Source organism: Triticum urartu, chromosome 3A, assembly GCF_056163025.1.
Source record: "Triticum urartu cultivar PI428250 chromosome 3A, HENAU_Tu73, whole genome shotgun sequence".
Lineage (NCBI taxonomy): Eukaryota > Viridiplantae > Streptophyta > Magnoliopsida > Poales > Poaceae > Triticum > Triticum urartu.
This window is the reverse complement of record NC_141875.1, coordinates 649,562,523-649,634,611: the sequence shown is the minus strand read 5'-3', so window position 1 is coordinate 649,634,611 and position 72,089 is coordinate 649,562,523. Positions and strand designations below refer to the sequence as shown.

Genomic DNA, 72,089 nt, shown 5'->3' with positions numbered 1-72,089 from the left:
TACACAGCCAACATGTGGCTTCGCCACTTTCACCGGCGTTTCATCTTGGCCCCGCTCGAGCCCGACCACGACGCCGCTGATCGAAGTCTTGAGAAATCTGTGCGGCCATACGAGGCAACTCCCAGGAAGAAAACTCGTACGTGCGTCTTCGCTCGTCCCTCCCAGGTAGCTGGGCGTACTACGAGTACACGGTACTGTGATCTTCTTCCCCGCACATGCATCAACGATCATCAATTCATCACGCCCACTGGCCAGTACGTACGCTTGGTCGTTGGGTGGGAGTAATTGTGCCGTGACCATCAAGAGTTCAGACAGCCCCCCAGCCAGATCAGCACCCCGCACGCCAGGAGAAAAAAAGCGCCCCTTCGGACCTCCCCGAGCCAGCCTGCCTGTACGTACGTATATACTCTACTTACGTAGCCGCGCCTGCTGTCTTCACTTCACTTCCCCAGTTCCCCGATCACCGCTTGCCTGCCGTGCCGTGCACACGCGCACGGACATGGACTGGCTACGATAGAGAAGAATGCGAATCAGGAGTTCGCATCTGGAACCCGGGCACAGCAAACGAGCGAGACTGCGACGCGTCGCCGGTTAACCACCACGACACGGGCGACAGAACGAGACGGGACAGACACCGGCCGATGGTCGACTTGGACGCGAGCGCAAGGGCTACAAGGGAGGGACGCAGCATCTGCTGGAGACGGATCACGGATGGATGCAGATCCGATCTGGGAATTGTGCACTCATGCAGCGAATGGCCAAAATCACGAACAGACCAGACGTGCCAAGCACTGCTCACGAATCAACGCGACGGGTGCGCTAGATTTTTTTGGGTGCATTAGATTGATTCTACAACTGCGCGCCATCGAATGGAACCAAACAGTTGATCGGCTTAGTGGGCCATCGAGATCAACCACCTGCTTGGCTCCATTAAGGCTCAGCTCGTGAAGCTTAATGAGAAAAAAAATCATGTTTGGCTATTTCCGTCTAAAGCTCGTGAGCGCTTGTTAATAGACTACGATATGTTATAGCATATGGAGCCAGAGTGTGGGTGTTTTTTTTTTTTGAAACGGAGAGAGTGTGGGTGTAAATTTTACAAAGAAAGATGGTGAGCATGTGAGGAGGTGCTAGTTTGGTTTGTTGCCTCCTATGTGTTGGGATGAGTCGATTAGATTGACTATATAGATCGAGGTACAATGAAAATATTATTATGTACTTCATCGGTTCTATAATGTCGTGTGCATAGATTATTTAAAAATTCAAACTTTGCAAATTTTGATCAAGTTATGCCTCCGACTCAGACGTCCGAGTGCGCGCTGGCCCCGGCGTAGGCATGAGGACCCAGCGGTGGCCGGGCACCACCTCCGGAGCAGAGGGTACTGGTGATGGGCGGCGTACCTGGAGGAGCGGAGCTGCGCGCCAGGCGGGACGGGCCAGTGTCGTCGCGGGCGTTGCGTCGATGGGCGCCTGGCCCTGACGAAGTGGATCCGCCCCTGCCGGATCCGCCTTGATCGACGACCGAACGCCTCAATGCGATGCGGAGGGTGACCTACTCCACATCGTCGCTCTCCACTTCGTGCAGCAAGCTAGACCAGTCATTGTCGGAGCCGGAGTCCCCACCGAGGGGGTGGGTAGCGCTGCTTCGGTCACCGGCCATTGGATGCGTTTGGAGGGGATCGGAAGTGGAGTGGAAGGAGAGGGGAGTGAAGTGAAGTTCGGATTGACTACGGTCTAGGATTTTTCGGACGACGATATTTGTGGAGCAGGCATGGCCCAGGCTGGGCCAAGCCGACGTGGCGGGCGTGCCTGGACCGCCTCATATCCGCCCATATTTAGGCTGGATATGAGGGTGCCGGTTAGTCTGGGTGTTTGAGTCTTCTTTGAGGCGTTCGGATGTGTCAATTTTTGTGACCGATCAACCCGTCCGGGGCGTTAGAGGCGTGTTTAGGGTGCCCGGCTTTAGATGCTCTGAGTAGCCAGATATTCTGAGATAGAGTATAACGATCATGGTGAGTTTAAGGATTCATTCACGTACACATGGCTCGTTTTTTTTTCGAAATGGAGTACACATGGCTCGTGATCTTACATTCACCGGCGTCTCATCTTCGCACCGGCGGCCGGCCATACAAGGCAACTATCAGGAAGAAAGCGCGCACGTCCGTCTTCGCTCGTCCCTCCCAGGTAGTACTAGGACGTATGAGTACATGGTACCGTACCACTCTTCTTCCCCGCACGGCACATGCATCCATCTCTGTCTCCGACTCGGCCTTCCCATCAACGATCATCAATTCATGATGGCCACTGGCCAGTACGTATGTACGTACGCTTGGTCGTTGGGTGGGAGTGTTTGTGCTGTGACCATCACCCATCAGGAGTTCAGATTGCCCCCCGGCCAGGTCAGCACCCTAAGCAGATGCCAAGCACAAAAGCGCCCTTTCGGACCTCCCCGAGTCAGCTTCCCTCTACGCAGTACTGTATACACGATGCCCTTCACTTCCCTTCCCCGGTTCCCCGATCGCCGCTTGCCTGCCGTGCCGTGCACATGCACACGCACACGCACACGAACATGGACTCGTTGACAGTGGAGAGAAGAATGCGAATCAGGAGTTTGCATCTGGACCAGGGCAGCAGCAGACGAGACGAGAGGGCGAGACGGCGATGCGTCGCCGGATAACCACCACGAGAGTACGAGGCGAGACGAGACGCGCACTTGCCGTACGAAACGGACCGGCCGATGCGTTGATTGGGATGCGAGCACAAGGCTACGACTACTCCTACAAGGGACACATCATGCATCTGCTGGATCCTGGATGGATGGGTGGATATCCGATCTCGGAATCATGCACTCATGCAGCAGTTTTGGATGGCGACCAGACGCGCAAAGCCTCCCGCGAAGCAACGCGACGGCTGCGTTAGATTTTGACTCCAGAACTGCGCGCGCGCGTGGTGGTAGCAGGTTAGTGGTATCAAGATTGTCGGAATCATGATTCTATTATACAATTCTACGATCCAAACTGATCCCTATGATTCTACGATTTTACTTCATAGAATCTACGTTTCTACAATTCTGATAATGAAGATTCTACGATTTATGATTCTACCATCGAAGCTCCGATCCGATTCAAAATCACGATTTTGACAACCTTGAATGGTACTATCAGCTGTGTGGTTTGGTTAGGACATCCATCGAGATTAACGAGCTACTTGGCTCAATTAAGGCTTAGCTCGTTAAGCTTAATGAGAAATAAAAATCTTGTTTGGCTATGTTTGTTTAAAACTTGTGAGCGCTCGTTAACGTACTAGGATATGCTATATCATATAGGATGATAGCGTGGGTGTGATTTTTACAACGGAAGATGGTAACTACGGAAGGAGGCGCACTAGTTCGTTGCCTCCTATGGGGGTTGGGATGAGTCGATTAGATTGACTATATACAGGTTGAGGTACAATGAAAATGGTATCATGTAAAACAAGAATATGTGTTGGGGAAGTGCATCACTGGACCCGGGTGATTATAAACCCACTTTGAATAACACATTTCTAAATGCTAAAAAAATCCGAAAAAGGTTGCACGGATACGTCTTCATGTTTTATGTGATGTGCGTGCACAAAGTTTTACGGAAAAATAACTTTTGTTATGGCCTTTGCAAAAAAGCGCCATAAAATTATGTCGTAAAACGCTATTTAGATGCACTGAAATTTGTCTTTTTACGAAGATAAAACAAGAAGACATTTCTTTTACAAAACTTTGTGCCGTACATACACATTTGCTAAAATGTATGCGTGAAATTTTCTTTTGAATTTTTTGACATTTTAAAATGTATTTAGAATGCATTTAAGAAAAATGGATGCATATGCCCCTGAGTTCAAGACATGCCGGCTCTATGTGTTGTAGTGTACTAACAAAACTTGTTATTCCCTCCGACCCAGTTAAACAACGCAGCTCTAGTATAACTTTGTAAAGGTTTACTAGAGCCACGTCATATAATCTCCTAATCTGGATCAGAAGGAGTAGTTCATTCATTAAGCTCATTAAGTTTAACAGACTAAGATCAGTGGTTGGCTCTCTTCATTAAGTGCGACTTACGAGCTTAATGAGCTGAGCTATCGAACCTTTGTTAGTCACACGAGCTACGTGCTTTTGGTGCAGCCCTAATCGACCATCACATGAGCGATCAGGCTAGCCACTAGGCGCAGCGGACCAATCAAAAAACCTGCCCGCCGATTGGGTTTATCTCGCGGTGGTGGCACTAACGCTAGTGTCATATGTCTTGTCGTGTGTGTATTAGCGAGAGGTTCTTCCATTTTGATATCTCGTGGGCTCCCGGCGTCTTCTTCGATCACAATCCGACGACGAAATTAGCGGTGGCCTTGCGGTAGTTGTGTCTTCAACAACAATGTGTTCGGTCACCTCAAGTACTCACATACTGGTGTGGACTATTCATAATTTCATATCACACGACACGACCACTCGTAACATTGGAGATTAGTTGAACTTGCGCGTGTTTAGTCTTTTGTATATGAATTTCGCCTGCTTTGCCAAAATGTTGTTTAAAATATGCGGCTGATGTTGAATGACTGCCTTCTGGCTCCTGCATCCGTGTCTGTGAATGGATACGGAAGGATTTTTACAGGTTTCCGTTGAAGACGCCCTGATTGACGACTGGGCTGTGGTAGCCGTCTGTACGGCGGATGATAGCCACGAGACAAGGTGGCGCACAAATTTGTCCGTGCGGTCGATGGCTGGCTAGCTAGGTACTAGGACGATGTGGATGCGGCGAAGATGAAGCGACCCATCGTTGGCTAGCCGGATCGGTAGATGCGGATCCAATCTGGCGACCGACTAATAAGTAGCCATGTATTCTGATCATGGTGAGCTTACGGATTAATTCACGTATACGTTACCCTAAAAAAAACATTCACGTATACGAGGCAACTCCCAGGAAGACGACCGTGTACTCTTCTTCCCCGCACAGCGCATGCATGCATCCATCCCTGTCTCCGACCCGGCCTTCCCATCAACGATCGTCAATGTACGCACGCTTGGTCGTTCGATCGGTGGGAGTAATTGTGCTGTGGCCATCACCCGTCGGGAGTTGAGATAGACCAGCCACGTCAGCACCACGAGCCAAGCACTGCTCACGGATCAACGCGACGGGCGCGTGGCATCTCCATTGCGAGGCGCTTAGCCCGGGCGCCAGGATCCTAATCCTGGTTGATTAACGCTTGCCGTGCTAAATCTTGACGTCACCCCAGGCATCGGCGCAAACCCATGCACCAAGCGCCAAGCGCTTGTGCTGTTTAATCGATTAGCGTCTTGCGTTGAAAGCTTAAGCGCTTACGTGCTTTTAATTTTTTTATTATATATTTTTTCGTTCGGAAGCGTCTATCGAAGGGGCTAGCATTGTCCGTTTTTTATCCGTTTGGGTTGGCCGCCCGCCCGCCGTCCGCCCCTTTTTAGTTTTGGGTCGGCAGTGCGCCCAACGGGCCGACCCATTTCATGACCGCACGCGTTTTAGATCATGTCGTCGCCCTGGTTTTGGCGCACCAGCGCGCGGGGGAAAACGGCCTAGCGCACGTTGGTTTTGGCGCTCCAGCGCGCGGGAAAGGTTCGCGTGCGTGCCGCGGCCGGCGCTCGTTATAAAGAAGACGCTCCCTCCACACTCTGTCCGCCGTCTACTCTCGCCGCCTCTGCTCGCCGCCCACTCTCGCCGCCTCTGCGCCATCATGTCGATCCGCCGCCTGGGCGCTTCGGATTTTTGCGGAGTCCGCGAGCGCCGCTCCGGCGCCTTCTCCTCCGAGATCTGGTTTCGCGAGAAACGTCTCATCCTCGGCACCTTCGACACCGCAAAGGAGGCGGCCCGCGCGCACGACGCGGCGGCGTGGCGCCTCCTGAGGCCTCGTCGGGATATGAAATTTTCCAGTGTGTCGAGCCAGCGGGCGCAGGATCTAGCGCCTCTCCCGTGGCTTTTCACCGACGAGGATCGTCGTGTCCACCGGAGGCGGCAGCGTCGCCTCACCATCGCGGAGAAGGACGTGCAAGCCTTGGTGGTGTGGCACGGAGGCTTCCCGCAGGACATCGTCAACGAGCGCCAGTTCTACAAGCAATGGAGGTTGGAGAGGGACGCGAGGAGGAGGGAGCGAGCCGCCTATCGGAAGAACAAGCGTTCGCGGTAGCAGGCAGCTCAATTGAAACTGAAGCTATGAGAAACGTCGGGTTGGGACTTTGAAGACGAGGCGTATGCTGACGCCTACATTCAGACGTCGGAGGAGGACATTACCGAGTCGGAGTCAGAAATCGACGAGTAGTGGTCTTTTCTTTTATCTGTGTACGGTAGTGTTGGGGAACGTAGTAATTTTAAAAAAATTCTACGCACACGCAAGATCATGGTGATGCATAGCGACGAGAGGTGAGAGTGTTGTCCACGTACCCTCGTAGACCGAAAGCGGAAGCGTTAGCACAACACGGTTGATGTAGTCACACGTCTTCATGATCCGACCGATCCAAGTATCGAACGCACGACACCTCCGAGTTCAGCACACGTTCAGCTCGATGACGTCCCGCGAACTCCGATCCAGCAGAGCTTCACAGGAGAGTTCCTTCAGCACAACGGCGCGGTGACAGTGATGATGTTGCTACCGACGCATGGCTTCACCTAAGCACCGCTACGATATAACCGAGGTGGAATATGGTGGAGGGGGGCACCGCACACGACTGGGAGAGATCAACTGATCAACTTGTGTGTCTAGAGATGCCCCCCTGCCCCTGTATATAAAGGAGCAAGGGGGGAGGCCGGCCGACCCTCTATGGGCGCGCCAGAAGGAGGAGTCCTCCTCCTAGTAGGAGTAGGACTCCCCTTTCCTACTCCTATTAGGAGGAGGAAAGGAAGGAGGAGAAGGAGAAGGAAGGAGAAGGAGGAAAAGGAGGAAAGGGGGGCCGGCCCCTAGTCCAATTCGGTTTGGGCTAGGGGGCCGCGCGCCCTACCTCCTCTCTTCCACCACTTGGCCCATGAGGCCCATTACTTCTTCCTCGTATTCCCGTAACTCCCAAGTATCCCCGAAAATACCCGAATCACTCGGAACCTTTCCCATGTCCGAATATAGTCGTCCAATATATCGATCTTTACGTCTTGACCATTTCAAGACTCCTCGTCATGTCCCCGATCCCATCCAGGACTCCGAACTACCTTCAGTACATCAAATCACATAAACTCATAATACAATCGTCACCGAAACTTTAAACGTGCGGACCCTACGGGTTCGAGAACTATGTAGACATGACCGAGACATGTCTTCGGTCAATAACCAATAGCGGAACCTAGATGCTCATATTGGCTCCCAGATATTCTACGAAGATCTTTATCGGTCAGACCGCATAACAACATATGTTGTTCCCTTTGTCATCGGTATGTTACTTGCCCGAGATTTGATCGTTGGTATCTCAATACCTAGTTCAATCTCGTTACCGGCAAGTCTCTTTACTCGTTCCGTAATACATCATCCTGCAACTAACTTATTAGTTGCAATGCTTGCAAGGCTTAAGTGATGTGCATTACCGAGAGGGCCCAGAGATACCTCTCCGACAATCGGAGTGACAAATCCTAATCTCGAAATACGCAAACCCAACAAGTACCTTCAGAGGCACCTGTAGAGCACCTTTATAATCACCCAGTTCCGTTGTGACGTTTGGTAGCACACAAAGTGTTCCTCTGGTAAACGGGAGTTGCATAATCTCATAGTCATAGGAACATGCATAAGTTATGAAGAAAGCAATAGCAACAAACTAAACGATCAAGTGCTAAGCTAATGGAATGGGTCAAGTCAATCACATCATTCTTCTAATGATGTGATCCCGTTAATCAAATGACAACTCATGTCTATGACTAGGAAACATAACCATCTTCGATTAACGAGCTAGTCAAGTAGAGGAATACTAGTGACACTCTGTTTGTCTATGTATTCACACATGTATTATGTTTTCGGTTAATACAATTCTAGTATGAATAATAAACATTTATCATGATATAAGGAAATAAATAATAACTTTATTATTTCCTCTAGGGCATATTTCCTTCAGTCTCCCACTTGCACTAGAGTCAATAATCTAGATTACACAGTAATGATTCTAACACCCATGGAGCCTTGGTGCTGATCATGTTTTGCTCGTGGAAGAGGCTTAGTCAGCGGGTCTGCAACATCCAGATCCGTATGTATCTTGCAAAATTCTATGTCTCCCACTTGGACTAAGTCCCGAATGGAATTGAAGCTTCTCTTGATGTGCTTGGTTCTCTTTTGAAATCTGGATTCCTTCACCAAGGCAATTGCACCAGTATTGTCACAAAATATTTTCATTGGACCCGATGCACTAGGTATGACACCTAGATCGGATATGAACTCCTTCATCCAGACTCCTTCATTTGCTGCTTCCGAAGCAGCTATGTACTCCGCTTCACATGTAGATCTCGCCACGACGCTTTGTTTAGAACTGCACCAACTGACAGCTCCATCGTTCAATATAAGCACATATCCGGTTTGCGATTTAGAATCATCCGTATCAGTGTCAAAGCTTGCATCAACGTAACCATTTACGATGAGCTCTTTGTCACCTCCATATATGAGAAACATATCCTTAGTCCTTTTCAGGTACTTCAGGATGTTCTTAACCGCTGTCTAGTGATCCACTCCAGGATTACTTTGGTACCTCCCTGCTAGACTTATAGAAAGGCACACATCAGGTCTAGTACACATCATTGCATACATGATAGAGCCTATGGCTGAAGCATAGGGAACATCTTTCATTTTCTCTCTATCTTCTGCGGTGGTCGGACATTGAGTCTTACTCAACTTCACACCTTGTAACACAAGCAAGAACCCTTTCTTTGCCTGATCCATTTTGAACTTTTTCAAAACTTTGTCAAGGTATGTGCTTTGTGAAAGTCCAATTAAGCATCTTGATCTATCTCTATAGATCTTAATGCCCAATATGTAAGCAGCTTCACCGAGATCTTTCATTGAAAAACTCTTATTCAAATATCCCTTTATGCTATCCAGAAATTCTATATCATTTCCAATCAATAATATGTCATCCACATATAATATCAGAAATGCTACAGAGCTCCCACTCACTTTCTTGTAAATACAGGCTTCCCCAAAAGTCTGTACAAAACCAAATGCTTTGATCACACTATCAAAGCGTTTATTCCAACTCCGAGAGGCTTGCACCAGTCCATAAATGGATCGCTGGAGCTTGCACACTTTGTTAGCTCCCTTTGGATCGATAAAACCTTCTGGCTGCATCATATACAACTCTTCTTCCAGAAATCCATTCAGGAATGCAGTTTTAACATCCATTTGCCAGATTTCATAATCATAAAATGCGGCAATTGCTAACATGATTCGGACAGACTTAAGCATCGCTACGGGTGAGAAGGTCTCATCGTAGTCAATCCCTTGAACTTGTTGAAAACCTTTTGCAACAAGTCGAGCTTTGTAGACAGTAACATTACCGTCAGCGTCAGTCTTCTTCTTGAAGATCCATTTATTCTCAATTGCTTGCCGATCAACGGGCAAGTCAACCAAAGTCCACACTTTGTTCTCATACATGGATCCCATCTCAGATTTCATGGCTTCTAGCCATTTTGCGGAATCTGGGCTCACCATCGCTTCTTCATAGTTCGTAGGTTCATCATGATCTAGTAGCATGACTTCCAGAACAGGATTACCGTACCACTCTGGTGCGGATCTTATTCTGGTTGATCTACGAGGTTCGGTAGTAACTTGATCTGAAGTTTCATGATCATTATCATTAGCTTCCTCACTAATTGGTGTAGGTGTCACAGAAATCGGTTTCTGTGATGTACTACTTTCCAATAAGGGAGCAGGTACAGTTACCTCATCAAGTTCTACTTTCCTCCCACTCACTTCTTTCGAGAGAAACTCCTTCTCTAGCAAGGATCCATTCTTAGCAACGAAAGTCTTGCCTTCGGATCTGTGATAGAAGGTGTACCCAACAGTTTCCTTTGGGTATCCTATGAAGACACATTTCTCCGATTTGGGTTCGAGCTTATCAGGTTGAATATTTTTGACATAAGCATCGCAGCCCCAAACTTTCAGAAACGACAACTTTGGTTTCTTGCCAAACCATAGTTCATAAGGCGTCGTCTCAACGGATTTCGATGGTGCCCTATTTAACGTGAATGCAGCCGTCTCTAAAGCATAACCCCAAAACGATAGCGGTATATCTGTAAGAGACATCATAGATCGCACCATATCTAGTAAAGTACGATTACGACGTTCGGACACACCATTACGCTGTGGTGTTCCGGGTGGCGTCAGTTGCGAAACTATTCCGCATTGTTTCAAATGTAGACCAAACTCGTAACTCAAATATTCTTCTCCATGATCAGATCGTAGAAACTTTATTTTCTTGTTACGATGATTTTCAACTTCACTCTGAAATTCTTTAAACTTATCAAATATTTCAGACTTATGTTTCATTAAGTAGATATACCCATATCTGCTTAAATCATCTGTGAAGGTGAGAAAATAACGATATGCGCCACGAGCCTCAATATTCATCGGATCACATACATCTGTATGTATGATTTCCAACAAATCCGTTGCTCTCTCCATAGTATTGGAGAACGGCGTTTTGGTTATTTTGCCCATGAGACACGGTTCGCAAGTACCAAGTGATTCATAATCAAGTGATTCCAAAAGTCCATCAGTATGGAGTTTCTTCATGGGCTTTACACCGATATGACCTAAACGGTAGTGCCACAAATAAGTTGCACTATCATTATTAACTCTGCATCTTTTGGTTTCAACATTATGAATATGTGTATCACTACTATCGAGATTCATCAAAAATAGACCACTCTTCAAGGGTGCATGACCATAAAAGATATTATTCATATAAATAGAACAACAATTATTCTCTGATTTAAATGAATAACCGTCTCGCATCAAACAAGATCCAGATATAATGTTCATGCTCAACGCTGGCACCAAATATCAATTATTTAGGTCTAAAACTAATCCCGAAGGTAGATGTAGAGGTAGCGTGCCGATCGCGATCACATCGACTTTGGAACCATTTCCCACGCGCATCGTCACCTCGTCCTTTGCCAGTGTTCGCTTAATCCGTAGTCCCTGTTTCGAGATGCAAATGTTAGTGAGGGAGTCCTGGATTAGGGGGTGTTCGGGTAGCCGGACTATACCTTCGGCCGGACTCCTGGACTATGAAGATACAAGATTGAAGACTTCGTCCCGTGTCCGGATGGGACTTTCCTTGGCGTGGAAAGCAAGCTTGGCGATGCGGATATTCAAGATCTCCTACCATTGTAACCGACTCTGTGTAACCCTAACCCTATCCGGTGTCTATATAAACTGGAGGGTTGTAGTCCGTAGGCAATCAACTCCATACACAACAATCATACCATAGGCTAGCTTCTAGGGTTTAGCCTCCTTGATCTCGTGGTAGATCTACTCTTGTACTACCCATATCATCAATATTAATCAAGCAGGAGTAGGGTATTACCTCCATCGAGAGGGCCCGAACCTGGGTAAAACAAAGTGTTCCCTGTCTCCTGTTACCATCCGGCCTAGACGCACAGTTTGGGACCCCCTACCCGAGATCCGCCGGTTTTGACACCGACATTGGTGCTTTCATTGAGAGTTCCTCTGTGTCGTCGCCTTTAGGCCTGATGGCTCCTTTGATCATCAACAACGATGCGGTCCAGGGTGAGATTTTTCTCCCCGGACAGATCTTCGTCTTTGGCGGCTTCGCACTGCGGGCCAATTCACTTGGCCACCTGGAGCAGATCGAAAGCTACGCCCCTGGCCATCAAGTCAGGTTTGGAAGCCTAAACTACACGGCAGACATCCGCGGAGATTTGATCTTCGACGGATTCGAGCCACAGCTAAGCGCGCCGCACTATGTCATGGGGCATGATCTAGCCCCGCCGCCGAACAGTACCCTGGAGGCCGCAAACGCACCGGCTCTGACCCCTGATTCGGAGCCAGCTGCGCCAATCGAGGGTGAGCGGTTGGACATCACCTCGGGGGCTGTAATCTCAAAGGCGATCGAGCCAAACGCCAGCCCAGCACTCTGCACGTCCCGTGACTCCAAGGAGCCGGATTCCTCTCCGAACTCCGAACCCCTCGCGTCCCTGCCGATCGAACCCGATTGGGCGCCAATAATGGAGTTCACCGCCGCGGACATCTTTCAGCACTCGCCCTTCGGCGACATCCTGAATTCTCTAAAGTCTCTCTCTTTATCAGGAGAGCCCTGGCCGGACCACGGTCAGCGAGGGTGGAATACGGATGATGAGGAAATTCAAAGCCCACCCACCACCCACTTGGTAGCCACTGTCGACAATTTAAACGACGTGCTCAACTGCGACTCCGGAGACATTGACAGCATGGATGACGATGCAGGAGATACCGACGAACCAACGCCCATAGGGCATTGGACAGCCACCTCATCCCACGATGTGTACATGGTGGATACCCCTAAAGGAAGCGACAACGAGGAAAAAGGGGATGGGACGGGAGATCGACCCCCTGAAAAGCAATCAAAGCGTCGGCGTAAACGCCGACCCAAGCCCGGCCTCGACAAAAACCCAGCCATAGAGCAGGACGAGCCGGTAGACGACGAGCAGGCCTTAGAGCAATCGTCCAAACATGGAAACACGGATAGAGAAACGGAACATCCCTCCTCCGGCGAAAACGGCATTCCAGATAACCTCACGCCGAATAAACCTAAGGAGCAGAAGAATCTCCACGAGAGGCTCGTTGCAACTATATGCATCCTAAAAAAGCAGAAGCGGAAGCTAAAAACAGCGGAAGATGCACTCCGGATTAGATGGAGCAAAGTAACCAATACAACAGATAAGTACAGCGACAGTCGCCGCACTAAAAGCTACCCGAAAAGAAAGCTACTGCCTGAATTCGACGAAGAGGCCCTAGAGCCCTTGCATTCAAAAAATGAAAAAGCCACACGGTCGGATAGACGACCCAATAAAGCGGCAAGCGGCGCCGCACCTAAATCGGCATGCGACCCACTTAAGGATTCGCATCATGCCCAGTTAGTTCCATTTATGGGCCAAGAAAGCAAGCTCTCATAAGCAACGCTATGAAGCCATCATCAGAATCCGGCATACCCAAATATAGGGGCGCCGCACACCCCCTATGTTTCACCGATGAGGTCCTGGACTATGAATTCCCAGAGGGATTCAAACCCATAAACATAGAGGCATATGATGGAACAACAGACCCTGGAGTCTGGATCGAGGATTATATCCTCCACATACACATGGCTAGAGGAGATGATCTCCACGCCATAAAATATCTACCCCTTAAGCTTAAAGGGCCAGCCCGGCATTGGCTTAAAAGCCTTCCCGAAAATACAATTGGAAGCTGGGAGGAGCTCGAGGATGCTTTCCGAGCAAACTTTCAAGGGACCTATGTCCGTCCTCCGGATGCAGACGATCTTAGTCACATAACTCAACAACCCGGAGAATCAGCTCGGCAGTTCTGGAATAGATTCCTCACTAAAAAGAATCAGATAGTCGACTGTCCGGACGCCGAAGCCTTAGCAGCTTTCAGGCATAATGTCCGAGACGAATGGCTCGCCAGACACCTCGGCCAAGAAAAGCCAAGAACAATGGCCGCACTAACAAGCCTCATGACCCGCTTTTGTGCAGGGGAGGACAACTGGTTGGCAAGGTGCAGCCCCAGCGACCCAAGTACATCCGAAACCAGGGATGGAAACGGAAAATCGCGGCGCAACAAGGACCGTCACTGGACTAAGGACAAAAGTCCTAAGAGCACGGAAATCAATGCCGGATTCAAAGGCTCACGACAAAATCAGGAAAAATCGCCCCCCCAGGATAACAGGGACGATCCATCCAACCTAAATAAAATCCTGGATAGGATATGTCAGATATACAGTACTCCCGGGAAGCCTGCTAACCATACCCACAGAGACTGCTGGGTTTTCAAACAATCCGGCAGACTCAATGCCGAACACAAGGGGCTCGACACGCCAAGCGAAGACGAGGACGAACCCCAAAAGCAGAACACCAGGAAACAAAAGAACTTCCCACAAGAAGTAAAAAAAGTGAACTCACTTCATATAACAAAACGTGCGGCGTCCGTAAAGGTACACACCACACGGCCCAAAGGGTCCTGCCACTGGTTGTCAAAACCGACCATCTTCGATCAGCTAGATTATTCTAGGAACATCAAGAATGTAGGCTGGACTGCCTTGATACTCGATCCAATAATTGGCAGACTCAAGTTTTCAAATGTCCTTATGGACGGCGGCAGTGGACTAAACTTGATATATCAGGATACAATCCAGCACATGGGGATAAACCCAGCAAGAAGCCGCCGCAGCAAAACCTCATTTCAAGGGGTAATACCTGGTTCGGACACCCATTGTACGGGTTTTCTCCGGCTCACAGTCACATTCGGCTCTGCCGATAACCTCCGCCACGAAAAGCTGACCTTCCACATCGTCCCGTTCTCAAGTCGCTATCAAGCACTACTGGGACGCGAAGCTTTCGCTCGCTTTAACGCAATACCGCATTATGCATCTCTTACGCTTAAGATGCCCGGTCCACGAGGCATCATCTCTTTGAAGGGGAAGCACTAAAGTGCGCCTCCCAAAGCGGAGGACTGTGCGGCCGCTTTGACAGCCCCACAGCAAAATGGCCTCACCGGCCAAAAAACTTCAAAATAGGTCATTTAAGACCACGAACGCGGATAGACAAGTTCGGTGCAAAATCATCATTGATGCAGGCCTAGAAGCCATATACCCCCGCACTAGGGGCTCCACGCATATACAATAAGAAACAATAAAGCTCAAACTTATATATCTTACTTTATACTTTGCTTATTTTAAACTTTTTCGGCACGACCCTTTTTCAACTCAGTTCCTCTCTTTTACAGATGAACGTCGTGCGGCTCCCGTCCAGGATACGGCACAACGGAGACACAGGCGCAGACGTGCAGTAGGGACCCGTCCTAAAGGATTCTTTTTAGATTAAGACCCTGCGTAAACCTTTTTTACTGTCTCTTGTTGCTACACATCCCCTGGTTTTTTTCTTTCTAATATAACCAAGGAGGAGGCTGGCGTCTTGGCATATGGCCACGTCAGAATTTTTGCACGTACCTGGACACTAGGGGCTTTTTTAATAGAGTGTTGTTTGGCCCGCACTCATAAAGACCGAACACCTTAGGGAGTGTTCGGCGTTGCGAGTTTTGGCATTATATGCATCAGCTCCGAATCATGTCTTTGGTCAAATGTTGGGTTGCCCGGCTCCTGAGTTCGGCTACCTTACGTTCCGCTCTATCAGCTAAGGTAGCACCAGGAGAACTACTGCGATTGTGCCCCCGGTTCGGCCAGGGCGAGCACCTCAGTAGAGAAAGCCGAAAACTGACTATCATGATGTAGCGTGAGACTGGTCAGCCACTCGATGACCGATCGGAATCTATCGGATTCCTCCGCTTTAACGAAGGGCCGCTTCCCGGTCAGGCACTTACGCGCCCCGAATTCGGATGAGCGCAGTTGCCACCAAGGAGCTACCTAAAGAGTCTCATTTTCAAACTCCTATGGCTAAGTGAAAGTGTTAAAGCATTATAGTCCGGTTGCCTGGCCCGCTGCGCTATCACCTCCTTTGTAGGACCAAGACGTTGGGTTAAGTGTGAAAATGCGTCTTCTGCGAGCACCCCCGCACTATGTGGGTGGGGGCTGAAGCCAACGACTGCCATCTTTCAGATTCTATATATATATATATATATCTTAAAACGGCCGCATAAAAGGTGTTAACAATACTTGGAGGCACAAGTATAAAAAAGGCCACTACAATTTATCAAAATATTACTTTATAATTACATATGCTATCATAACATAGCATCTTTCGGGCACTGCGTCTCTATTACACGAGCGCCTTCAAGAACTTCCTGAAAATAGTGCTCGGAGGGTACTCGGCTTTTGTCCGAATCTCGGGACGCAATAACGGTGGTCTCCATCTCTGCCCAGTATGTCTTAACACGGGCAAGAGCCATCCGTGCGCCCTCTATGCATGCTGACCTCTTCATTGCATTTATACGCGGCACCGCGTCAAGGAATTGCTGCAGCAAGCTGAAATAACTCTTCGGCTCCGATCTCCCAGGCCACATATGACCCATGACGTACTTCATGGCGAGTCCGTACAATCTATTCAGTTCGGCCCATTGGGCCAGGCGATCGTCCACTGCCAGTGGACGCTCTGGATTGTGGAACTGTGACCAGAAAAGCTTTTCCACTTCGCGATCTTCTAGATCTTGAAAGTGTTCGGTCGCATCAGCAGCACTTGCTGCCAAATCCAGATAGGTGTCCTCCACACTCCACATCGGTCCAACGGAGCAAACTTCGGATCACAAAACTTCCTCCGCAGCATAAAGGGCTTTCCAGCCGCAGTCTATTCGGCCTGACGCAGCTCCTCTTTCGCAGCTCTCATCGCAGAGTGAGCGTCCTTGGCATCGGCAACGGCCTTCTCTAAGTCCGTCTGTCTCGCCCGGTCTTCTTTCTCAAGAAGTTTGCAACGGTCTGCAGCGCTCTTTAACTTCTCGGCCATCTCTTCTTTGCTTTGGCAGTGAGCAGCCTGTTCGGCTCTCAGCTCTTCAAGGGCCTTCTCGGCAGCCACATCGCTTTTTCTGGCTTGCTCCTTAGCTCGAGCAAGTTCTGCCCTAAGATTCTCCACGGCGGCCGTACCATCTGCGTCAAGCACACACATTGTAAGACACTGGCATGAAGCTCCTCTTACCTAATGTCGCCCGAAGAATTACTTGCCTTGAGCCTCATCAAGCCGCTTGTTGACAAGCGTGATGTCGGCATCTGCCACATCCAGTTGCCGCTTTAGTTCGGCCACATCATCAGTTCGGCTTGATTCCGGACACCTCGCCACCTACATTCAAAGGCGACATCTTAGACCTGGGATTATGATCCTCTGCGTGCCGTCATTTCTTGACAACGCGCAGAGTCTCAGGGGCTACTATCTACACAGGGCGCATCTTATTTATGCGCAACTAACAAAAGTGTACATTATCTAACGTACCTCAAAACCCGTCAGTAAACTTTTGACGGCCTCATGCAATCCGCTTTCTGCGGATGAAATCCTTTCAATCACCGTGCCCATCAATGCACGATGCTCTTCTGAGATAGAAGCTCGCCCCAGCAGAATCTTTAGTTCCTCCGGCCGAGCACCAGATGGTGCCGGACTTGTCCTATGGCCTCTTTCGAAGGCCGGACGAGGAGAGCCTTGGGGGGGCACATAGTTATCTTCCACCCCTGCCGGATTCGGAGAAACCCTCCGCGATGACACCTCAGGGTCGCCCGCCTCGCTAGGCGGTACGGCAGGGGGAGGCGTCCCGCTCTCCATCATCTCCAGAAGAAGATCCCCCGAAGACGAGCTCTGCTGAGAAGGGCTGAGGTCCGAGCTATAAGGTAAAATTTCGGTTAGTCTTCTCAGATATAAATCAAGGATTTCTCTCATCCCTCAAAAGTAAAACCTCTCTCTACTTACGGCTCGCTGGAGGGCTGATCCCCTTGAGGGCGTGGTCCGGCTGAGGAACTCCCCGGCTTCGGACCCTCTGACGAGGATTTTCTCCCCCGTTTCGAGGCCATGGTCTCCGGGTCGTCATAGGCGGCTCTCTTCTTCCCCTTAGGAGAGGAATTGTCGGTTCCTCCCTTCGGAGCAGCCTCCTTCGAGGAGGCCATAGCTTCCTTGTCCTCCCCCTCCAAAGGCATTATCTCTAGCATCCTGACCAGCACGGGATCCGGCCTGGTTTCAGGAAGGGGAGCCGGACACCTGATCAGCTTTGCCGTCGCTATCCACTCCTGTTTAAAAGGACGGCTCTTTTAGGGGCAAGTTTATGACAATTATACGGATAGAAGGTCCGGGCACAAGGTTGCTTATTTGAGTATCCGGGCAATTGCAGCTTAGGCCTGCGTCCTCGGTTAAATCCGGACACATCTCTTGTGATCCGAAGAACAGTCTATACATCTCCGCGGGCGTTGCGCCCATAAAATGCTGGAGAGCTCGTGGTCCCTCTGGATTAAACTCCCACAAACGAAGGGAGCGACGTTTGCCGGGCAATGTTCGGCGAATCAGCATGACCTGCGTCACCTTGACCAGGTTGAGATCTCCTTTTAAGAGATCCCTAATGTGGCCCTGCAACAGGGGCACGTCTTTGGATAATCCCCAATCTAATCCTTTGTTGACCCATGACGCTAGCCGTGGTGGGGGACCCGAGCGAAAGGCAGGAGGCGCCACCCACTTGGCACTCCTGGGAGCGGTGATATAGAACCACTCTCGTTGCCACAAGCCGAGCTCCTCTTGAAAGGAGCCCTCGGGCCATGGAGCATCGGCATTCTTACTGATGACAGCACCTCCGCACTCTGCGTGCCGTCCCTCGATCATCTTCGGATCCACTCCAAAAGTCTTGAGGCATAAACCGAAGTGAGGAGTAACGCGGAGGAACGCTTCGCACACAGCGATGAATGAGGAGATGTGGAGGATGGACTCCGGAGCTAAGTCATGAAATTCCAGCCCGTAATAAAACAGCAGCCCCCTCACGAAGGGATCCATCGGGAAGCCTAACCCCCGAAGGAAGTGAGACATGAACACTACGCTCTCACCGGGCTGGGGATTGGGAATAGCCTGCCCTTGAGCAGGCAACCTATGCGGAATTTAGGCGGTCAAGAACTTAGCCTCTCTCCACTTTAGCACATCCTCCTCCATGACGGAGGAGGGCATCCATCGGCCTTGAAGGTCGGAACCGGGCATTGTCGAAGGCCCGAAGCGCCTGGAATCTGAAGCCTAGGGTGTTGGAACTCGAGGCGACGGGCGAACTCGTTTGAGATTGGAAAAAGGAGTAAGGCCTTGGTCTCTTTATAAGAGGTTGAATACCAGGATCCCTTCCCGTAACCGTTTGGGACTCACCTTTAATCAAGAAAACATGTTAACGGGCACGATTGGGTTACCCACGTCCGTATTGATGAGAATCCCGTGAAGGGGGGCACACGATCTCTGCTTTGACAAGACGTGCCAAGGAAACCGCCTCGTAAAACATGCTGAGGTGGAAAAGTAAAAACGATTCGAGTAAAGGACTTGGCCGTAGTGTGACAGCGCATTGCGGAATACGTCAGCAGATTTGATTTGTGCTAATATTATTCTCTCTATGGCAATATGTGGAAGCTTATTTTGCAGAACCGGACACTACTCTTGGTGTTTACAAATCTTCTATGAAGGACTTGGAGGAGGAACCCGCCTTGCAATGCCGAAGATAATTTGCGCGCCGGACTCGTCGTCATTGAAGCCTGGTTCAGGGGCTACTGAGGGAGTCCTGGATTAGGGGGTGTTCGGGTAGCCGGACTATACCTTCGGCCGGACTCCTGGACTATGAAGATACAAGATTGAAGACTTCGTCCCGTATCCGGATGGGACTTTCCTTGGCGTGGAAGGCAAGCTTGGCGATGCGGATATTCAAGATCTCCTACCATTGTAACCGACTCTGTGTAACCCTAACCCTATCCGGTGTCTATATAAACTGGAGGGTTGTAGTCCGTAGGCAATCAACTCCATACACAACAATCATACCATAGGCTAGCTTCTAGGGTTCAGCCTCCTTGATCTCGTGGTAGATCTACTCTTGTACTACCCATATCATCAATATTAATCAAGCAGGAGTAGGGTATTACCTCCATCGAGAGGGCCCGAACCTGGGTAAAACAAAGTGTTCCCTGTCTCCTGTTACCATCCGGCCTAGACGCACAGTTCGGGACCCCCTACCCGAGATCCGCCGGTTTTGACACCGACAGTTAGCAACAGAACCAGTATCAAATACCCAGGTGCTACTGCGAGCTCTAGTAAGGTACACATCAATAACATGTATATCACATATACCTTTGTTCACCTTGCCATCCTTTTTATCCGCCAAATACTTGGGGCAGTTCCGCTTCCAGTGTCCAGTCTGCTTGCAGTAGAAGCACTCAATTTCAGGCTTAGGTCCAGATTTGCGTTTCTTCTCCTGAGCAGTAACTTGCTTACCGTTCTTCTTGAAGTTCCCCTTCTTCTTCCCTTTGCCCTTTTTCTTGAAACTGGCGGTCTTGTTGACCATCAACACTTGATGCTCCTTCTTGATTTCTACCTCCGCAGCCTTTAGCATTGCGAAGAGCTCGGGAATTGTCTTATCCATCCCTTGCATGTTATAGTTCATCACAAAGCTCTTGTAGCTTGGTGGCAGTGATTGAAGAACTCTGTCAATGACACTATCAACAGGAAGATTAACTCCCAGTTGAGTTAAGTGATTATGATACCCAGACATTTTGAGTATATGTTCACTGACAGAACTATTCTCCTCCATCTTGCAGCTATAGAATTTATTGGAGACTTCATATCTCTTAATCTGGGCATTTGCTTGAAATATTAACTTCAACTCCTGGACCATCTCATATGCTCCATGATGTTCAAAACGTCGTTGAAGTCCTGATTCTAAGCCGTAAAGCATGGCACACTGAACTATCGAGTAGTCATCAGCTTTGCTCTGCCAGATGTTCATAACATCTGGTGTTGCTCCAGCAGCAGGCCTGGCACCTAGCGGTGCTTCCAGGGTGTAATTCTTCTGTGCAGCAATGAGGATAATCCTCAAGTTACGGACCCAGTCCGTGTAATTGCTACCATCATCTTTCAACTTTGCTTTCTCAAGGAACGCATTAAAATTCAACAGAACAACAGCACGGGCCATCTATCTACAATCAAACATAGACAAGCAACATACTATCAGGTACTAAGTTCATGATAAATTTAAGTTCAATTAATCATATTACTTAAGAACTCCCACTTAGAAAAACATCCCTCTAATCTTCTAAGTGATCACGTGATCCAAATCAACTAAACCATAACCGATCATCACGTGAAATGGAGTAGCTTTCAATGGTGAACATCAATATTTTGATCATATCTACTATATGATTCACGCTCGACCTTTAGGTCTCAGTGTTCCGAGGCCATATCTGCATATGCTAGGCTCGTCAAGTTTAACCTGAGTATTCTGCGTGTGCAAAACAGCACCCGTTGTAGATGGACGTAGAGCTTATCACACCCGATCATCACATGGTGTCTGGGCACGACGAACTTTGGAAACGGTGCATACTCAGGGAGAACACTTTTATCTTGAAATTTAGTGAGAGATCATCTTATAATGCTACCGTCAATCAAAGAAAGATAAGATGCATAAAAGATAAACATCACATGCAATCAATATAAGTGATATGATATGGCCATCATCATCTTGTGCTTGTGATCTCCATCTCCGAAGCATCGTCATGATCACCATCATCACCGGCGCGACACCTTAATCACCATCGTAGCATCGTTGTCGTCTCGCCAATCTTATGCTTCCATGACTATCGCTACCATTTAGTGATAAAGTAAAGCATTACAGCGCAATTGCATTGCATACAATAAAGCAACAACCATATGGCTCCTGCCAATTGCCGATAACTCGGTTACAAAACATGATCATCTCATACAATAAAATTTAGCATCATGTCTTGACCATATCACATCACAACATGCCCTGCAAAAACAAGTTAGACCTCCTCTACTTTGTTGTTGCAAGTTTTACGTGGCTGCTACGGGCTTAGCAAGAACCGTTCTTACCTACGCATCAAAACCACAACGATAATTTGTCAAGTTGGTGCTGTTTTAACCTTCGCAAGGACCGGGCGTAGCCACACTTGGTTCAACTAAAGTTGGAGAAACTGACACCCGCCAGCCACCTGTGTGCAAAGCACGTCGGTAGAACCAGTCTCGCGTAAGCGTACGCGTAATGCCGGTCCGGGCCGCTTCATCCAACAATACCACCGAACCAAAGTATGACATGCTGGTAAGCAGTATGACTTATATCGCTGAAAGGATCGATATGATTGACTAGGGGGGGGTGAATAGGCAACTAACAAATTTTAGCTTTTCTTCAACAATTTAAACTTTGCATCAAAGTAGGTTGTCTAGATATGCAACTAGGTGAGCAACCTATATGATGCAACAAGGATAGGAACACAAGCAAGCAAGATATATGAAACAAATAAGCTTGCACAAGTAAAGGCACGATATAACCAAGAGTGGAGACGGTGGAGATGAGGATGTGTTGCCGAAGTTCCTTCCCTTTGAGAGGAAGTACGTCTCCGTTGGAGCGGTGTGGAGGCACAATGCTCCCCAAGAAGCCACTAGGGCCACCGTATTCTCCTCACGCCCTCACACAATGTGAGATGCCGTGATTCCACTATTGGTGCCCTTGGAGGCGGCGACCGAACCTTCACAAACTAGGTTGGGGCAATCTCCACAACTCAATTGGAGGCTCCCAACGACACCAGGAAGCTTCACCACAATGGACTATGGCTTCGCGGTGACCTCAACCGTCTAGGATGCTCAAACACCCAAGAGTAACAAGATCCGCAAGGGATTAGTGGGGGGAATCAAATATCTCTTGGTGGAAGTGTAGATCGAGGCCTTCTCAACCACTCCCGAGCAAATCAACAAGTTTGGTCGGCTAGGGAGTGAGATCGGGTGAAAATGGAGCTTAGAGAAATAATGGAGCTTGGGGGTGGAAGAGGTGAGTCAACGGGGAAGAAGGGGACCCCTTATATAGTGTGGGAAAAGGATCAAACCGTTACCCACCAACCAGCCCGCGGCTAGCGGTACTACCGCGCCTGGCCAGCGGTACTACCGCAAGGCCGCGCGGTACTATTGTTTGCAACCAAGCCGTACCACCGCACGGCTGTGCGGTACTATCGTACCGACCCACGGTACTGCCGCAACCCCAGCGACAGTAAAGATAAACAGACGCGCAGGAGCTGGGGGCGGTACTTCCGCACGCGCGGTACTACCGTGCCCCCCATGCGGTACTACCGCAAGGCAAAAAACCCCAGCCAAGGTAAGGGAACTTTCGTGCCTACTTCCGCAAAGAAATGGAAGTAGCAAAAACCCGACACAGTAGTACCGTCGAGGGGCGGTACTACTGCCTGACTGCATAGCGCGGTACTACCGCTCGGAGAAAACGATACTACCGCGGTAGGTGCGGATGTAAAAAATTACATCCGTCCCTACTACCGCAAAGGGGCGGCACTAGCCTGGTGGGCAGCGGTAGTGCGGCTCCAGGGGAGCGGTACTACCGTGGGCACCTGCGGTACTACCGCGCCACCGCGCGGTACTACCGCGGATGCCTACGGTACTACCATTTTCCTGCAAGAAAATGGAGGAAGCTCCAAGGAAAAAGGAGGGGACAAGAAGGAGACGTGTACGTCCACCCAAACCTTTCCAACGCGGACCCCCTCTTAATAGTACAGCTTTCCTATGACTTAAATCCACCAAAAAGAAACGTAGAAAAGACGCCGTCTTCATCAGTCTTCGGGGAGCACCCAATCATCTTGTGCCTAGCAATGAAGTGTCTGGAATACTCAAGGCACACGATTAGTCCGCAAATGCATTGTCATCAATCACCAAAACACTTAGGGATAAATATGCCCTTACAATCTCCCCCTTTTTGGTGGATTGATGACAATACGGGATTTGCACAAGGAAAATAAAATTAAGTAAATGCAAACCCCTCCTCTCTAGAATATAGACGGGCTCCCCCTAGATGTGTGCCACCTAGATGAGTGCTTTGGACTGCACGGCACACGAATACTAGGATCAAAGCTCCCCCTATATTATAGAGACAAGGCATATCTATCACTAGACAAGATAGCACACACATAAGTTAACTACGATAGATAAAGTGCATATGTCTTACACCATATGAGGAAAGGTCTCGAAAGCACAAACCAAACAAGAGCAAACAAGCATAAACGAGGTCCAAAAGACAAAGCAAATAAACGCACCAAGCACGACACAACGCAAATCCCTACTCTCTCTCCCCCTTTGGCATCGAGACGCCAAAAAGGCAGAGAGAACACCTACACACACGAGGTGGCTCAGGCAGAGAAGTCGTCCCACTGCTCCTCATGCTCCGTGTCAGACTCAGCGGCGGGGATAGTCTCCTCGAAGTCATCCTCTGAACTGGTCCACTTGTATCCCTGCTTTGACATCCAGGCAGCCTCAGGTGTGATGACGTCCTCAGACCCGCCAGACACATCCTCTCCAAATAGCCTCATAACCTTCTTGTCACGGCGGCGACTCTCCTTGTCTGCCACGTGAGCCCTGTACTGTCCCTTTGTCTGCATGCAGAAGAGAGTCTTCATCTTGTCCTTTAGCTTCTTGGCCCATGACGGCTCAGAGGAAGGAGTGGTGGACCTAGCAGCACGGTCCTCAGCAACATTCTCAGCAACAGCCTCCTCCTCACCAGCAGCCCTCCTAGCAGAAGAGGCCTCGGCACGGGTAGTGGTGTTGGCCCAGTTGGGCTTGACGCGGAGGCTGATGGACTCATGGCGAATCCAGTCTGGAGCAAGGAACTCATCACCCGGGTACATCTTCTCCCAAGTGGTGGAGAGCAGCAGAAACATGTACGGTCCATAGATAGGTACCTTGCGAGTGAACACCGCAAACCGAATCTCACACCACATGATGTGTGAGACATCAAGTGGCTGAGTCTGAGAAGAACGTGCCTCTGCACACAGGAGCAACATGTCCACTAGATATGCATGGACCTTGTCCTTGTCGCCAATGCGTGGGAACAGAGTGTTGCGGAAGATGCGATGCATGATATCCAGAAAGGAGTTTAACAACCAAGTTAACTTGCCATTGGGGAGCACCTTCTCAACAAGGAAAGGCTGAAGCAGGTTCTTGTTGGCAGACTCAGAGTTGGCATGGGGGCGAACACCAACGGGGGTGTGAAGCCCGTCATCAGGAATGTGCAGCAGGTCCATGAACTCTCGGTGCCTCTGAGCACAGCCCGAGGAGTCACATAGGGATTGATCCTCCGGCGTTCGACATACTCAGAGACAGAAATCTCGTCCATGCCCTTAGCAGGTTCCTTTTGCTTGCTGGCAGTGGTCTTGACATTGCGCTTGGGGGCATTGGAGCCCTCTAGGGATTCATCTTGGGGGTTGCACAGACGCTTGGAGCCAGTGTCACGACTGGGATTGGAACGGCGAGAGCCACCACCTGAGACACAAAAATGCAAAACACCCACAACAGCCAAGAGGGATTAATGCAAAGACCACAACAAAGCTAGAGAAACAAGCAGAAAGCACACATGATAAATGCCTAGAGAGAGATTTGATCCCTACGGTAGTACTGCCAAGTGCTGCGAAGCTAAGATAGTAGTACTGCTCTTAGACACGGTAGTACCGTGCAAGGTCACGGTAGTACCGGGTCTAGGAGCGGTAGTACGACCTTAGCACCTCGGCTAGCGCGGTAGTACCGCGTCTGTTGAGCGGTAGTACTGCACGAGCTAGCACGGTAGTACTGCACCTGACGGGCGGTAGTACCGCAAGAGCGGTAGTACCGCACATCAGACATGGTAGTACCGCACCGCGTCAGATCTGAACAAGTTCAAATCTGAGAAAAGCCCGCGAAACCACGGCGGTACTACGGTTGGACAAAGCTACCACAAGACAGCATATCAAGTATGATTCCTACGCATCACGACTCTCCTACATCCTACTCTTGCATAGATTTGGCCTAAAATCTCAAGAACAACAAGTTTCTCCCCAAAAACCTAGAAGCAAGAGAACAGCCAAGAAAAAGAGGGATTTGGGGAAAAACCTTCGTCCATGGCAAGAGGAAGTGGTGGGGAACGATCCCACTGGTCGGAATCCGAGGAGAGTGGCCGGAGATGGAGATCCGCCGAGGGCCTCCGGCGCCGTTCTTGAGCGAGAGAGAGAGAGAGACGTGGGGAGAGAAACAAATGAATGGGTATGGGGAGTTGGAACTCCCCTGCCCGAGTCATAACCCCACGCTCCCTCGACGGTGCGGTAGTATCGTGCCCCAATGCGGTAGTACCGCCCGACGCGGTACTTCCGAAGTACCGCACCTGGGCGGTAGTACCGTGCTGTGGAGCGGTAGTACCGTGCCTCCCAAAGCGGTAGTACCGCGGCCAGCCGCGGTAGTACCGTGAGCTCAAGAAGATGCACGTTTCGAGCACATGAAAAACTGTGTCTTTACACAAACACTCTGAGCCAACACGACACCACAAGACCACGCAACACACAAAGCCAGAAAGGCACACGACAAACGAAACAACCATGAGACACCACCTCTCCAAAGAGAGGGCGGTGGCCGTAGCCACCTATGTTTGAGTCAATTGGTATGGCACCACGAAGAATTATCCTTGGGTCCATGACCACAACTCATCTTTGAAGCACAAGTACTATTAAACATAGCTAATGTGAAAGACTTGATTGATTTATGCATAATGGGGGGAGGGAGAGTTCATTGAGAGAACATCACTCCCCCTATGTCCATGCCTACATCTAAACAGGACAACACGTTGAGTATAGTGGGGTGTGCAAGGGTTCAAGCAACATTGCTTGAATCAATGATATTTAGCTCATGCCTTAACTCGCAAAATCTTGCTTCATCCAAGGGCTTCGTGAAGATATCTACAAGGTTATCATGAGTGTTGACATAGTTGAGATCGATCTCTCCTCGCCTAATGTGATCCCGGATGAAGTGATACCGAATCTCAATATGCTTCGTCTTGAAGTGTTGCACCGGGTTGAGAGAGATCTTGATGGCACTTTCATTGTCACACCGAAGAGGCACTTTGTCACAAATGACACCGTAATCCTTTAAAGTTTGCCTCATCCATAAGAGTTGTGCACAACAACTACCGGCCGCCACATACTCCGCTTCGGTGGACGAGAGAGACACGTAACTTTGCTTTTTGGAATACCAACTTACCAAAGAGCAACCAAGAAATTGGCACCCTCCGGAAGTGGACTTCCTATCCACTTTGTATCCCGCCCAATCGGAATCCGAATACCCTACAAGCTTGAAGTTTGCTCCTCTTGGGTACCATAGGCCAAAGTTTGGGGTATGAGCCAAATATCGAAAGATTCGTTTGACCGCCACATAGTGACTTTCCTTAGGTGCGGCTTGAAAACGTGCACAAATTCCCACACTCAACATGATATCTGGTCTAGATGCACAAAGGTAAAGCAAGGAACCTATCATGGAGCGATATACCTTTTGATCCACAGCTTTGCCATTGGGATCTATGTCAAGTTGGCACTTGGTGGGCATGGGAGTGGAAGCCGGCTTGACATCACTTAGCTTGAATCTTTTGAGCATGTCTTGAGTATATTTGGCTTGATTGATGAAGGTTCCTTCTCTTCTTTGCTTCACTTCGAACCCTACAAATAATTTCAACTCTCCCATGGAAGACATCTCGAACTTGAGGTCATGAGAGCGACAAATTCCTCATTGAAAGCTTTGTTAGGGGAACCAAAGATAATATCATCAACATATAATTGGCACACAAACAACTCCCCTTTGACCTTCTTAGTAAAAAGAGTGGGGTCGATTAGCCCAACTTCGAAACCACGGTCTTGTAACAACTCGGTAAGGTGGTCATACCACGCACGTGGGGCTTGTTTAAGGCCATAGAGTGCCTTATCGAGTTGATACACATGATCGGGAAAGTAGGGATCCTCGAACCCGGGGAGTTGCTTGACATAAAACAATTCATTAATGGGACCATTAAGAAAAGCACTCTTCACATCCATTTGTTGTAACTTAAATTTATGATGAGAAGCATAGGCAATCAACATGCGAATAGATTCAAGATGAGCAACGGGAGCAAAGGTTTCACCGTATTCGATACCCTCGACTTGGGAGTAGCCTTGTGCTACCAAACGAGCCTTGTTGCGAATGATAATCCCATGGGCATCTTGCTTGTTCTTAAATATCCACTTGGTTCCGATGACATTGTGGTTCCCCGTAGGTCTTGGCATCAATCTCCACACTTTGTTGCGCTCGAAGTTGTTGAGTTCTTCATGCATGGCATTGAGCCAATCCGGATCTTCTAGCGCCTCATAGACCTTGTGGGGTTCCACACAATGCTTACCCCCTTTCGTAAGCTTCCAAGCACATTCGTCATGAGATGATCCTTGATGGAGAGCTTGGAAGCAACCTTGGCGGCACGACGCTCTAATTCCTCCTCGGGGGTGAGACGAGGAGTGGTCACTTGATCATCTTGAGCATCGTCTTGAGCTTGTTCTTGTGCTTGAACTTGCTCGGAGGAGAGAACTTGACCGTGGGCATCACTAGATGTGTCAACACTGTCTTGAGCGTGATCTTGCCCTTGGTCATGTTCTTGAGGATGAGGGCCTTCATGTTGTTCTTCGGAAGCGTGTGGGCCTTGGGTTGGTGATGGCTCCGCTTGAGTGGAGTTTTGTCCTTCTCCTTCGGCCACAAGGGGTTCCTCAATGGGTAGGATAAAGCCAACACCCATTCTTCTTATGGCTTGGGGAGGAATTTCATCACCTACATCACAAGTGCCACTTTGCTCCACTTGGGAGCCGTTATTCTCATCAAACTCCACGTTACACATCTCCTCAGTAAGTCCCGTGGATTTATTGAGGACACGGTAAGCATGAGAGTTTGTAGCATAACCAACAAATATGCCCTCATAAGCTCTAGCCTCAAATTTAGACAACCGAACACCTTTCTTGAGAATGAAACACTTACATCCGAACAACCGGGAGTACTTGAGGTTGGGCTTGTTACCGGTGAGTATCTCATATGGAGTCTTGTTCAAGACCTTGCGGAGGTAGAGCCGATTGGATGCATGACACGCGGTGTTGATGGCTTCGGCCCAAAAGTTGTATAGAGACTTGAACTCCGCCATCATGGTCCTTGCCGCATCCATCAACGTCCGGTTCTTCCTCTCCGCAACACCGTTTTGTTGAGGGGTGTAAGGTGCGGAATATTGATGCTTGATCCCCTCATCACTAAGAAACTCATCCAAGGTGTAGTTCTTGAACTCGGTGCCGTTGTCACTTCTTATTGTCAAGATCTTTGCATTGTATTGACGTTGTGCTTCATTTGCAAAGTCAATGACGGTTTGTTGGGTCTCGCTCTTCCTCTTGAAGAAATACACCCACGTGTACCTTGAGTAGTCATCCACAATCACCAAGCAATACTTCCTACCTCCAAGACTATCGAAGGATGGAGGCCCAAAGAGATCCATGTGAAGGAGCTCCAAAGGCCTCTTTGAATAAATGATAGTCGTGGGAGGGTGAGCCTTCTCATGTAGCTTTCCTTCGATACAAGCACTGCAAGCACGATCTTTAGCAAAACTAACATTCATTAGTCCACGGACATGGTCCCCCTTGAGGAGACTTTGCAAAGATCTCATATTGACGTGGGCTAAACGGCGATGCCAAAGCCATCCCACATCAACTTTAGCCATTAGGCACGTCGCGGTCTTAATGGGTTGCTCCGAAAAGTTAATCACATATAGACCGTTCTCGACATGCCCAACAAAGGCTAATTTAAGAGTCTTGCTCCACAAGAGGGCCACGGTATCGATATCAAAGAAAGTGGCAAAGCCCATGATTGCAAGTTGACGAACGGAAAGTAAATTGTATGCAAGGGACTCAACAAGCATGACCTTCTCGATCGTGAGATCATGAGAGATGACCACCTTGCCAAGTCCCAATACCTTAGAAGATGAGGCGTCACCCCACTCAACATTGGTGGGCATAGATGGAACCTTGTGCACGTCCACCACCAAGTCCTTGCTTCCGGTCATATGATTTGTAGCTCCGCTATCGAGCAACCATGATCCCCCACCGGAAGCAAACACCTACAAGAGATCAATGCTTGGTTTTAGGTACCCATTTTGCAATGGGTCCTTTGATGTTAGTAACAAGGGTCTTTGGAACCCAAATAGACCATTCAATGTATTCATGAAGAGAACCAACAAATTTGGCATAAACATGCCCATCACTAGCACGGCATAACACATAAGAAGGATTAAAATCGCCGGCTTTGTTGGGAGGGGTGGCATTGCCCTTCTTGACATTGCCACCCTTTGCATTGTTCTTCTTCTTCTCCTCGGAGGCACTCTCTCCCTCCTTCACAAAGGTTTGCATGAGAGGAGGAGGTCGTTTGGTCTTGTCATTCTTCTTCTTGTTCTTGGAGTCGGGTACGTACCCAACCCCTTCCTTGGCCACAACTCCCTTTTGGTTGATCAAGAGATCGTTGAGGTTCTTCTTGCCTTGTATGCAAGTCGCAAGACCTCTCTCAAGTTGCCCATTTAGCTTAGCGTTCTCCTCAATGAGATGCACATGCTCACAACACGGGTTAGTAGCATTTGCATTATCAATTAACATCATACGAGGGAAAGTGGCTTTTTCCTTGGTTAGCTTTACTTGAAGTTGATCATGAGACTCTTTGAGGCTAGCATGAGCACCCTTCAAGACCTTGTGAGCCTTGTCAAGTAGATCAAACTCCTCTTTGAGTCTAGTAAAATCAACCTCAAGTTCGGCCTTCTCGGAGTTTAGCACATGAGAAACAATGAGGACATGATCATAATCTTTCTTTAACTTAGCATGATCAATGTTGTGTGACTCCTCAAGAGCCAAACGAAGACCACGCTTTTCCTCAAGAGCATTGGAAAGATCCGAAATCTCATCGGCATAGTCACGACTATGCCCTTCCATCTTAGTGATGGTGTTTTCGTGAGCCTCGATCATGTCATTGGCTTCACCAAGTTGTTCCAAGAGAGCAACAAAGTGCCTCTTGGATTTTACCTTGAGTTTGCCGATAAAGGCCTCAAACTCATTAGCCTCCACATTAGCTTCCTCAAGTTCATTAATGCTATCCGTCGGAGAAGGATGATTAATGATGGTAGTTTTGATGTTGGAGGTTACCTTGTTGGTGGCTTTAGCCATGAGGCACTTGGCGATGATGCTCTCATTGGGTGAGTCGAAGAGAGACACCCGTGGAGTCGTCGCAATGGCAACGGAGGCCATGGCAACCGACTCATCACTTTCATCATCGTCATCATCCTCATTGTACTCTTCTTGTACCACCAATTCCTTGGGAGGAGTCTTCTTGGTGAAGTTGCTCTTGTTGGGGAACGACTTGGCCTTGCCCTTTCGGATGAGCTTGCCACCATTGTCTTCAATATTCTCATATGGGCACTCCGCAACAAAATGACTCACGTTGCCACAATTGTAGCAAGTCCTTACACGTTGCTTGCTCTTCGTGCCACTTGAGTTGTTTTTGCTAAAGTTTGGCCTCGAGTTTTTCTTGCTCCAAAATTGCCTTGAAGCAAGTGCCATGTGTTCATGATACGCATACTTCGTATCTTCGGGGTTGCTCTCCTCTTCTTCCTCTTCTTCTTCTTCAACAGTGAGCTTGGCCTTCAATGCAAGGTTAGGCTTATTTGCCCTTTGAGAATGAAGCACCGCATTGTCGGCGGTCTTGTCCAAAATGTTCATGGCCACAAACTCATCCAACACTTCGCTTGAGGTCAAAGTGTGGAAGTCCGGTCTTTGACGAATGACGGAGGACATGGCCTTGTGATAGGGCATCATTGCCTTGAGGAATTTGCGCTTGATCCAATTGTCATCTGTGTCCTTGCTCCCGTGATCTCGTAGTGAGACCGCGAGTTTGGTTACTCTCCGATAAAGCTCACGAGGTTCTTCATCTTCTTTCATTGCAAACTCATCGGCCTCATCTTGCACCACTTCATAGTTGGAGCGTTGAATGCTTGCGCTTCCCCGGTAGAGAGAGACAACACAATGCCATGCATCTTTGGCCAAGGCGAAGGGACGAAGATGAGGGAGGTCTTCGGGTGGAATTGCATCTTGAATGATGAAGAGAGCATTCTCATTGAATTGATTGTCCGCGGCTTCTCGAGGAGTGAAGTTGCTTGGATCATGCGGATAGAAACCTTCTTCAATGAGTCTCCAAAGGTTAGTGTTCACATGATTTAAATGACGTTTAAAGAGGTAAACCCAAGAATCAAAGTCCTCATTTTTCACAATCTTAGGGGGAGGACCGGCATGATTCAAATGCGTGGAAGGAACCGGTCCACCATAAACAAGTGGTGGTTCCACATGAGCAAAGATGCCGGTGCCATTTTTACCACTAGAAGAAGGAGCCTTTTCACTACTAGCTTCCCCCTTGTCGGGGATAGCATCCGTCACCTTGTCGGTGGGGTCACCCACTTTCAACGGTGCGGTGGATAGTTTAAGCCCCTCAAGAAATTTAGTAAACATGCTTTCAACTTCAGTCGTCATGGAGGTTTTCAATGTCTCCAAGGCCACATTGAACTCCTCACGAGAGACCGAGGTTCCCCCATCGCCCGTAGACGAGGTCAGATTCACACCGGAGTGTTCCTCCACACCGTCTACGGTATCAACCATACTCTTTGGACGGTAAAGTCCTTAGTAAAGAGACGAGGCTCTGATACCAATTGAAAGGATCGATATGATTGACTAGAGGGGGGGTGAATAGGAAACTAACAATTTTTTGCTTTTCTTTAACAATTTAAACTTTGCATCAAAGTAGGTTGTCTAGATATGCAACTAGGTGAGCAACCTATATGATGCAACAAGGATAGGAACACAAGCAAGCAAGATATATGAAACAAATAAGCTTGCACAAGTAAAGGCACAAGATATCCAAGAGTGGAGACGGTGGAGACGAGGATGTGTTGTCAAAATTCCTTCCCTTTGAGAGGAAGTACGTCTCCGTTGGAGCGGTGTGGAGGCACAATGCTCCCCAAGAAGCCACTAGGGCCACCGTATTCTCCTCACGCCCTCACACAATGCGAGATGCCGTGATTCCACTATTGGTGCCCTTGGAGGCGGCGACCGAACCTTCACAAACTAGGTTGGGGCAATCTCCACAACTCAATTGGAGGCTCCCAACAACACCATGAAGCATCACCACAATGGACTATGGCTTCGCGGTGACCTCAACCATCTAGGATGCTCAAACACCCAAGAGTAACAAGATCCGCAAGGGGTTAGTGGGGGGAATCAAATATCTCTTGGTGGAAGTGTAGATCGAGGCCTTCTCAACCACTCACGAGCAAATCAACATGTTTGGTCGGCTAGGGAGTGAGATCGGGCGAAAATGGAGCTTAGAGCAATAATGGAGTTTGCGGGTGGAAGAGGTGAGTCAACAGGGAAGAAGGGGACCCCTTATATAGTGTGGGAAAAAGATCCAACCGTTACCCACCAACTAGCCCGCGGCCAGCGGTACTACCGCGCCTGGCCAGCGGTACTACCGCAAGGCCGCGCGGTACTACTGCTTGCAACCAAGCGGTACCACCGCACGGCTTTGCGGTACTACCGTACCGACTCACGGTACTGCCGCAACCCCAGCGACAGTAAAGATAAACAGACGCGCAGGAGCTGGGGGCGGTACTTCCGCACGCGCGGTACTACCGCGCCCCCCATGCGGTACTACCGCAAGGCAAAAACCCCCAGCCAGGGGGAAGGGAACTTCCGTGCCTACTTCCGCAAAGAAACGGAAGTAGCAAAAACCCGACACAGTAGTACCGTCGAGGGGCGGTACTACTGCCTGACTTCATAGCGCGGTACTACCGCTCGGCGAAAACGATACTACTGTGGTAGGTGCGGATGTAAAAAATTACATCCGCCCCTACTACTGCAAAGGGGCGGCACTAACCTGGTGGGCAGCGGTAGTGCGGCTCCAGGGGAGCGGTACTACCGTGGGCACCTGCGGTACTACCGCGCCACCGCGCGGTACTACCACGGATGCCTACGCTACTACCGTTTTCCTGGGAGCAGTACTACCGTGACCAACCACAGCAGCCAGACAAGGGAGGCAAGAAAACGGAGGAAGCTCCAAGGAAAAAGGAGGGGACAAGAAGGAGACGTGTACGTGATGATTCCACCCAAACCTTTCCAATGTGGACCCCCTCTTAATAGTACGACTTTCCTACGACTCAAATCCACCAAAAAGAAACGTAGAAAAGACGCCGTCTTCATCAGTCTTCGAGGGGCACCCAATCTTCTTGTGCCTAGCAATGAAGTGTCTAGAATACTCAAGGCACACGATTAGTCCGCAAATGCATTGTCATCAATCACCAAAACACTTAGGGATAAATATGCCCTTACAATCGCCCACAACTCACTTGTGTTCTACTCGTGCACAACATCAACACATAAAACCTAGGCTCGGATGCCACTGTTGGGGAACGTAGTAATTTCAAAATTTTCCTACGCACACGCAAGATCATGGTGATGCATAGCAACGAGAGGGGAGAGTGTTGTCCACGTACCCTCGTAGACCGAAAGCGGAAGCGTTAGCACAACGCGGTTGATGTAGTCGTACGTCTTCATGATCCGACCGATCCAAGTATCGAACGCACGGCACCTCCGAGTTCAGCACACGTTCAGCTCGATGACGTCCCGCGAACTCCGATCCAGCAGAGCTTCATGGGAGAGTTCCGCCAGCACAACGGTGTGGTGACGGTGATGATGTTGCTACCGATGCAGGGCTTCTCCTAAGCACCGCTACGATATGACCGAGGTGGAATATGGTGGAGGGGGGCACCACACACGGCTGGGAGAGATCAACTGATCAACTTGTGTGTCTAGAGGTGCCCCCCTGCCCCTGTATATAAAGGAGCAAGGGGGGAGGCCGGCCGGCCCTCTATGGGCGCGCCAGGAGGAGGAGTCCTCCTCCTAGTAGGAGTAGGACTTTCCTACTCCTACTAGGAGGAGGAAAGGAAGGAGGAGAAGGAGAAGGAAGGAGAAGGAGGAAAAGGAGGAAAGGGGGGCCGGCCCCCTAGTCCAATTCTGTTTGGGCTAGGGGGGCCGCGTGCCCTACCTCCTCTCTTCCACTACTTGGCCCATGAGGCCTATTACTTCTTCCTCGTATTCCCGTAACTCCCCGATACCCGAAAATACCCGAATCACTCGGAACCTTTCCGATGTCCGAATATAGTCGTCCAATATATCGATCTTTACGCCTCGACCATTTTGAGACTCCTCATCATGTCCCCGATCCCATCCGGGACTCTGAACTACCTTCGGTACATCAAATCACATAAACTCATAATACAATCGTCACCGAAACTTTAAGCGTGCGGACCCTACGGGTTCGAGAACTATGTAGATATGACCGAGACATGTCTTCGGTCAATAACCAATAGCGGAACCTGGATGCTCATATTGGCTCCTACATATTCTACGAAGATCTTTATCGGTCAGATTGCATAACAACATACGTTGTTCCCTTTGTCATCGGTATGTTACTTGCCCGAGATTCGATCGTTGGTATCTCAATACCTAGTTCAATCTCGTTACCGGCAAGTCTCTTTACTCGTTCCATAATACATCATCCCGCAACTAACTTATTAGTTGCAATGCTTGCAAGGCTTAAGTGATGTGCACTACCGAGAGGGCCCAGAGATACCTCTCCAACAATCGGAGTGACAAATCCTAATCTCGAAATACGCCAACCCAACAAGTACCTTCGGAGACACCTGTAGAGCACCTTTATCACCCAGTTACGTTGTGACGTTTGGTAGCACACAAAGTGTTCCTCCGGTAAATGGGAGTTGTATAATCGCATAGTCATAGGAACATGTATAAGTTATGAAGAAAGCAATAACAACAAACTAAACGATCAAGTGCTAAGCTAATGGAACGGGTCAAGTCAATCACATCAATCTCCTAATGATGTGATCCCGTTAATCAAATGATAACTCATGTCTATGGCTAGGAAGCATAACCATCTTCGATTAACGAGCTAGTCAAGTAGAGGCATACTAGTGACACTCTGTTTGTCTATGTATTCACACATGTATTATGTTTCCGGTTAATACAATTCTAGCATGAATAATAAACATTTATCATGATATAAGGAAATAAATAATAACTTTATTATTGCCTCTAGAGCATATTTCCTTCAGGTAGAACTATCTATGTATCCATTTTTATCTGAAAAAATGGCCGGTGGCGTCGGCGACATAGCAGGCGAGCGAGGGTGTGAATCCAATGTGCCACCGACTAGCGGGCCCGGTGAGGAAAGAAGGCGAGCGTGCGCGCGTTCGTCTTGTGTCCGCGCCGACGCAAATCAGGCTAAAAAATGGACCGAAAATGGGTCGGCAGACGGACGAAAGCGGACGCGCGTCCGTTTGGGTCAGCGCGTTGGGCCGGCTTTTTTGTCCGCGCCGACCCAAACGGACGGCCGCGGACAAAATGGGTCGCCCCATTGAAGTTGCTCTAAGGCTGGTCATAGTGAGGAGTAACTTACACTAGTGTCATGTATATGACACTAGCCTAAGTTACTACCTTCATAATGCAAAGTAATATAATAGTAGTATCAGATGACTTCATTTATTAGCTTGTAGACTCATCTTATCTTGTAAAGCACTATATTACAGTAATATATTATGTTACCATCTCTTATTAATTACTTGTCACATAAATATTTTTTTTTAAAAATGCGCTATATTACTAGCTAAGTTATTCCTACTATGACTAGTCTAAGATTCATTGTAGAACTGGGCGCGCGGGTGGTGGTCGTGGGCTCGTGGTGTTGGTATCAGTTGGTGGTCCATCGAGCTAACGAGCTGCTTGGCTCGACTCGATTAAGGCTCAGCTCTTTATGGCTTTGGTTGGTTTAGCTCGTTAAGCTTAATAACTCTTGTTAAGCTCGAAAGTGCTTATTAGAGCATCTCCAACCGAATACTGTGCCGGGTGAGGCAGCTTTTGCGTGTGGCGAGTGTGCTGGCTTCAGCGGCTGCCGCAAAATAAAGCGCCCGAGCCGCTTCAGCAGGCACGCTATACTTTATCTGTTTTTTTCCTACTATTTGAACTACGACTCGATACATATTTGGTTTCGATAATACAAATATGGAGATAGTTGATACAAAATAGTGCGTAGATAGTTTATAGTCTTCTCCTACGACAGATAGTTCATAGTTCGTCACATAGACTGCTTCTATGATACAAAATAAAACGAAAAACTAGTACTACTCGTCAGACTCGGACTCTGCCTCGGTGATGTCCTCTAACGTCTGAGCGTAGGCGTCAAGGAACCGCTCGTCGTTGGAGTCTCAGGAGGACGCATCTCCTAGCGCGATGTTGTATTTAGCGACCGCCTTCCGTGTTCGCTTGTCCTCGCGATAGGCGGCTCGCTCCTCCCTCCTCTTCGCCCTCTCCGCCCTTCTCTCAGCGAAGAACTGTTCCTTGTTGATGATGTCTTGCGGGAAGCGATGGCTCCACAACGCCATGGCTTCCTTGTCCATCTTGGCCAGGCTGAGACAGCGCTCCCGCCTCCGGTTCTTGCGACGATCCTCGTCGGTGAGAAGCCGCGGGAAAGGCGCCAACTCCTGTGCCCGCTCCCGCGTCGCCACGTCGGCGAAGTTCATGTCCTGACGGGACCGCCGGAGGCACCACGCCGCAGCGTCGTACGCGTGGGTGCCCTCCTGGGTGGTGTCGAAGGTTCCGAGGCAGAGGCGCATGCCGCCGCCCGACCGAATCTTGGCGGAGTAGGCACCGGACGGACGCATGCGGACGCCGCGGTAGCCCGAAGCTCCCCGGCGGCGAGGCGGCATGATGGCACGATGGTGTCGTGTCGGCGGCGAGGAGAGAAAGCGGTAGAAGGAGCGATGAGAGAGCGGCAGAGGGCGCTGCAATTTTATAGGCGCGCCGGACGCGGTGCGCCAAATCTAGCGCGCGAGCTGTCGCCTTTTCTCCCACGCGTGCAATCGTTTTCTATCACTGCTGGAGCGCACGAAAACGTCCAGCGCGCGCTAAAAAGCCAGTTTACCGCGCGCGCGTCTTTTGACGTGGCTGTTGGAGATGCTCTTAACAGACTACAATGTGTTATAGCATATAGAATGAGCGTGTCGGTGTAAATTTTGCAAAGGAAGATTGTGACTACAAGAGAAGGCGCACTAGTTTGTTGCCTCCTATGAGTTGAGATGAGTTGATTAGATTGATATACGGGTTGAGGCACAATGAAAAAATTATCATCTACTTCCTCCGTTCTATATGTTTGACATTCTAGACGTAAATATTGTTCTTCGGAGATTTGATCAAAGTTTGTGAGGTTTGAATTTTAAAATACCTATATGCACTACATTATAGAAGAAAGCGAATAAGATGAGAATATGTGTCATGATGTACGAACGAGCTTGTTAGCTCATTAAATTTAACAGACTGAGATCAACGATTGGCCTCTTCGCTAAGGAGCGATTTACGATCTTAACGAGCTAAGCTATCGAACGCTTATTAATCTCACAAACTATGTGCTTTTGATCCAGCCCTAATCGATCATCACATCAACAATCAGGCTAGCCACTAGGCACAGCAGGCCAATCAAAAATCTGCCCGCTGATTGGGTTTATCTGGGCGGTGGTGGCACTAATGCTAGTGTCATGTGTTGTGTCGTGTGTGCATTAGCGAGGGGTTCTTTCATTTTTGATATCTCAGTAGGTGCTCTCTGTCTTCTCCTACTACAATATGATCACGAATAAGTGGCCGCCTTGCAATAGTTCCATCTTCAACAACAAATGTGTCAGTCACCTCAAGTTCTCACATACTGGTGTGGACTATTCATATCACGCGAGGCGAGACACGACACGACTCCTCGAAACATTCGAGATTAGTCGAGCATGTTCATGTTTAGTCTTTTGTGTAGCTAGAGATGTCGGCTTCCGAAAGAAACTTCATGTGACTTTAGCTTTGTTGTTATGTATCTTTGATGCCATGTAATTTTCAGTTATTCAATTTGAAGTACTTTATCCAGTAAGTTACTAGCTCACCCGCGAAAAATAAACAAACAAACAATAAGTTACTAGTAAGTTTGAATCGTTGGCAAAGAACAGCACTCAAAGGTGGAGGGTTACCCAGATAGTCGTTCATTGATTATATCTTCTTTTTTTCTTTGGAAAAGACAAGGCACAAAGGTAAACACTTGTATACGCACCAACACCCACCCTCGCAAGCCTTCAATCCTTCCATTTAGATTGTTTTATAAACATGGCATACACACAAATGCTCATACATACGCACAATATATTCACTTATATGAATGCGCGCAAGAACATCCTACCCTTATGAACACATCTGAGAGATTAAGCCGGCACATCATCTTAAGATTGATGAAGTTGCCAAAGACATCTTCATAGTCGAACGAGAACGTCTCCTTCCACTGAACGCACACCAACGAAAAACCCGAAATAAATTCAAGAAAATGCGAGCACCGCTGTCAACTTTACGACTTGAATCATGGCGGGCTGGGATACCACTGTCCTCGTAACCGTACAACTGGTCCGTCCTTCTGTTTAGATGTTGTCAACTCACTATGAACGCCACGTGGTTGATCGATCATCCTGCCAGATTCACAGATTATACATGGCACACAATAAATGCATGCTTAAATCACAATAGTGATCCATTGGCCGACCACCCCGAATCTCAAAGCACGGCCACGGAGCTGATTTAACCCCAGCCAGCCAGCCGGTCTCCTCCCACCGCATCGCGTCGCATATCCCCCTCCCTCGCGTCACCCACAGCCGGCCTCAATTTTCCATCTGCTCCCCGTGCTCTTAATGGGCTTTCCCTCCCTCCGACATGGCCGGCGACCCCCGCACCCGCGCCGCCGGTGACCCCTCCGCCGCCTCCCCCTCCTCCTCCCCCGCCGTCGGCCCCTCCAGGCTCTTCCTCCACCTGCTCCTCCTCCACTCGCTCTTATAACCCCGCGCCCCCCCGCCGCCAGCCCATGGCCGCCGTCTTCTACCACCACGTCGTCGGCGACCTCACCGTCGGCAAGCCCGAGATCGCCGAGCTCAGCGACGCCGACACGCTCGACGACGCGGCGCGGGCCATCGCCGGCAGCCCCGAGGGCGCCGTGCCCGTCTGGCGCGCGCGGGCCGCCCCCGACGACCCGCCCTCCGGCGCCCGCTTCCTCGGCATGATCTCCGCCGTCGACATCGCCGCCTTCCTCGCCGCCGCCGGCGCCGGCGACCGCGCCATGCGCGCCGCCGTCGGCGAGGCCGTGCAGCCCAACCAGGACCTGCTCCGGGAGGTCGATCCCGGCACCAGGTCAGTTCTTGGTCCTCGACCCGTCCCTTCTCGCCGCTGTCGTGCCCCCGCCCGTCCCATCAGGAGTCCCACCCAATCTCCAAGTCTTCAGGCATCACTCGTCTGCGGTTTCATAGTCGTAGGCAGTGGCGATTCAGTCTACGCACTGTGGCTCTATTGACTCAGGCTCAGCTCGGATCTGCCCCTGCCTGCTCCCTCGGGGTGCTTCACTACAGCCGAATGCTGATGCGCAAGCCTCTGTTGTTTAATGCGGTCTGGTTGGTGATCTTTGTCTTGTATGCGGGTAGTACAAAATTGTTTTTGGGTCTTTCTGCATCTGTAAGAGATCACTGGGGGTTTGTGCCTTTGTGGTTAAATTACTCTTCTGTGCTGACTGCTGCTGTGGGTGTAAATCAGGAAGTGCTTACTGCTCAGTGAAGCTGCCTGAAGTTGTGCTTACTGGATACTAAAACTGGGATAGCGGTTGTATTTAACACAGTCTCTTTCAGACAAAAGGATAGTTGGTAAGGCGTGATCGTTGGAGCCCGTCATGCTTGGGTAAAACTGGAAAGTTTGATTAAGTGCCTTCAAAACAGATCCTAATCCATACCTGGTTTGTGTGAGCTTAAGATTGATGCTTATGAGTCGCTGAATTTCATTAAAGAGTCACTGAATTTCGCTCCTGTTCATGAAATATAGTTGGATCGAACTTCCGGACAGAAATAATGTGGCAATCTGGATATTGTTTTGCTAGGTCATGTGCCTTAGTCACAAATCCACTGCTCAAGTTTAAGTTGCTCTATCCCTGTGTGCACAGTTTTTTTTCTTCAGGATCCAAAGAAATGCCACAACTGGTCATGCTTTCTTCATTAAACCATCATTTTAGTTGCCCCTTTAGGGACCATTTGTTGACAACAACTTAAAAGACTATCACATAGCTCCTCGAGACTGAAAAACTGTAACTCATGACTGTTACCAACAGCATAGATTTGCTAGGTGTTCACCTATCAGTATCTGTGGATATTCTTGTTTTTTCTCAATTCCTAGAGTAGACTGATCATTCTACAATCTAGCTTGTATTTTACGCTATCATCCAGTATCGTGAAGTGTCTCCAGTCCATTCCGAAGCTTAAACAAGCCAGATGGCTTTCACATGGTGCAGAGTTTGTCCTTCTGATTGTGTTGTCATAAGAGGAACAAAGTGGGAACATGGTTCCATTTGGCAATGTAACATCGCAATCAGGAAGGCAGCAATCCATGTGGAAGCCGTGCTGGCTGCTAAGGGATTCATGAGTCAAGACAATAGTTTAAATAAACTGAGCAATACATGACACATGCGAGGCAGCCCAATCATGTCTCAAAATGATTTGGCAGCACCAAGTAGTGAGCCAATGTCGCATTCTTAGGGATGACATAATAGTTGCCCGCAAATAAAAAGTTCAATAGGACATAAGAGTCTGAGCTGGATGATGTGTCTGCCAATCATACTGCTCTGCTTTTTTAGTCCTTTGCCTTTCAAGCAAATTCATTTTAAAAGATGTGATGTTTGACATATGTATTTTGTTATTCAGCCAAGTTTGATTGTCTTGCAAGGTTGATCGATGCGCTGGAGTTGATGAGGCATGGAGTGAAGCGCTTCCTTGTCCGCAAGAACGGCTCCTGGACAGGCATCACCAAGCGGTTTTCGATGCTTTACAACGGGAAATGGATGAAGAACTCGGAATCGGGATCCCCAAGCTCAGCTGGCAGCAGCAGCATGCAGTTGTCCCCATTTATCAGTTGCACGGAGAGGTTTTGCTGCCTGTCAAGGGAAGACATCCTCCGGTTCCTGATCGGGTGCCTCGGCGCCCTCGCGCCCATCCCACTGTCTCCAATCTGTACCCTTGGAGCCATCAACCCACACTACTGCCACGTCGAGGCGTCTGCGCCAGCCATGGAGGCGATCCAGAAGATCCCTGGGGACCCATGCGGCGTGGCCGTGGTCGAGACGACACCGGATGGGGTCCGCAAGATCATCGGGGACATCTCCGCCTACAAGCTGTGGAAGTGTGACTACGTGGCAGCCGCGTGGGCGCTGGCGAACCTGTCGGCGGGGCAGTTTGTCATCGGCGCCGATGAGAACGGGTCGACCCCCATCTCCGCCTTCGCGGTGCCTTCCATCAGCTCGTCGTTGTCGGAGGAGTCCGCCGAGCCCGGGCGCTCTCCCAGGCTGCTGAAGAAGTTCAGCAGCAGGAACATTGGGTTCCTGAACAGCCAGGCGAACCAGGTGCGGAGCATGTACCGGGGTCGGAGCTCGCCGCTGATGTGCCGGAGCACGAGCTCGCTCGCGGCCGTCATGGCGCAGATGCTGTCCCACCGGGCCACGCATGTGTGGGTGACCGACGCGGAGGCCGAGGAGGACGACGTCCTTGTCGGTGTGGTGGGGTACACCGACATCTTCGCAGCCGTTACCCGGAGCAGCGCCTGACCGTCGACGATGTCCTGATCGCGGTGGCGCGTGTTTGGGTGGTGTACTATAATTTGGGGTTAGTTTGGTGGTTGCCCAGAGTTGAGAACTTTGTTTTGGGTGTGTGAGCGTGTGAGACTGAATGGGTTGTGTATTGGTGGATGTGCATTCGTTGTTCATGGTCCTATAATAAGGCAGACTCGGGCCTATTTATGCCTGGGAACCCATTGATCGCTCATATCATCATATGTATGCTCCTTGAAGATCAACTGGGACTCCATGAACCAAAGTCATGAGCTACACGATGAAAGCTGTTTCCTCCTGCATCGTATGGATGGATGGAGCCAATAGCAGAGTAGCAAGCCTTCAGTTGGGGTCTTGTGCCCTCCAAGCTAACCCTGACGAAAGTTAACCTGCAAACAGAAAAGCTTGCAAACAGCAAACACACTTGAAAATTTCAAAACCGTCAATTGCCGGCGAAGTGCCCATATCAAATCTGCTTTGATTCCGTCTCCGCAATTGCGATAACAATCGTAAAACCTTGCAAACAGCAAAACACCCAAGCAGTACCCCATCTTTCCATTTGCAGGGTAGAAATACCCCATCTGTAGCCACAAGTATTTGTGAACAAAAACTACAGCCTGAAGAAATATCAACGTTTTAAATAGCGGGCTATGGCATATAGCGGCGGCCCTTAAAAACAGCTATAGCGGTAAATTATACATGAAATCATTTAGCGGCAACATGCTCAAACAGTTATAGCGGGGCTATGGCATATAGCGGTGGCCTTTAAAAACAGCTATAGCGGCAAATTATACATGAATGATTTAGCGGCAACATGCTCAAACAGTTATAGCGGGACTATGGCCGGCTATTTAAAACTATGAGAAATATGCACACAGAGCACAACGCACAAGTCATCACAAAGCAGAGCAACGTAGTACAGCATGCAGTAAATCTGATCAAGGATAGGGTAATGTCATAATAAACATTTTCTAGCCAAAATTACAGTGTAACACCAATGACATAATAAACATTTTTGAACCAAAACTGCGCAGTGCGAGTGCAACACCACTGTCATCAGACCACAGCTAGCTGCCTAAGTAATGAGATCACATGAAACACAGATACAGTGGGCTGTAATAGCCAACGCCAAACATAAAACCTAGCAAACATAAAACACATTCAAAAAGATTCAAAACCATTGATTACCGTGCATACACATCTGCTTCAATCCAGTTTCTGCAACTGTGAGCCACCCAACCAATACCCCATCCTTTTATTTTGCAGAGAAGAAACGCCACATCTATAAGCCAGAATTACTCGTGAACGGGCAACACACAGCACCGCGCAACGCACACCCAGAAATCACAAAGCAAATCAACGCTACCACAGCATGAAGAAAATTTGATCAAAGATAAGGTGGTGTCATAATAAACATTTTTTAGCCGAAAGTACAATGTAACACCTTGTCACAATAAAGATTTTTTAGCCAAAATCATGCAATATAACACCGCTGTCATCAGATTACATCTAGATAGTGAGATCACATGAAACGCAGACGGCAGTCTGTAATTGCCAACCAGCATGAAGGAAATATGCACACAAACACAGCACAGACGCACAAGACACAAAGCAAAGCAAAGCAACGTACCACATCATGAAGAGGATCTGATCAAGGATATAAGATAATGTCGTAACAAATATTTCTTAGCCAAAACCGTGCAATGCAACACCATTGTCACAGTCACAATAAACATATTTTTAGCCAAAACCGTGAATGCAACACCGCTGTCATCAAGATCACAGCCTAGCTAACGAAATCACATGAAACACATACACAGTGGTCCGTAATTGCCAACCAGCAGAACAATGGCTGCAACAATGATACTGCCAACTTCGACACTGAAGCTAATCAGGCTAGCACAAGTACAAGGGGCGGGGTGATGACATACGGTACAAGTCGCTGCGACAATAGTTGGCAAAAGGGTCGCTGAGGGAGAAATCAGATCCTTTCCCGGCGCTCTGAGCGAAGCCTCGAGGACCAGAACGGCCGACCGATAGTGTGGAGGCTTCACTGGCCCGTTCCATGTAAAAAAAGAAACACCACCTTGCGTATCATCTCATCCGTCGGATCAGCGGCCAACAGAACCACCGCCTCCTCCAGCACAAAGGCGCTCTCAATGAAGAACTTGAGGAGGGCGAGCTCGCTTCGATCCCCTTGGAAACCATGGAAAACCAGCAGCTTGATGCGTGACTCTATGCATTCTATGGTACCAGACTCGAGCCAGAACTTCAGGTTGATCTTGCCAGTGGATTGATCGGTTTCTCCAGACTGAAAAATTGGTAGAGAAAAGCATGTGCAGTCCATCAGCTATCAGCTATTGATACCAATTAGCAATTAGCAGCATGATGCTGGTGCAAGATGGTGCAAATGGATGCCAATAAAAGCGTCAGGGGCCTCACCATGATGTGGAGCGTCTCAACATTCGGAAAGCATCTGAGGACAATTGGGATCATCTTGACATCATTGCGGACTGCGAAACGCACCTCCAATGCCAGGATTTTCACACCTGGTAACATGGTGCTTGGGCTCATCCCTATCCCAGCCTGCAATTGCAATCAATCACAAATTCACAATGCACCCAATTAAGAAAAGAAAGATCACACAAACTTGCATTGGTAGTGTAGGATTGAACCAATGGAGAAACCAGGCACCTTGATGATGGTGTTGCCGACATCTAGGACATGCTTTCGCGGGTCCAAGGCCAAGTATCCCAACAAGTGCAGCTTGGGGGCATGGCCGATCTTGACCGTGGTGGTGCAGTTGCCGACAGGGTGCCAAGCATCTGAATAGATGAACCGCTCAAGATTTGGGGCGTCCAGCACGAAGATCTCTTTGATGAAGCACCCAATGATCTGCACGCACCGGAGGCTCTGGTTCACGAGCCGGATGCGAAGCTTGAGCACATTGCCCTGGACACAGAGCGTCTCCAGCACGGGGCTCCTGTCGAGGATGAAGTCCAGATCCCTTCTCTCCACGAGCACGTGATAGAGCCCGAGGTTGTCGGATTTCGGGTTCTGGCAGACCCTTGAGGTTCGAACACTGGGGTGCGCGCGGAGATTTTGCCTCCTACCTACCTGCACCCCTCCGCCTCGTTAAGGTCTAAGCTATGGAAAGAATAACACGAGGGACACGAGGTTTATACTGGTTCGGGCCACCGTTGTGGTGTAATACCCTACTCCAGTGTGTGGTGTGGTGGATTGCCTCTTGGGCTGATGATGATGAACAATACAAGGAAGAACAGCCTCGCGAGGGTCTGTTCTTGGCTGGGGGGGGATGAACTGCTGGGAGGAGTTCAGTCACCCTTCTCTCTCTCTCTCTCTCTCTCCCTCTGATCCTTTTATCCTTCTATCCTTCTATCCTTCTATATTTCTATCTATCTCCATCCTGCGGGTGGCCGGTCCTATTTATAGAGGCCCTGGTCCTCTTCTCAAATATCGAGCGGGAAGGGAGCCAACAATGGCGGACTAATTTGAAGGGGGACAACTAGTATCAGCTATCCTGACAAAAGTAGTCTTCGCCTGCGCAAAGCTTTGGTGATGACGCCGTCTTGGGCTCCACGATGACCTCCATCTCGTAGTCCTCCTGGTCTTGGTCTCGTTGCACCGAAATGGCAACCTTTGCCTGATGCCTCGGTACTCCGCGGCTGCGCTTGCCCCCTTTGCACCAAAGAGGAAAGGAGGACACTGCGCGGGCTGGCACCCGCCTGGCGCCCTTGGTCGTCATGGCTTGCATCACGGGCACCTGGTGAGGTACCCCGCCTTGGTCTCTCCGCCTCCTCGTGAGCCAGCCTGACGAGGCCGTGCCTGAGGAAGCTCCGCGTCGTCCGCCCCGTGAGGCTTGGCCCCTCGCGAGGGTCTTGTGTTTGTGTTGGTGAAGATGGGCCGCACTGGGCCCCCTTTTTGAGCCACGCCGCAGGCAGGCAAGTCTGGGGACCCCCGTTCCCAGAACGCCGACAGTAGCCCCCGGGCCCAAGGCACGCCCGGACTTGGCCGTGCAGGGAGGCGGAAGGGCAAGAGCGAAGCGCCGTGGGCCCTAACAGCCTGCGGCCTTGGGCGCCGTGTGGCGGTTGATTGGACGTGGGCGCCTTAGCAACCGCGCGAGTTGATAAAGGAGCGGCATCCATCTAGGCTTTGCTTCCTGCTTTCCCCGGTTGTTGCTCAGATCCCCTTTCTTGCGCCTCTCCTTCCTTCCTCCAAAATTTCCAGATCTACTCCGACCGTGTGACCTAGGAAGCCATGGCGCCTCGTCAACCCCCGGCCGTAGCTTGGTACTCGTCTGCCCTGGACCCGCCGAATGTGTCGGAGGCGAGCCTTGCCCGGTTGCGCCGGATGGCGACGGCGCGGGGCATCAACGGGGCGAAGGTGTTCAAAGCCGGCTCCGCCACCCCTGAGGGTCAAGGGAGCACCTTCTATCCGTTCTTCGTAAGTGCCATTGCTGCTGGCCTGGTGCCTCCCTTCTCCGAGTTCTTCTTCTCTGTCCTCCGCCACTATAAGCTACAAGCCCTGCATCTCCACCCCAACTCCGTCCTTCTCCTGGCAATCTTCGCCTATTACTGCGAGGCTCACGTAGGGGTGCAGCCCTCAGTGGCCTTGCTGCGCCACTACTTCTACCTCCGGACCTCTCGTGGTACTGCTTCTGCGTGCGCGAGCTTCGTCGCATACGGTGGTGCCATTGCCATTTCGAACCCCGGGAAAAGGATTGAGGGCTTCAGGAGCAAGTGGGTCTTGGTGGATGCTGGACACATCCACCCTCGGCTGATCTTGCCCACGGAGCAGCCCACGAGCTCCAGCAATTGGGGTCGAGCGGAGCTCGTGGACCCCCGCGCGAAGCTGGTGTTGGAGAAGATGGACGCGGATCTGAGGCCGGCTAATATGGCGGCGACGAAGCTGACCGGGCGTCGCTGCTGAGGGAATTCCTGGAGCACCAGCTGGCTCCGCTTCGGCAGTACTCACTTCCGATGTGGAGGCCCCATCCGAGCCCCGCGGCCTTAGCCGACGGAGATTTGGCTGCGGTCCTCCAATCTCTGGTCGGGGGCGATGTGGCGAGGTTGGTGGGCGCTCCTACGCCCTTGTTCCTCCGCGACGACTGGGAGCAGGTAGTGGAGTCCTTGCCCATCTTCAACGGGGATGGGCCCGTGCCCATGGAAACTCCCGAGGAACCGGTGGACGTGCCCTCCGACGACTCCAGCGAAGAGGAGGAAGGAGGGGAGCGGGAAAAAGGGCCTGACTCCGAGGCGACTGACGGAGAGTCGAGGGCTCCCCTCCCCCGGCGCAGGTCCCGCATTCTCCGCCTCTCTCCGAGCGACGACGACGAGGATGACGACGAAGATGACGACGAGGGTAACGACGAGCAGGACGGCGGGAGCTCGCCCCCGATCCTGAAGAAGGACAGGACCGGGCTGATCTCCCGCGGGTCTGCCCCGGCCCCGGGGCGGACCGCAGACGCACCTTCCGCCTCCAAGCTTCCCGAGGTTGACCCTTCCAGCCGGCTTTCAGGCTTCAAATTTGGCCGGAGGCCGCTTGAGCTTACTGGCGACGACCCGTAAGCATTCGATTCTTGTCTTTATTTCTTGCTCTGCTTCTGAGGCTTGACGTCCGCATCTCTTGGATAGGCTGGCGCCCGCAGCAAGGAAGCCGAAGGGAGCTCCCGAGGTTCCATCCATGGCAGCGCCTCTGCCCGCGAAGGAGGGTGACCGCGATGCACAGGCTTCTCCTACCCGGTCGTCCTCGCGAGGCCTGGCTGGGCCGGCTGGGGCGAGCTCAGACCCCACGGCCCAAGTGGCTCCCGAGGTGCTCTTGCCTGCCGCCGCCACTACAGCTGTCGGGGCGCGGCAGACTCCGCCTCAGGATGCTGTGGCCGCGCTGCCGCCTTCTCCTCCTACTCCACCGGCTGCTATCTCTCCGACTCCTTCTGCCGTTCTGGATCATGCTGTTGCTGAGCTGGACCGACTGCGGCAGGATCTTCTTGGCGCCGAGCCCCGCTTGGTGGCCAGGCGCTTGGAGCTGGCTTCAGGATGGGTTCGCTCCGACGCTTTGATTCGGGCGGCGCTGGTCCAGGCCTCGACGGCATGCGACGAGGAGAAGCAGGCCGTCCTTGAGGCGAAGGCTGCTCGTGACGCAGCCCTGGGGGAAGTGGTCGACGTCCGTGGACGTTGCAAGGCGCTGGAGGACGAGCTGCAAGACTTGCAGGACCAGCTCGCGAACGAGGTCCGCCTTCGCCAAGAGCAGGAAGAAGGCGTGAAGGCTCGTGAGGCGGCCGTCAAGGAGAGGGAGGTCAAGCTCAGGAAACGCCACGACCGCCTAGGCGCGCTGGAGCAGGAGTTGGGGGCGAGGAAGGCCAAGCTGGACGACGAGGCCCCGGTTCTTGCCGAGGACCGCGTGGCCTTCACGGAGATGGAGGCGAAGGCTCGCTCCTCGCTAAGGACGCTTTACGACAGCGGCCTGGAGAGCCCACTAGCTGGCACCGAGGACGGACCCGCCAAGCTGCTTCCCTTCCTGGTTCGCGCTCTTGAAGATGTCGCCCTTGGCCTTGGCCCCACGGCCGAGGTCGAGGCGCGAGTCCTGTCTTCTGCAGCACTGACGCGGGTCCTTACCCACATCTACCTTCGCGATCCCGGCGTCGACCTCGACAGCCTGCTGGAGCCAGTAAGCGGCGAGCGTGCCGCTGCCGCTGCCGAGGCCGTGAAGGGTCGTGCGGAGGCTCTGCTGGGGAAGTTCCGGGCCTTCAACACCAAGCCGAAGCAAGGCGCTGCCGACCCCACTGCTCCATGAGGTGAACCCACTCCGCGCTGCTCCACCGCCGACAAGTGACTCCGTCGTGGCTCCTGTCCTGCCTTTAATTCCTTCACATGTATCATGCCTCGGGGAGGCGTTTAACCTTGCGTTTGGCATTGAGATAACAGTGTGGACTGTAATATTTGCTTTTGAATTCCTTGAAATTTGCGCTTTTCCTTCCTACTTGCTTATGTTCTACGCCGACAGAGCCCGGCCCCGCGCATGCCTCACCCAGCGTTGGTCCCGACCGGAAACCAGGACGGGGCCAAGGAGTGAGGGGCCACATGACAAGTTAGGCTCCTGAGTCGCGATGCTCAGGAGTCCCCCTTGGCGCACGAACAGCAAGTAGGGAGGTGTGATGCGGGTGGATCTACCGTTCTACGTTTGCAAAGCCCGGCCGCGCGCATGCCTCACCCAGCGTTGGTCCCGACCGGAAACCAGGACGGGGCCACGGAGTGAGGGGCTACGTGGCCAGTTAGGCTCCTGAGTCGCGATGCTCAGGAGTCCCCCTTGACGCTCAAACGGCCTTCATACCTTGGCTCCGCTCGGGGAGAGACGCGCGATGAACCAGGCCCGGGGGGACCTGGCTGGGCGGCGTGCGTCTGGGTGTGACCCAGGCACAGCCCCCGTGCCCAGCCCCCTCGCGCGGCACTCCCGAGGGGAGGCGTTACGATGAGGCTAGACAGTGAGGTCTGGGCTCCCTGAGGTTGATGCGGCCCGGGGGCCACCCTTAGTTGTTTATCACGAGCGCGGAGCATAGCGCTTCCGTATGTGTATGGGCATAGCCGCTCCTCGGCAGTGTCATCAGCCAGCGCGGAGCATGGTGCTTCCACTGGTACATGGGAGGCCCCCCCCTCCGGGAGGAGCCCCCGGGGCGTGTACAGCCCCGCCCTGACACGTGGCTGGCACGGTAGGGCCTGGCGAGGTGTATCTGGGCACCCGTGAGCCAGCGCGGGACTCACGGGGCCCTACCTCTAGGCGGGTTGCGCCTGGCACTGGGCCTTATCTTGTGATGTGTCCCTGCAAATTTGGTTAGATGTCGGCACTCTACATCCTCGGGTCCCGACCCTCGAGCTGGTCTCAACCGTCGCTGGTATGCCAGGTCGCGATGCCATGGACAAGGCCAGAGGGTGAGGGCTGGAGAGCCAGTAAGAGCCCTGAGTCGCCATGCTCAGGTACCCCCCCTTTAACGTGCAAGTGGTCGGCATGGAGAAGAAGAGGTGCCGTGGACCGACATCAAATAATCAAGCATGGTGGGTCTAATGCATAACCAGAAATAAACGCAAATGTGATACATGCCGCTGGGCCTGGCCCGAGCGGCTTGAGGATCATGCAGCCCGAGGGGCGCCCCCAACAAGGTAAGCTAACAACATGAAATAAAAAAGGGATACACGCCGCAGGGACGGACCCACGCGGCCTGGGAATAATGCAGCCCTGGGGGGGCGCTCCCAGCTGGAAATGAAACTCGAAAGATGTCACCTGATGACGTTGAGGACGAAGGAGCGTTGGTGTAGCAGGCTCGGTGGGCTGCGGGAGCCGATCCTCATGATCCCCCAGGCCCAGGGGCCTCGGGAGGCTCCGGAGACGCTGGCGGCTCCTCGCGGACCATCTTCATCCCCGCCAGGGCTGCGGAACGCCTGGCCTCTCGTGCCTCCATGATGCGTCCTGAAAGGCTCGTTCCAGGGAACACACCACGTCCTTCTCTTCACAGGGCACCGTGATGACTCCGCCGCTTCCTGGCATCTTGAGGACGGTGTAGCCGTGGTGAGTTACGGCCATGAACTTGGCCAGCGCTGGGTACCCAAGGATGGCGTTGTACGGCAGGCGAATGTGAGCGACGTCGAAGTCGATGAGCTCGGTGCAGTAGTTGTCGCGTGACCCGAAGGTGACAGGGAGGCAGACCTGCCCAATCGGGACCGTGGAGCCGTCGGTGATACCGGAAAAAGGCTTGGTTGGCTGAAGCTGGCCGTAGGGCACTTGGAGGTTGTTGAATGTTTCCACGGACAAGACGTTGAGCCCTGCCCCGCCATCGATGAGGGTCTTGGTGACCACCACGTTGCTGACGATTGGGGAACAAAGCATCGGGAGGACTCCGGCTGTAGCCGCACACTTGAGCTGATCTGCTGAGCTGAACGTGATGACGCACGCCGACCACCTGAGAGGGCGCGTGGCTTCGAGCCTGGGGAGGACTGCGTTCACTTCGCGGGCGAACTGCTTGAAGATGCGCTGAGAGGCTGGGGCTTGTGCCCCGCCCAGGATGCAGGCGATCGCGCGCGGCTCCTGGAAGCCCCCAGCCCCCTCGTCCTGGTGGCGGTCCTCGTTTCTCCTTGGCAGCGGCGGCAGCGGTGGGAGGCATACGTTGCCTTGCGGGCGATCCTCGCGAGGTTGATCCCTCCAGCCTCCCTCGCGAGGCAGGTCTTGCCAGCGATCCACGCGAGGTTGATCGCGCCACCCTTGGCGCGGGCCACGGTCTTCCCAACGTCCTGCGTTCCTTCCTCCTCCTCGACCGTAGCCCCGGTCACTGCGGTCAGGGCGACGGCTGATCCTTCCTTCTCGCACGGCTCAGAGCTCTTGACATTCGTTGGTGTTGTGGGTGTGGAGGCCGTGGTACACACAGTATCGGCTGCCCTTGGAAGGTTTGGGCTGATCTCTGCCCCGCTTGGTGTCTGGTTCTGCCGCGAGCACGACAGCCCCCTTGCGCTTCACATCCTTGGCCTTGGGCTTCTTCTCTTCTGGGTCTGCGGCAGGCAGCTCGAGGAGGGAGAGACTCCCTTCCTCGGCCCTGGCGCACTTGGTTGCCAGGTTGAACAGCTCCAAGGAAGTGCATAGGTCTCCATGCATCGCCAGCTCCTTCTTCATCTTGACGTCGCGCACGCCGTCGGAGAAGGCTGAGATGATGGCCTCCTCAGTCACCTTGGGAATCTTGAGGCGTGCATTGTTGAAGCGCTGGATGTACTTCTGCAGGGTCTCCCCGGGCTGTTGCTTGATGCGGCGCATGTCGCTCATGGCGGGTGGCCGGTCACGAGTGCCTTGGAAGTTGGCGATGAAGCGGGTGCGCATCTCGTCCCAGGAGCAGATTGTGCCTGGGGCCAGGTTCAGGAGCCAGGTGCGGGCCCCGTCCTTGAGCGCCATGGGGAACCAGTTCGCCATGACCTTCTCGTCTCCGTTGGCAGCTTCGATGCCCAGCTCGTAGAGCTGGAGGAACTCCGCAGGGTCAGCCGTGCCGTCGTAGCGAGGAGGCAAGTCTGGCTTGAACTTGCCGGGCCACGCGACGCTGCGTAGCTCGGCGGTGAAGGCGCGGCAGCCTGCTGTGGCCACGGGAGGCCTTGGGTGACGGGGAGCTTGGTCTTGCATGTCCCCACGTGCTGCAGCTGGGAGCAGTGCGCGGTCTTGACGCACGGGGGCAGGAGCATGGTCGCGACGTGCTGGAGCAGGGAGCGCCCGGGCAGCTTCTTGCGGGCGAGGGACTTCTTGACAGCTCTGCTCTTGCTGCGCTGGCACCTGACGGAGCGGGTTCCGCCCAGGGGCCACGTGCCTTGGATTCATGGTGCCTCCCTGAGGAGGAGGCGGCCGGGGCGCCGCCGGAGCTTCATCGCCCGCGCGGGGCGGGGTGTGGTGCAGCGGAACGGACGGCGCAGGAGAGCCCCCTGCGGCGCGAACGAGCTCGGCGACGCGGTCGAGCCATTCTTCGTAGACGTCATCGACGAGACGGTAGCGCAGGAGCTCGTTTGCCGCGATAAGTGCAGCCCGAGCCTCCATGGGCGCGCGGAGCGCGCGGGACGAAGAACCAGCTGGGGTGAGCGAGGGAGTTGCGGTGCGGCCGTCTTGCCGCACGGAAGGATGCTGAGACGATGCTTGCTGCTCGTCCCCCGTCGGGCCGGTGACGGCGTTGACGGCAGGTGACGGGGAACAGCGAGGACGCCCGCCGACAGGGGCCGTCTGGGTGATGCGGGAAGCGAGAGCGGCCCGGCGCTCGGCGCGGGTCCGACGAGCGTCAGACATGGGCGTGATGGTCGGAGTAGAATGGGGTGGTGGAAGACGAATCCCGGCGCACCCCTACCTGGCGCGCCAAATGTCGGATTTCGGGTTCCGCCAGACCCTTGAGGTTCGAACACTGGGGGCGCGCGGAGATTTCGCCTCCTACCTACCTGCACCCCTCCGCCTCGTTAAGGTCTAAGCTATGAAAAGAATAACACGAGGGACACGAGGTTTATACTGGTTCGGGCCACCGTTGTGGTGTAATACCCTACTCCAGTGTGTGGTGTGGTGGATTGCCTCTTGGGCTGATGATGATGAACAATACAAGGAAGAGCAGCCTTGCGAGGGTCTGTTCTTGGCTGGGGGGATGAACTGTTGGGAGGAGTTCAGTCACCCTTCTCTCTCTCTCTCTCTCTCTCTCTCCCTCTGATCCTTTTATCCTTCTATCCTTCTATCCTTCTATCCTTCTATATTTCTATCTATCTCCATCCTGCGGGTGGCCGGTCCTATTTATAGAGGCCCTGGTCCTCTTCCCAAATATCGAGCGGGAAGGGAGCCAACAATGGCGGGCTAATTTGAAGGGGGACAGCTAATATCAGCTATCCTGACAAAAGTAGTCTTCGCCTGCAAAGCTCTGGTGATGACGCCGTCTTGGGCTCCACGATGACCTCCGTCTCGTAGTCCTCCTGGTCTTGGTCTCCTTGCACCGAAATGGCAACCTTTGCCTGATGCCTCGGTACTCCGCGGCTGCGCTTGCCCCCTTTGCACCAAAGAGGAAAGGAGGACACTGCGCGGGCTGGCACCCACCTGGCGCCCTTGGTTGTCATGGCTTGCGTCATGGGCACCTCATGAGGTACCCTGCTTTGGTCTCTCCGCCTCCTCGTGAGCCAGCCTGACGAGGCCGTGCCTGAGGAAGCTCCGCGTCGTCCGCCCCGCGAGGCTTGGCCCCTCGCGAGGGTCTTGGGTTTGTGTTGGTGAAGATGGGCCGCACTGGGCCCCCTTTTTGAGCCACGCCGCAGGCCGCAGGCAGGCAAGTCTGGGGACCCCCGTTCCCAGAGCGCCGACAGAGGTCACGAAGATTGGGGAAGCAGGTGGCTCGCCGGAGGCCGGCCGTGTCGGGGAACCTCCACATGCCGAGGTAGAGGCGGGTGAGGCTGGTCAGGCTTAGGAGGTCGGCGGGGAGAAAGTAGTCGAGCGGCTAGCGAGCGTTGACGAGGACGAGCTCCTGGATGCCCTTGGTGGCGAGGAGCTGGAGCCAGCGCGTGAGCAGGCCATGGAAGCCCTCTGCGAGGGTGCGGGTAAGGTGGACGCAGCGGAACGGCCCCGGGTGCGCCTCGAGGACGTGGGACACAGCGGAGGTGTCGGGGAGGAGGTCCGCATCAGCGAGGACGAGCGGCCGAGCGCCAGACCCCGCGCCAGCGGCGGTGCACGCGGCGTCCTTGACGGGGAGGCGGGAGACGATGTCGCGGAGGAGCGTGTCGGGGAGGCGGCTGACGCGGTCGACGTCGTCGGCGGGAGGCAGCGCGAAGAAGCGAGCGGCGGCGGCGGAGGCGAGCCAGTTGACGGGCATGTCGTATTGGGCGGGGTGGAACAAGCGGTCGCATTGCTCTTCCGCCTCGTACTCGTTGCGCACCGTCTGGTTGCGCGGGAACTTGTTCGCCACCGCGCATATGGTGCTGAGCGACCCTAGGCTCTGGAATTCCGCCATGGCCGCCTCCATGGCCGCCGCCGCCGCCGGAAGCGTCGTTGCGGTGGGGATGAGCCGATGAGGACTTTGGCCTTTGATCGTATCTGGGCGTGGTGTTGTGTGTGAAGTGGGGCAGAAACGGCCCAAGGAAATGGTGGGAAACATTTTTTTAGAAAGGGCATCGCGGCTTTGTTTTTTTGCGGGATGGCTATCTTTACTATACTGGAGTAGAATCAAAAGAGCATTACATCGTCCACGAGCTTAGCGACAAGACAACTCGGAGGTCCGTCTGTCCAACTAAGTGAATCTTATTAAAAATTTATAATTTGCAAGCACATGCGCTGCCTGATTAGTGGAACTTTCACAATGTTTATAGGTGATCTTTCCAATTAAGAGGTTGCTTGGATCCAAGGGACTATTACTAAAAATAGTCTTTTTTAAGGCTAAAGTTCCAAGCATCCCTGACTAAAAAGGGGCTAAAACTAGTTTTGAGACTAAATTTTTTTAGTCAGGGGAACCCTACTAAAATATGGATTAGTCCTCTCTCTCCTCATTTAATTCCTCTCTTTAACACAGCCGGTTCCCCTCAGTGGCGGAGCTAGCCCGTCCATGGAGCCGGGGCAAAATACAAAGGGGTGTGCTCCATAGGCATTTGCCCACAAAGACTGGTGATTAATTCTCCGTCTCTTAGTGTAATTTAATGGAAGTATTTGGGCAGAGCCCGGGCAGCTGCCCAGGGTCGCCGGGAGGTGGCTCCGCCACTGGTTCCCCTCCTGTTCCTTCGTCTCCCCCTCCCGGTTCTGTTGGTGCCCGAGGAAGAAAGCAGTGAGACGTGCCACCGGGCCCCCGCAGGACGCACCGGCGGCCGCCTCCACCTCCGCTGATCGCCGTTGGCTCGGCCTACCGCCGCGCCTCTGCCTCCGCCTACCCGATTAAGGTGAGACTCAAGGCCAAGATCCATCCGCCATGGACGGCGCCCATTCGATTTCTTTAGTTTTGTGCTTGTTTTTCCATTAATCGGATGAGAGTCTTGTCTCAGATCCATCCGCCATGGACGGCGCCCCGTTTGATTTCATGTCTCAAACGGAATCGTCTGGTGCTGCGGTGGAGACCATGGACGACGAAGGGTGGGGCTTGACGCCCCCTCGTCTCCGATGTGATAGTTCCGGCGGCCGCGTTCCAAGGGCCGGGAACATCGCCGCACCACGCATGGACCTGGGGAACCTTGACCTCAACGCCGACTACGCCGCCGCCTCGTACCCCGACATGACCATGTACACACATATCATTCAATGGGACAGCGGCTCCGGTCAAGGTTTCTCCCCACAGAGGGCAAGATCAGATGGCTTGCCACTGCGAGGTCGTCCACCTCGCCAAGGTCTGTCCGTAGCGAGGGAACCAGGTCCTCGCGGCAAGGTTGAGGGAGTCCTGGACTAAGGGGTCCTCGGGCATCCAGCCTGTTATCCATGGGCCAGACTGATGGGCTGCGAAGACATGAAGGCCGAAGACTCTACCCATGTCCGGATTGGACTCTTCTTGGCGTGGAAGGCAAGCTTGGCGATCAACTATAAAGATTCCTTCCTATGTAACCGACTCTATGTAACCCTAGATCCCTCATGTGTCTATATAAATCGGAGGGCGTAGTCCGAATAGGACATTCATTACCATAGTCATACAGGCTAGGCCTCTAGGGTTTAGCCATTACGATCTCGTGGTAGATCAACTCTTGTAACACTCATATTCATCAAGATTAATCAAGCAGGAAGTAGGGTATTACCTCCATAGAGAGGGCCCGAACCTGGGTAAACATCGTGTCCCCCGTCTCCTGCAACCATCGACCTTAGACGCATAGTTCGGGACCCCCTACCCGAGATCTGGCGGTTTTGACACCTACATTGGTGCTTTCATTGAGAGTTCCACGGTGCCATAGGGGAAAGGTTCGATGGCCCCTTCGATCGTCCATAGTGACGCTGTCCAGGGAGAAACCCTCTTCCCCGGACAGATCTTCGTGTTCGGCAGCTTCGTACTGCGGGCCAACTCGCTTGGCCATCTGGAGTAGATCGATAGTTACGCCCCTGGCCATCAGGTCAGATTCGAAATCTTGAAATACGTCGCGGACATCCGCGGAGACTTGATCTTCGCCGGATTCGAGACTGCGACGATCGCTCCCCCTCGCTCCGATGAACATGACTTAAATCTGTCATCGGGTCACATCCAGGAGATGGTTCCTGTTGCTGCAATGGCCTTAGAGCTGGAGTAGATCGTGCCATCCGAGGCCATAGAGTCCGCGGTGTTGGAGCCGCACACAGACTCAACACCCTACAATATTTGCGTCAACGGAACTCCGGACTTGTCTCTGGCTATAAATTCCGGACCATGTACGCCTGTGGACACCGAGCTGGATCGATTATCGATTTTAGAATTCAGCGCCGCACACCTCTTCCAGCACTCACCTTTGGGTGATGTGCTAAACTCTTTAAAGAATTTGTCCTTGGAGAAGGACTCACAGCCGAACTATGTCTGGTTCGAGCTAGAGGTAGATAATGGGGAACTTCATTTCCCACCCGCCACCCACTCCATGGCCACTTTCGATGATTTAACCGATGTGCTTGAGTATGGCTCCAAAGACATTGACGGTATTGACGATGATGCCGACCAGGAGCAAGGCCAAAGCCCGCCAGTCACCGGACGTGGGGCGGCCACCACTTCGTACGATGTGTACATAGTCGACACACTAAAAAAAGCGCACAACGATGGCACCGGAGAAAATAGTACTCCGGACGACGCCGAAAAAAATGAAGACCCTGTTGGAGCAAGATCCGAACAGGAGGAACAGGAAAACGGGCAAGCCAGCCCCGATGAACAGGCCCTGCCTAGCGACAATTCGGAGGACGACAATTACCTTCCGCTCTCCGAAGATGAGGTAAGCCTCGACGACGAAGACTTCATCGTACCTGAAGAGCCCCTCGAGCAGGAGCGCTTCAAGCGCATGCTCATAGCTACGGCAAGGATCCTGAAAAAGAAGTAGCAGCAGCTTCAAGCTGACCAAGACCTACTCAATGATAGATGGACCCAAGTCCTGGTCGCCGAAGAATACGGCCTTAGTGGCTTTGCCAAAAGCTACCCGAAGCATAGATTGTTACGTCAGTTCGATGACGAGGCGTTGGAGCCCGCACCATCATCACACAATGCGGCAGGTCACCGACAATTCTGTCCGGATAAAGAGGCAACTCAAGCCGAACATCAGACCGCCCCACCACGCCGTAAAGGCAAGAGTAACGCAGCTCACGGTTGTCCAGACAACCTGCAGCGGGACTTGGATAGTAGGGCAGGACACGCAAGACCGATCTACGGATCACGAAAGCATACCTCGACACGCGATGACGGCTACCTATTCAGATGTGACAAACCTAGCCATGCCCGAGCCAAAAACTGCAAATGGACTCCTTTGGAGTTACGTCGTAGTGTGGTTCAACATAGAGGCGCCGCACACCTGCTTTGCTTCACTGATGAAGTAATGGATCATGAATTCCCGAAAGGATTCAAACCCGTCAATATTGAATCATACGGCGGAACAACCGATCCCACGGTACGGATAGAAGATTTTATCCTCCACATCCATATGGCCTGTGGGGACGACCTCCATGCAATTAAATACCTCCCACTAAAGCTAAAAGGGCCAGCTCGGCACTGGTTAAATGGCCTGCCTGAAAATTCCATAGGCAACTGGGAGGACTTGGAGGAGGCCTTCCTCGACAACTTCCGAGGAACATATGTCCGGCCACCGGATGCCGATGACCTAAGTCACATTGTCCAGCAGCCCGGAGAGTTAACCAGGAAGCTCTGGACTCGGTTCTTAGTCAAAAAGAACCAAATCGTCGACTGTCCGGACGCGGAAGCACTTGCGGCTTTCAGACACAGTATCCGGGACGAATGGCTGGCACGCCACCTCGGTCAAGAAGGACCTAAATCCATGATAGCCCTTACTGCTCTGATGACCCACTTTTGCGCGGGAGAATACAACTGGCTCGCTCGTAGGAGCAATAGCGCCAGCGACCCGGGCACTTCTGAAATCCGAGATGACAACGATAAGCCACGAAGAAGCACATACAACAGTCACAATGATAATGAAGGATCACGCGACACTGCTGTCAACGCCGGATTCAGCAATCCTAAGCCCGGTCAACGGAAGAAGCCATTGAAGGCCAAATGAGACGAACCATCCAACCTAGACAGGATATTGGACCGACCCTGCCAGATCCACGGTCACCCCGACAAATCAGCTAATCATACTAACAAAAAACTGCTGGGTCTTTAAACAGGCCGACAAGCTCAACGCTGAACACAAGGGGAAGAGGCCGGCAGGCGACAGGGATGACAGAAAGGTTCACCAACGAAATACTGGGGGCCTGAAGCAATTTCCACCCGAGGATCAACTACTCCCGGAGCGAAAATAGCAGCCCGGCCTCCGCCGCCCACCTCGTACACCTACAAAATTTGTGCTGCGCATACATCACTACGCACTCAAGATACCATGGGCATTGGCGGAGGCACATTACGGACAAGCCTGCAAGCATCCCCGTAACATTTTTTATCCATTTTCTTTTTATTTCTTCCTTCACTACCCCTTAAAAACAGGTGACGAACAGGACAAACATCTGAAACTGGCTCTATCGGAGTTCGGATCCATACACTCACCTAAGGGGCTATCTCCATCAAGTATTCCCCCTGCCGAGGACTGGCGGTGCAGACGTGTGACAGGAGGTCCAAAATAACTTTTTTTAGACCGCTCTCTCTCTCTATTTTTTGAGCCTGGACTATGCCTGTTCCTCCGCCTCCGACCCCGAGCATGTCAAATAGCCGGGAGGATGGCTTATATATATACTAATAAGTAATCATTGGCATATTGCTCAGGTCCTAGTAAACAGTATCCGAACTAGTCATCAATGTTGTTTCACCAATAACTATGGCTCCTATGGCTGTTTTATAGGCATACCCTGGCATAACCCGCCAGGGGCTCGGTATGGGGACAAATGAGTTGCCAGCAAAAGTCTGAACAACTCTATAGCGTACTTTGGCGTCGCATGTTTGGCCTTATATGCATCAGCTCTGAATCATTGTCTTGGGTCAATAGTTGGGTTGCCCGGTTCCTGTGCTTGCTACCCTACGTTCCGCTCAATCGGCTAGGGTAGTAAAGGGAGAACTACTGCGATTGTGCTTCCGGTTCATCTGGTTAAGTACCTCAGTAGAGAAAGCCGAACACTGACTGTCATGATGCGGCGAGAGCTAGTCAGCCACTTGACGACTTATTGGAATCTTTAGCGATTCTCTGTGTCAGACGAAGGATCTTTTTCAGATCAAATATGTAAGGCACCATACGCCGCATACATACCAGGGGCTATGTCGTAGTCCCACCATAAAACTCCTATGGCTAAGTGAAAGTGTTAACGCCCTATAGTCCGATTGCCTGGTTCGCCGCATTATCACCTCCTTTATGGACCAAGACGTTGGATAAAGAGTGATTAAATGCTTTTCCGAACACCCCCGTACTTCCTACGAGGGGGCTGAAGCCGACGACTGGAAAACTTCCAGATTGCATTAAAACGGCCGCACAGGAGGAATTCAAGCTTTCAAGAAAGACATAAAAATAGATTAACTATAAAATTGTCTTTTACAATTCTCATACACCTTACTCGAACATTATGTCTTTCGAGCATTGACCCTCTATTAAGCGGGCAACCTCTAGGACGTCTTCAAAATAACGCTCCGGTTCAGGACGGTCCTTGCCCTTGGGTGGACTCTTAGCCGCGACATCGATGGCCTTCATCTTTCCTCAGAATATCTTGACTCGGGCAAAGGCCATCCGTGCACCTTCAATGCACGCTGACCGCTTCGAAGCATCGATTCGTGGCACCGCGTCAACAAGTCTTTGTATCAAACCGAAGTAGCTATCCGGAATAGGCTCAGTTGGCCACAACCGGATTATGACATCCTTCATGGCAGCGCCGGATATCCTATGAAGCGGCCCATTGGGACATCTACTCATTTAGCAACAGAGGGCGTTTTGATGTGCCAAATTGTGAGAAAAAAGATTCTCCGTTGCATACCCATCTCGCACTTGGTAATACTGCACCGCATCGGACGAACTCTTCGACAAGTCCAAAAACTCGTCTGGAGAACTCCACACTTGGTTAAGCCGCGCATAGTTCGGGTCACCGAACTTAGTTTGCAGCAGAAAGGGCTTTCCGGCCGCAATATCCCTAGCCTGCCGAACCTCCTCACGGGCTGCTCTGGATTCCGACCGTGCTTCTCTCGCCTCTTGTAAGTCCTTGTCCAGTTCAACCATTAAGGCTTTATTCTCCTTCTCCAGAAATTCACAGTGACCAGTGGCATTTTCCAGTTCGAGTCGTGGATATCTTCTCCTCGTCTCGGCGCCGTGCAGCTTGTTCGGCTTTTAGCTCAGCCGATGCCTTTTCGGCAGCAGCATTGCCACACCGGGCCTGCTCCTTGGCCCGGGCCAGCTCCGCTCGAAGAGCTTGAACGGCGGCAGCACCATCTGCAGCCATGCACATTCCAGCATCTAAATTTCAGCGTCATGCTTATACCACAAAAATGCATGGGGATTGCCCCAAATACATACCTTGCGACTCGTCAAGACACATATTGATTAATGCAAGATCATCCCCTGCCACATCAAGCTTCCGTTGCAGCTCGGCAATTTCCATAGTCCGGGACGTGGCCAAGGGGGAACTAGCCTGTGTTCAAATTCATCAGGTTAGTCCTCAAAACGATCCTTTTCGATCCTCCGTTTTCTTCCCAGTGGAAGCCAACCCAAGTCTCAGGGGCTACTACCTATACACAGGCGCATCTTTGCAAATAAAACATAGTTGAAAATATTACATCACAAACCTTGAAGCCCTTCAGCAGGCTCATGAAGGCTTCATTTAATCCGCTCTTTGCGGACAAAATTTTCTCAATCACGGTACCCATCAAAGTACTGTTGGAAAGCCAACCGCGGTCTTTGATGCACCACTCGATGTGCAAACCCCTACAACATCGTCTGTGGATGTTATGAACACCTGACAGACACATCCTGATGACTACTTGATAGTTTAGTGCACCATACTTTACGGCTTAGAAACGGGATTCCAATGACGTTTTGAATGCCATAAGACATATGAGATGTTCCAAGAGCTGAAATTGGGATTTCAGGCTCATGCCCGTGTTGAGAGGTGTGAGACCTCTGGCGGGTTCTTTAGCCAACAAGATGGAGGAGAATAGCTCAACTAGTGAGCATGTGCTCAGAATGTCTGGGTGCTACGATCATTTTAATCAAGTGGGAGTTAAACTTCCAGATAAGATAGTGATTGATAGAGTTCTCTAGCCACTATCACTAAGCTACTAGATCTTCGTGATGAACTATGACATGCAAGGGATGGAGTTGATCCCGGAGCCGTTCGCGGTGCTTAAGACCGCAAAAGGTAGAAATCAAGAAGGAGCATCAAGTGTTGATGGTTTAACAAGACCACTGGTTTCAAGAAGGGCAAGGGCTAGAAGGGAAACTTCATGGATGGCAAACCAGTTGTCGCTCCAGTGAAGGAACCCATGGTTGAACCCAAACCCGAGACTAAGTGCTTCTATTTTAAGGGGAACGGTCACTGGTAGCGGAATTACCCCAAATGCATGGTAGATAAGAAGGCTGGCAACTTCAAAGTATATACGTGTTATTAATGTGTACCTCACTAGTACTCCTGGTAGCACCTGGGTATTGGATACCGGTTCAGTTGCTATTATTGGTGACTTGAAACAAAAGCTACGGACTAAACGGAGACTGGCTAAGGGCGAGGTGACGATGTGTGTTGGAAGTGTTTCCAAAGTTGATGAGATCACCATCGCACGCTCCATCTGCCTTCGGGATTAGTATTGAACCTAGATAAATGTTATCAGGTGTCTACGTTGAGCATGAATATGATTAGATCATGTTCATTGCAATACGGTTATTCATTTAATTAGAGAATAATGGTTATTCTGTTTACATGAATAATACCTTTTATGGTCATGCACCCTATGTGAATGGTTCATTGAATCTCGATCGTGGTAATACACATATTCACGCCAAAAGATGTAGAGTTAATAATGATAGTACCACTTTCTCGTGGCACGGTCGCTTAGGTCATATTGGCATAAGATGCATGAAGAAACTCCATGTTGATGGATGTTTGGAGTCACTTGATTTTGAATCTCTTGACACATGCGAGCCATGCCTCATGGGCAGGATGACTAAGAACCCGTTTTTAGGTACAATGAAACGGGCAAGTGACTTGTTGGAAATCATGCATGCTGATGCGTGTGATCCAATGAGAATTGAAGTGTGCGGTGGATATCGCTATTTTCTCATCTTCACTGACAATTTGGGTAGATATAGGTATATCTACTTAATGAAGCACAAGTATGAAACGTTTGAAAAGTTCAAGCGTTTTCAGAGTGAAGTTAAGAATCATCATAACAATAAGATCATGTTCCTACGATCTGATCAAAAGGGGATTTTCTGAGTTATGAGTTTGGCAATCACTTAAGACATTGTGGAATTGTTTCACAGTTGAAGCCACCTGGAACACCACAAGGTAATGGTGTGTCCGGACGTCGTAATAGAACCCTATGAGATATGGTGCGATCTATGATGTCTCTTACCAATCTACCGTTTTCATTTTGAGGTTATGCGTTAGAGACAGATGCATTCACTTTAGATAGGACACCATCTAAGTCCGTTGAGACGACGTCGTATGAACATTGGTTTGGCTAGAAACCAAAGTTGTCGTTTCTTAATGTTTGGGGCTGCGATGCTTAAGGCTTCAGCTGGAGAAGCTCGAACCCAAAGTGGACAAACACATCTTCATAGTATACCCAAAGGTGACAGTAGGGTATACCTTCTATCTCAGATTCGAGGGCAAATTGTTTGTCGCTAAGAATGGGTCCTTTCTCGAGAAGGAGTTTCTCTCGAAAGAATTGAGTGGGAGGAAGATAGAACTTGATGAGGTTGTCGAACCTTTACTTCAACCAGAGAGTGATGCAACACAGAAAGATGTTTTCTGTGGCGCCTATGTCTGTTGAATAGGAAGTTAATGATAGTGATCATGAAGCTTCGGATCAAGTTGCTATCGAACCTCGTAGGTCGACAAGAATATGTACTACTCCTAAGTGGTACGGTAATCCTGTCTTAGATATCATGTTGTTAGACAACAATGAACCTACGAGCTATGGAGAAGCGATGGTGGGACCGTATTCCGACAAATGGTTAGAACCCATGAAATCCGAGATAGGATCCATATATCAGAACAAAGTATGGACTTTGGTGGACTTGCCCGATGATCGGCAAGCCATTGAGATAAATGGATCTTTAAGAAGAAGACGGACGTGGCCGGTAATGTTACCGTCTATGAAGCTCGACTTGAGGGAAAAAGTTTTTTCACAAGTTGAAGGAGTTGACTACGATGAGAATTTCTCACCTGTAGCGATGCTTAAGTCCGTCGGAATCATGTTAGCACTAGCTGTATTTTTCGATTATGAAATCTTACAAATGGATGTCAAAACAAGTTTTCTTACCAAGTTTTCGTAAGAAAGAGTTGTATGTGATACAATCAAAGTTTTGTCGATCCTAAGGATGCTAAAAGGTATGCTGGCTCCAGCGATCCTTCTATGGACTAGAGCAAGCATCTCGGAGTCAGAATATATGCTTTGATGGAGTGATCAAAGCTTTTAGGTTCATACAATGTTTGTTAGAAACTTGTATTTACAAGAAAGTGAGTGGGAGCACTACAACATTTCTGATAAGTATATGTGGATGACATATTGCAGATCCAAAATAATGTAGAATTTCTGGAAAGCATAAACGGTTGTTTGAAGAGTGTTTTTCAAAGGAAGACCTGGATAAAGCTGCTTACATATTGGGCATCAAGATCTATAGAGATAGATCAAGACGCCTGATGATACTTTCAAAGAACGCACACCTTGACATGGTTTTGAAGGAGTTCAAAATAGATCAGTCAAAGAAGGGGTTCTTACCTGAGTTGTAAGGTGTGAAGTTGAGTAAGACTCAAAGATTGACCACGACAGAAGAAAGAGGAAGGACGAAGGTCGTCCCCTATGCTTTTGTCATAGGCTCTATATGGTATGCCATGCTGAAGTACCGCACCTGATGTGTGCCTTGCCATATGTCTGGCAAGAGGGTACAAAGGTGATCTAGGAGTAGATCACCAGATAGCGGTCAAAAATTATCCTTAGAGGAATAAGGAAATGTTTGTCGGTTATGGAGGTGATAAAGAGTTTGACGTAAAGAGTTATGTCGATGCAAGCTTAACACCTATCCGGATAGTTCTGAGTAGAGATACCGGATACGTATAATGGAGCAATAATTTGGAATAGCTCCAAGTGGAATGTGGTAGTAGCATCTACGATATAAAGTTTTGCGAAATACATAGGGATCTGAATATGGCAAGACCCGTTGACTACAACCTCTCTCACAAGCATAACATGATCAAACCCAGAACTCTTTGAGTGTTCATCACATAGTGATGTGAACTAGATCATTGAGTCTAGTAAACTCTTTGGATGTTGGTCACATGGCGATGTGACCTGTGAGTGTTAATCACATGGCGATGTGAACTAGATTATTGACTCTAGTGCAAGTGGGAGACTGTTGGAAATATGCCCTAGAGGCAATAATAAATTAGTTATTATTATATTATATTTCATTGTTCATGATAATCGTTTATTATCCATGCTAGAATTATATTGATAGGAAACTCAGATACATGTGTGGATACATAGACAACACCATGTCCCTAGTAAGCCTCTAGTTGACTAGCTCGTTGATCAATAGATGGTTACAGTTTCCTGACCATGGACATTGGATGTCGTTGATAACGGGATCACATCATTAGGAGAATGATGTGATGGACAAGACCCAATCCTAAGCCTAGCACAAGATCGTGTAGTTCATTTGCTAAAGCTTTTCTAATGTCAAGTATCATTTCCTTAGACCATGAGATTGTGCAACTCTCGGATACCGTAGGAGTGCTTTGGGTGTACCAAACGTCACAACATAACTGGGTGGCTATAAAGGTTCACTACAGGTATCTTCGAAAGTGTCTGTTGGGTTGGCACGAATCGAGACTGGGATTTGTCACTCCGTGTAAACGGAGAGGTATCTCTGGGCCCACTCGGTAGGACATCATCATAATGTGCACAATGTGATCAAGGAGTTGATCACGGGATGATGTGTTACGGAACGAGTAAAGAGACTTGCCGATAACGAGATTGAACAAGGTATCGGGATACCGACGATCGAATCTCGGGCAAGTATCATACCGATAGACAAAGGGAATTGAATACGGGATTGATTGAATCCTTGACATCATGGTTCATCCGATGAGATCATCGTGGAGCATGTGGGAGCCAACATGGGTATCCAGATCCCGCTGTTGGTTATTGACCGGAGAGTTGTCTCGGCCATGTCTGCATGACTCCCGAGCCCGTAGGGCTACACACTTAAGGTTCGATGACGCTAGGGTTATAGGGAATAGATATACGTGGTTACTGAATGTTGTTCGGAGTCCCGGATGAGATCCTGGACGTCACGAGGAGTTCCGGAATGGTCCGGAGGTAAAGATTTATATATGGGAAGTCATCATACGGTCACCAGAATAATTCGGGGGTTACCGGTATTGTACCGGGACCACTGGAGGGGTTCCGGGGGTCCACCAGGAGGGTCCACCTGCCCCGGAGGGCCTTATGGGCTGTGTGTGGAGAAGGGACCAGCCCCTTAGTGGGCTGGGTGCCTCCCCCCTTAGGGCCCATGCGCCTAGGGTTTGGGGGAACCCTAAAGGGGGGGCGCCCCCCTTGCCTTGGGGGGCAAGGCAACCCCCCTTGGCCGCCGTCCCCTCCTCAGATTGGATCCCAGGGGGCCGGCCCCCCTCTCCCTTGCCCCTATATATATGTGGGAGGTGGGAGGGCAGCCGCACCCAAGTTCTGGCGCAGCCTTCCCCCTCTCCCAAGTCCTCCTCTTCTCCCGGTGCTTGGCGAAGCCCTGCAGGATTGCCACGCTCCTCCTTCACCACCATGCCGTCGTGCTGCTGCTTGATGGAGTCTTCCCCAACCTCTCCTTCTCCCCTTGTTGGATCAGGGCGTAGGAGACGTCACCGGGCTGCACGTGTGTTGAACGCGGAGGCGCCGTGGTTCGGCGCTTAGATCGGAATCAACCGCGATCTGAATCGCTACGAGTACGACTCCTTCATCCACGTTCTTGCAACGCTTCCGCTTAGCGATCTACAAGGGTATGTAGATGCACTCTCCTTCCCCTCGTTGCTAGATTACTCCATAGATTGATCTTGGTGATGTGTAGAAAATTTTAAATTTCTGCTATGATCCCCAACAGGTACGCTGTTCCCCAGAGACAGATGCATTTCGCTACATATCCCGTAATATGTCCGAAGCCGCTGGGTCTCCGGAAGCCACTCTAGGAGCACAATCATCCTCTGAAGGAATTTGCTCACCCGTCTCCGGAATCATCGTCGGCTGCAAGCCAGACAGTCCGGGGTCTTTATTATTGGCCCCAGAATCCCGGACGGCCGAAGATCCACCTTCAGGTACTGCCTCTTTCATCCCTTGCATAGCTTGTTTAGCAAGAAAAACCCTCCATGATGACACTTCAGAGTCGTCCGCCTTAAGGAAAATGGTTTTTAACGACGGCATATGTGGTCGTCAAAAATCAGATTGTGGCCGTTAATGATCATTAACGACCGCAATATGCTGGTCGTAACAGGCTCTGTCGTTAAAAGTATAACGACCACATCTTGTGGTTGTTATTTTTTAACGACCACATATTGTGGTCGTTATACTTTTAACGATAGGATAGTGTGTCATTGTCAATCCCAAGGAAATAACAACCACACTTAGTATTAACGACCACTTTTAACATCAGTAATAGTGTTCTCATGGTTACTGAAGTATCATTAATAACCACTTTATAGTATAACAGACAATCTTTTCATCATTATGATATCCTTCATAATCACTTATATTTAGTATAACTTCTGTTCAACAATCACTTTATGAATCATCCAACTTTGAGTATTAACATCCACATTAATATAGAAACAAAAGAATATTAATTGAAAGGATCTTAACCTCTTTATTAATAGAAATTGGATAAATTAACACAATTCCAACATACGTTTCTCAAATTAAAAGAATGGTAAAAAATTGTGGCAAAATAACTCCTTATATGACCAATATACTTGCTCATATCTAGAAAATGAGACAACTAGAAAAGATAATATTTATTAATCTTCAATCAAGGGACACCATCATTGCTTGAATGGATATCATTCTTTGTTGGCAATCACAATGCCTCCTAATTCTTCTAAATATCACGATCGACCATCAGTCCTACAAAAAGTTGAGTAATTTATCAATGTCAGTCCATGTAAATAAATTGGCACAAAGTATGACATAAAATAAATGTACGAGAACGACTTACTTGATCATACTTGCTTTTATCATAACTATCACTTAGAGATGTACTCCCTCTATAAACTAATATAAGAGCGTTTAGATCACTACTTTAGTATTCTAAACACTCTTATATTAGTTTACGGAGGAAGTACTGAACAAAGCCGCTTAATTTTTAACAAAGCTGCTTAGAGATGTATTGAACTTTTCTTCGAGTACTATTTTTGTTTGATCAGAAGTTTGAAGTTTAGAAACCAATTCAGCCTTAATTAATGCTGGTCCCACGGACCATGTTCTTTTCACCCGTTTGAGATGCTGCGCAATCAAAATACATGTGTGTAGAAACCAATTCTATTGACTTGCGTGTAGCCTTTTATGTTTCCCATGACTGCACTGTCCCTGCTCTGTCCATGGAGATCCAAATTACCATACTAAAGAAATAGGAGAAGTACTATTCATAAAAAAAGATAAAAAATACTACGATGTTGCTTTTGAAGATCTTACCTCCACATCTCACATTAACTTCTATCAGCGACTGCATATGAGGGAATCTTTCAGGTTCACAAAACGTACATCTGTAGTCATCAAAAATGCAAACATCTAATAAAAAATCAGGTTGATAACACATAAATATCAACAGTGCAACAAGCTCTTGCAACCCCGTGATAGCTTCCTAGAAATTTTGTATGCTATAGTAATAATAAAATGGTTAGGTGATCAATCAAGCAATGAATAATGTAATAGGCCATGAAGACCATGTTTAAATAATGTATACCCTGGCTTCAGTTAAAAAACATCCTGGCTTGTAATCCATTGTGATTGAAAAATAATACAAGAGAATAGGCATGTTCGCACGTCATATGACTTAGGCTATAGAAATTTCGGTGCCTTCTACTAGCATAGATGCGATCAGCTAGCTCTGCACGTACGCGTCTAGTCGGAGCTCATCTTCATGTGTATCTCTCACCATAACTTCGTAGGTGTGTACCTCGCCGAAAATTACTTGGCGAGTAGCATCAGAGTATCTGGTCTGCACCAATTTATAGTACGTGTGTGCCGCGGTCTCCATAAGTTCGTGCAGATGACCTCCACAGGGCCAACATGACTGTCGGTCATGACTGGAAGAGAGCAACATAAAACAAAGGTTCCTAGTATTACGTTTGCATTACCTCGAACATCTGATGGGCAGTCCTAGAATAGATCATCACGCCACGACTTCCCCTTCCAAAAAGAGAGTCTGCTGGCTCTTCTTGGGACTGTAGCTGCGGCAGATGATGGAGCAAATCTGCAAAGGCGGCTGGACCTTGATAATCGTAAACAAATCCAAAGAGTTCGTCTAGGGCTCTCGACGCCCAACTTCTGTGGCACAGGAAATAGAAGGTTGTACGTGAGGTCGATCAACAAATTATTTCGATATATATAATGGGCGCAAACCTTTCATGGAATTCGAAGGACGAACTCGGATGTACACATATATTATATGCAAATCACAACTAGTCTTCGGCTGTTGCGCTCCCTCCTAACCGAGACCATGGAGATGCTCCAAGGACCATGGCCGCCTTCAATCCATGAGAGGGGATTCCACCACTCCGCCGCCATGGTTCTCATGGACGAACGGGAGTCTCAATTAGGTTAGGAAACCTAGACTAAGATTGATATTTATCCTTTCTCTCATCTAGCTCTCACGATGTAAATAAAGAGATGAGGAATACCATCCCTCAAAAAAAAAGATAAGGAATACCAACTTCGGAAAGTACGCTAATTGTGCAACGACGAACTTGACGATGGGAAGTCCCTAGAGTTCTCACGGGCCAAAGTTGGATGTGGGGCTGGCCCGTGGTGGTAGTAACGACCAAGCATTATTTGAGGCTCATCGTTAATGCTCTAATTTGTAGTCTTATTGGGCAATGAGGTCGGGGGAGGCGTCTCGTTCTCCATCATCTCTGGGAGGAGACTTCCCGAAGAAGGGGATTGCCCAGAAAAACTTTGTGCCAACCTGTAAAGGTGCACGAACGCGTTACACCAACAACAATGGAGCGGGGCGCTATCAAAATACTCCGGATTCACTTACGGTTTGGCCGAGGGCTTGTCCCCTTGTTGGAGCTGTTCAACGGCGTCGCTTTCCAAACCCAAGCCGCTCGACGGTGGCATCTTTCCCCTCTTGGGAGACCGCCCCTCCCAATCTTCGGAGGCGGCCCTTTTCCCCTTGCTCGGGGAAGGGATACTGTGTCCGCTCCCGCCTTTGTCTTCAGGCGAAGAAAGATCGATTTCTTCGGACTCAGTGTACGACTTACCTCCAGAACCAAGGTCATCTTGGGTCTTCTCACTCTCCTCTTTACTCTCCCTTGCCGGCGCGTGGTATGGCGCTGAGGCCAGCATCCTTGTTAACATAGGACTGGTTGAGTCTTCGGGAAGGGGAGCCAGACACCTAATCCGTTCCACTTTCTTTATCCAGCCTTGAAAAAGGATGGTTCGGTCAGTGTCTTGCCACTGTGTATCCGAATATAAGGTATTCGACGAATGGGTACTTACCGGGGTGTCCGGATGGTTGCAGTCGAGGTCGATATCGTCGGTGATGTCCGGCCATTGCTTTCGCTTCCCGAAAAATAATTTCCACATTCCTTCGTGCGTAGTGCCGAAGAAGTGCTGAAGAGTCTGCGACCCTTCTGGATTGAACTCCCACATGCGGAGAGGCCGTCGCTGACACGGCAGGGTCCGGCGGACCAGCATTACTTGAGCAACATTGACGACATTGATGTCCCTCTCAATAAGGGTTCGGATGCGACTTTGCAAAGTCCGCATCTCGTCTGTTGATCCCCAGTCCAACCCCTTGTTAATCCACGATGCCAGCTGAATCGGGGGGCTGGATCGAAATTCGGGCGCTGCTACCCACTTGGAGCCACGGGGCTTAGTGATATAGAACCACCCTGCTACCATAAGTCGGAAGATTTGGCAAAAGATCCTTTCAACCAAATAGCACTAGCAAGCTCACTCACTATGGCACCACCACACTCTGCCTGCTTCCCCTCTATCACTTGCGGCTTCACATTGAAGGTCTGGAGCCATAAGCCGAAGTGCGGAGGAGTTCGTGATACGGACGTTGATGCTAGTGATGTCGAGGGATCAATACAGCGAAATATCTACCCTCCTAATTATTTTCAGTTGAGTGAAGATGGCTCGGTGGTCAAATCATTGAACAATCATTCTTGTTTTGTTCTGAGCGCATGCAATTACGGTGTATTTCTTGATTTGGTCCCGGGAGATAAGAAATGAACTGAGTTATATGGTAATGGAAAACTACAATGTGAGTACTACTTGCATGGATCTCATCGGTCCTTGAGCCGTGCATACTCAGGCCACAAGGTTGTACGTATGGATGAGTTTACAAGGGAATATTCTAATCGGAGATATAGAGGCGTTGTACGTTGGTTTAAAAGGAAATCAATGCAATTTAGATTTTTATATTTATTCTTGCCAGGCAAAGAGACGTATCAGGGAGGAACATGTAGAAGATGCAGCGCATGGAGTCTTCTTTCCTTAAAGGAAATTGGATGGGGTCCACCTGCCATGCAATCAGAGAAGACGCACGAACCTACAACAGAATT

General features: G+C 50.5%; 3 protein-coding genes and 1 pseudogene across 3 annotated transcripts; 2 read left to right on the top strand and 2 right to left on the bottom strand.

Moving 5' to 3' along the window:
* The first annotated feature begins 5,727 nt into the window (after window positions 1-5,727).
* LOC147981076 (uncharacterized) lies at window positions 5,728-6,177 on the top strand. The gene has a single exon (XM_087515856.1). The coding sequence runs from the start codon at window positions 5,728-5,730 to the stop codon at window positions 6,175-6,177; it is 450 nt and encodes a 149-aa protein (XP_087371982.1).
* A 30,873-nt stretch (window positions 6,178-37,050) lies between these two features.
* On the bottom strand, window positions 37,051-37,551 carry LOC147981075 (uncharacterized). Its single transcript, XM_087515855.1, has one exon. The coding sequence runs from the start codon at window positions 37,549-37,551 to the stop codon at window positions 37,051-37,053; it is 501 nt and encodes a 166-aa protein (XP_087371981.1).
* Window positions 37,552-39,460: 1,909 nt separating this feature from the next.
* CBSX6 (Cystathionine beta-synthase (CBS) family protein) lies at window positions 39,461-42,708 on the top strand. The gene is made up of 2 exons (XM_048709780.2): window positions 39,461-40,045; window positions 41,618-42,708. The coding sequence occupies exons 1-2, from the start codon at window positions 39,723-39,725 to the stop codon at window positions 42,489-42,491; spliced, it is 1,197 nt and encodes a 398-aa protein (XP_048565737.2). The 5' UTR covers window positions 39,461-39,722; the 3' UTR covers window positions 42,492-42,708.
* Window positions 42,709-42,735: 27 nt separating this feature from the next.
* Window positions 42,736-55,008, bottom strand: LOC147981074 (uncharacterized; annotated as a pseudogene).
* Between the last annotated feature and the right edge of the window lie 17,081 nt (window positions 55,009-72,089).

Excerpts from the sequence above, each read along its gene's own strand:
- LOC147981075 (XM_087515855.1), bottom strand. The coding sequence starts at position 37,551 with ATGCCGCCTCGCCGCCGGGGAGCTTCGGGCTACCGCGGCGTCCGCATG.
- CBSX6 (XM_048709780.2), top strand. The coding sequence starts at position 39,723 with ATGGCCGCCGTCTTCTACCACCACGTCGTCGGCGACCTCACCGTCGGC. Across the intron at positions 40,046-41,617 it reads GAGGTCGATCCCGGCACCAG|GTTGATCGATGCGCTGGAGT; the intron begins GTCAGTTCTTGG and ends TTGTCTTGCAAG.
- LOC147981076 (XM_087515856.1), top strand. The coding sequence starts at position 5,728 with ATGTCGATCCGCCGCCTGGGCGCTTCGGATTTTTGCGGAGTCCGCGAG.